The following is a 72,089-nucleotide window of genomic DNA, read 5'->3' as shown; positions in this document are numbered from 1 at the left end:
TGCAAAGCCTCTGTCCGCACTGGTTCAGGATCGCATCACTGTGGATATTGTCCCGCTGATCCCTGTGGGCCGGGCTGCTGCTGAGGAACAAGGTGCATTTGGGGAACCTGGGGTTGTTGGTTACCTGTCGCACCAGGCTGTTGGAACCCCTGTGGCTTGGGTCCTCCGTAGCCTCCTCTACCTTGTGGAGATCCTCTTCCTCTCGGCCTGTTGTTCATGGGCTGACGGCAGACACGTGAGATGTGTCCGGGCATGCCACACCTCCAGCAGTACACGGTGTCACCACCCTGACTCGGGAAACCACGTGGACCCGCCACCCCCCACGTCTCCGGTGGCCCCATATACATTTGTGTTGTCATTGCCCCTCCAACATATGGTGTGGGATCAGGAACCAGAATTGGTGCTGACAGTGGGGGTGTCTGTGTGTAATCAGTGCAGGGCATCTGTTTATTTTTACTGCCCGCTGCTTTAATATTCATGTCAAGCAATTTGAGCTCTAAATTGCCTTTGTGTGTGGCTTTGGCCTGTTGTTCCTCCTGCCAGGTTCTCAGATGATGCGTAGTGTGCGTTACCCATCGAACATGCTCCGCTCCAGGCAGATCCGGGTTGTCCTTCAGCTTGGACACCACAGGGGCCGGCAGTCCCTTCATCACCTCTCCCCTAAAAATCTGAGAATGCAGAGGTGAGGCGCTGGGATGCTGTCCGGTCCTCAGCGTGAAGTCCTCAGAGGCCTGGGTCATAAATTCATTCGGAGTCTGTCCTGCTTTGGGGGAAAACACCAAATCAGCATAGACACACGCCGGAAGAGGGAAATACCCCTTCAGACAGCTGGCCTCAAGTCATATTTGATCTTAGGCGGTCCGAGGTCTGGCGGTCCGCTGGCTGTAAGGCGGCTCATGGTCTCGTCGACCTCTTTTAACATCCGATCCACCTTGTACATCTGTTCCTGTTCCCAGCGCTTGACGTCGTGTTGTTCCCTGAGGCGCTGCATCTCTCTCTGGATCTCTGCTTCATTGGCGTCCTCCTCCTCTGGTGGAGGATTGTTTACAGTATCGGCGCGCTGTCGCTGTTTTACCTCCTTCTTCTGTTGTCGCCATTGTTGTAGAAGAGCCTCGCTGCCCAGTAAATGTGTTGCGTCCACGCCGGGGTTACCCTGTTGCATGGACAATGTTGTGGAAGTAGGCTTGGGTGTGGACTGTTGTTTGTCTGTGCGTGAGGTTACTGTTACTTCACATAATCCCTCATCATTAGTCCAATGACCCTTTAATATTCCTTTTTTTATGTGCAGGACTGGAAGCTGCAGAGTGGGTTCTGGTGTGGAAACAAATGGATTATGTGGTGAGAATGGGGCTGTCACAGAAATTACTATTACAGAAATCGTAGTGTGAGGGCCACGGTTGTTTTCAAAAATACCTCTGGAAGCACTACAAGTCAAGGAAGCATGCACTCACTAGAAATTTCCATCACACTGGTCCAGCCGGTCACGTGACCGCATCACGTGGACAGAGGAGGAGCTGTGATAGGGCGATTTATGCTGAAATTTATCTCCTAAAATAAAATCAACATATGATTGATATGAAAATGGGAGTCTGGTTTAAAGACTTTACAACAGACTAAAGACAGAAGTGGACTAGACTTGCTCAACTTCAAGAATTACCTCCTGGCCAGCAAGCTGCAATATATCTGAAAATGTCTTAAACCTAACAATCTAGAATCTAGATGAGCTGTCATTTCTACTTCTCTTTTCTTAAGGAGTCCGTAGCACTGATGGGTTTGGATGACTTTTATTACACCAAAGATAAACCACCGTGGAACTAAAAGACAACATAAATTACAATGAGTAAATAAACAAGATACACACAGAATATGACAGAAATCTTAATAACTTGAGGATGGAAACATAATAACAACATACCTCGCTGATTGACCAGAAACTTAAAAGTAGAAATGAAGTGTCTCACAAAAAAAATATACTTTTATCAAATGAGCCGGCCTTGTGCACGATGCTCGACGTATGGGCGTGCATCTTCAAAAAACACACTGACGGAACACAGCCTGGAAACAAAGGTTCCTACCAGACCTGATTTTCAAAATAAATCAAACAGATAGCAAACAAAAATTATGGCAGTAAAACTCCCACCAAATCATAAACATATTGTGATTTCACTTTAAAATATACAAACAATTCTAAGAGCATTTCAACACCTTTAACATTTACTCTGCTTCTAGCAGTAACACTGTTTTGTGGACTGGTCTTTCGAGATACACTCTTTTCACAGTCCCTTTTCCATCCTTATCCAAGGTTGAGTCACTGAGCAACAGCTTCACCTTTCTGACTCTTCCATCCATGCTTGGATGTACTTCTGTTACTCGTGCCAGTTTCCACTTGTTTCTTGGAACATTGTCCTCTTGGAGAATAACAATGTCATTCACCTTTGTGTTCCTTTTATCCTTTTGCCAGATTTGTCTCTGTTGAAGATTCAGGAGATATTCTTTCCTCCACCTTGTCCAGAATTCATTTGCCAAAAACTGAACTTTCCGCCACCTCTTTCTCAGATACAGGTCTTGGCTCACAAACTCGCCAGGAGGGGGCAGTATGATGCTGGATTTCATCATGAGAATATGATTAGGTGTCAGAGGTTCAATACTGGGATCATTTAGGTTTTCCACTGTTAATGGCCTGCTATTTACAATAGCCATGACTTCATAAAGAAATGTTCGGAGGGAGGCACTATCAAGTCTCCGAGAGTTCTGATCTAGAATACCAGTTAAAATACTTCTAATGGTCCTAATTTGCCTCTCTCAAACACCTCCCATGTGGCTTGAAGAGGGGGTGTTCAGAACAAACTCACATCCATATTGTTTCAACTGCTCCTTGTCACAATCTTTCAGTGCATTCAAAAACTCTCCACTAGCACCTACAAAATTAGTGCCTTGATTGTACCTGATCTGTCTGACATGTCCACGAATAGAAATAAAACAGCGTAATGCATTGATAAAAGCATCACTAGTAAGGTCATCTAACATTTCAATATGTATTGCCCTTGAACACATACACGTGAAAAGAAGACCATACTTTTTCAGTTCTTTTCTACCCTCTTTCACAAAAAAAGGTCCAAAACACTCAATACCACAGTAGGTGAAAGGGGGTGTTGTTTCCATTCGATCCTCTGGTAAATCTGACATCCGTTGATCTTGAATACTTCTCCGGTACTTTCTGCAGGTTGTACACTTGTAGATGTGGGAAGCAACTGCGCTGCTGCATCCTGTGATCCATAATCCATTGGAGCGCAGCTCGTTGACAGTTATTCCTCTTCCTTGATGATGCACCTTTTCATGGAAGTGTTTAATAAGTAAGGATGACACATGACTTGATTTGGAGATGATTGCAGGATGTTTGATGTGTGGGTGAAGACTTGATCTTGCCAAACGTCCTCCCACCCTGAGAACTCCTTGCTCATCAACAAATGGACTTAAGTTGTAAAGCTTGTGTCTCTTGTCTTTGAGTAGAATGTCTTTCCTTTGAGTTAATTCTTTGATTTCCTTGCTGAACATGTTCTCTTGTTCGAGTTTTATTATGAACAGTTCTGCTTCTTGTCTGTCATTAACACTTGTATTTTCACCTTTTGTTTGTGTGACTCCTTTAAAATCCTTCACAAATTTTTTGAGACGAGCAACAGCTTTAACAGCTCTTCTCCAGTCCGAGAATTTGGTGAGTCGATTGAGTATTGTTCTTTTTCCTTGTACTTTGGTGTTGAGCACATGCACCGTTTTCAACTCGGGGTCATCAGACAGAACTTCTGTAACCTGGTCACTTTCAATTGGTAGTTCACTTTGCCACAAGAACTCTGGACCTTTAAACCAGTTGGAGTTAAGTAGCTGTGAAACGTTTAACCCTCTTGATGCATGGTCTGCAGGATTGCTTTCAGATGGTACATGATGCCATTGTTGTGGGTCTGTGAGTGACTTTATTCTTTGAATCCTGTTTGCCACAAATACGTGGAATCTCCTTGCTTCATTATTCACGTATCCTAACACAACTTTGGAGTCTGTCCAGTAGTGTTCATGCAGATCACTTATTTCAAGTTCATTTCTTAACATCACACTTGTTCTTGCTGCGACTACTGCAGCTGTTAACTCGAGTCTAGGGACAGTAGTAACCTTAACTGGGGCTACACGTGCCTTTCCCATGACTAAGGCACACTGAACCTTTCCTTCCGAAGTGACTGTTCTTAAATAACTACACTGTCCATAGCCTGTGACACTAGCGTCTGAAAAGTGGTGTAGTTCCTGCTGAATGATGTCTGTGTTTGTCGGTAAGATGCATCTTGGGATTCTAACTCTTGACAAGTTTTGGAGATCTTGGAGCCAGGATTCCCATTGAGTGCGGAGTTGATCAGAGAGTGGCTCGTCCCATCCAACTTTCTCCTGACATAGCTGTTGCAGGATTTGTTTCCCTCGTAAGATGAATGGTGCAATGAAACCTAGTGGATCGTAGACTGATGCTACTGTGCACAGGATTCCTCTTCTTGTCATTGGGTACTCTTTCACTGTTATTTTGAACTGAAACTCATCAGAAGAAATGCACTACTGTACACCGAGAGCCTTTTCCATCAGTGGTTGTCCAAGTGCCAAATCAAAGTCCTTGACGCTTTCAACACAGTCTCTTCTTGGCAGTGACTTGATCACATTTTCACTGTTTGAGATGAACTTATGTAGCCGTAGTTTTCCTGTGCTACATAGTTCTCTTGCTTCCTTGACTAGACTTATCGCTTCTGCTTCTGACATGACACTTACAAATCCATCATCTACGTAAAAGTTCTTCTGAATGAACTTGATTGTGCTTGGAGCAAACTTGTCCTCACCTTGTGTGGCCAGATGTTTTAAACCAAAGTTGGCACAGCCAGGGGAAGAGGCAGCACCAAACAGATGAACCTTCATGCGGAAGACTGAGGGCGTAGCGCTGACATCACCATGCTCCCACCATAAGAAACGCAAATAGTCCTGGTCTTGAGGTGATACATGGAACTGGTGGAACATGCGTTCCACGTCGCACATTACAGCCACTGGGCCTTTCCTAAACCTACAGAGCACTCCCACCAAGGTGTTTGTGAGATCAGGCCCTGTAAGTAGGTGCTCATTCAGTGAGGTGTCTTGATATTGTGCAGAACAGTCAAAGACCACACGTATTTTGCCAGGCTTTTGAGGATGGTATACTCCGTGGTGGGGAATATACCAGGCAGGGGAATTACAGAGTTCTTTCTCTGGTACCTTCTCTGCATCTCCATGTGCAATAATGTCCTCCATGAACTTTACATAGTCCGCACAGCAGTCTTGATCTCTTTTGAATCTGCGTTCGAGACTGCTCAGACGTTGCATCGCACTTGACATGTTATTAGGAAGACTTGGTCTTTCACCTTTGAAAGGCAGTGGCATTTCATAGTGTCCATCCTGCTTTTGTTTGATTCCTTTTTCTAGCTTGGTAAGGAAGCGGAGGTCTTCTTGTGAAATGCTCGTGTCTTCCACTGCTCTCTCTGTGAAGTCTGATTCAAGAGCTTTGATTACATCTGGGGAAGTTACTTCTTTCATTTGGGTCTTGTAGATGTAATGAACTTCATTCTTTAGTTTTGTGATTGGCTTAGTCACTGGGATTACTTGTCTTACAATGATGTGGTGACTTACTCCAATGACATCACTGACTGTTTCACGTGAATCACAGCAGCTTATTATGCTCCAGCCTAAATCTGTTTTCTGGGCATATGGTTAGTTTTCTTCGCCACATATAACTTCTCTGGGCATTAAAGCTTGTGGGCAATTGTACCCTAACAGAAGTCCTATTTCACAGTCCAGTGGTGGAGCAATATCTTGAGTGAGATGGTTTAAATGTGGCCATGCTCTTGCCGTATCTGGAGTAGGAATGTGACTACGATTAGCAGGTATGAAGTCACGTGTGTAAACAACTGGTACAGTGAGTTTTTTCTTGGAAAACAGTCCTCTTATTTTCAGGGCTTGAAGCTTTGTGCATGGTACAGTTGTTTTCTTAGACGACATTGTAGATAGTTCGAGCTTAACTTGTGTTTTGGTTGTGTTTAAGTTGTCTGCCACTTCAGTGAGAATGAATGACGAATCACTCTGTGTGTCCAGCAGAGCGTAGACAAGTACTTCATTATTTGGTTCACTTTGAGTAGATATATAAACAGGTACTATTGCAGATGTTTGTGTATTATTATTATCATGAGTCACTCTATTGGATGTGCTCACATTCACTGTGTCTTGTGGCTGTGTTACTGGTTTCTTTCTGTTCACGTACTTGTTCTGTAGGGAGTTCTTTCTTTGTTTCTTGTCTTTGTCTTTCTTCATGCAAGCATGTGGGATGGCGTTTTGAGCATGTGTTGCATATCATCCGGTTGCTGCAGTTCTTGGAGATGTGACCACTATTTAGACAGCCAAAACATAGTTTCTCACTTTGAATAAACTTAACCCTTTCAGTGACTGGTTTCTCAGCAAACTTATGACACTTGTGCAAGCTGTGTCCTACCCTTTTACAAAACACACAAGAGCCTGCACGGTTTTCAGTAGAGTTCGTTGTGAAGATCTTTGCTGAATCTTGTTTCTTCTGAATGGTTGTAAACTGAGGTTTTGCCCTGGGTTTGTCAGAATCACCTTGTCTTATAGCTTGATATGATGTAATGGGATTACATGCAATACTTGCCTCCATTGACAGGAATGTTACAAAATGACTAAAAGGAGGGAATTGCTTGTGCTCCAGCTGGTACTCTGTAGCTTTCCTGTTCCATCTGTTACTCAACCAGTCTGGGAGTTTAGCAGCAAGTCTTTGGTTCTCAATCCCATCATTAAGGACATTCAGGCTTTCATTGTTAACCATTGCCGATTGACAGCTTCGTAAAAAGTCTACAAACTTTCTGAACTCTGCACTGTCCTTTCCTGTAATTTTTGGCCAGGAGTGTAACCTGTCTCTAAAGGCCTTAGCAATGACAAAAGGCTCACCATAGCGTTCATTGAGCATTGTCCATGCTGACTCATAAGAATCTTCAGAGCCAATCAGAAAGTAGCCCTCTAAGCTTCTCGAACAGAGCCACGTACATACTTCTGTAGAAAGAATATCTTCTCTGCAGTGGGAATGTTCTTTCTCTCAATTAGAGTCTAGAAAGATGCTCTCCAATGCTTAAACTTAAGTGGATCCCCACTAAACACTGAGGGCTCTGGAATAGGTAGTCTGTTAGCTGACATCGCTTCTGCCAAAGCTTTCACAAGCTCAGCTGTACTCTCAGAAGGGATGCTTGACTCTTTTGGAAGTTGTAAGGGGTGATTAGCAATGTTCTTGAGCTCTGGTATCTGTACATTTTCAGGATTTGGAGTAACATATTCTTGTTTCAGTGGGAAGTAGTCTTCATCATATACTTGTAGTTTTGCTTTAGCTGCATTGAGTCTTTTCAGATTTTCAAGTCTTTCAATTTCTCTTCTCAGATCCTCAACTGACTTTCTTCTTGCAGCACTTTGCTCTTGTTGTTTCTTTAGCAGAGCTGCTTTGTCTTGTTGCCTTTTCAACTTACGCTCCATTTCCTCTTTCTCCTCTAGAAGGCGTTGTGACTTTGCAGCTGCTTCTTGTTCAGCAGTTATACGTTTTTCTTCTTCTTCGAGCATTTGCACTCTTTCTTTATGTTTCTCCTGTTCAGTCATGATCTGAAGTACTGCCCTTGTCGCTTCATACTCTGCAGCAGCTTCTTGTCTTTTGGCAGAGGAGACATTTGAAACACTAACCGAGCTAGAGGATGTAAATATAGAGCTAGCATCAGGCCATACAATCTGATCTGGATTCTCTCCTTCAATGTGAGATTTTGCATTCTGCACAACTAAGTTAGTCACTGATGTGCACTTGTCTAACTTGGAACGCATGTCATGAGGTGGACCATCTATTGCTCTGTATTCATCATAAACACCATTCAGCTCAGTTACTTCTCTTTGTACAGTCTTCACATGTCCTTCAATAATGTCCACCGGATCTCCTTTGATCACAGATTTCTTGGCAACTTTAATTAACGCTTTCCATCTGTCATAAATGCCATCAAAGCGTCGATGCAGCCCTTGCAACTTGTCTTTGTGAAACTCTTTCCCTTTTTCTGAAACTCTTTCACTTTTACGCACCTCGACTTGCACTGTTTGCTCTAAACAGGCTTCATCCACTTGCCGTGCCTCTTCAGCCTCATCTGCTCCGGCTGCTTCATCTCCTGTTTCATTGCTTACTGACGTTGTTTCCTTTTTTATTTATTTTTGAAACCCTTTGTACTTGTTGAAAGTCTTTTTTACTTTTTAGCTTGACTTGAGAAAATACTTGTGAGCTTGGTTGCATCCATTCCCTTCTTGTGACTTTGTTCTGCTGGTGTTTTCAAGCTTCACACAGTTCCTTATTGTTTTTCCCTCCTTGTGTCACCTTTCCAAACATATACTTTAATGTCTGACCTTTGGACGTCTTAATGAGGAAGCAACGGCTGAACGTGTGTCCATCAACTTTGCAGCAGCTTACTTGTTGTTGCTATGACGCGATTTCGCCACCAGGAGGCCGGGAAGGTGCAGGTCCGAGTTCGACTGTCATTTCTACTTCTCTTTTCTTAAGGAGTCCGTAGCACTGATGGGTTTGGATGACTTTTATTACACCAAAGATAAACCACCGTGGAACTAAAAGACAACATAAATTACAATGAGTAAATAAACAAGATACACACAGAATATGACAGAAATCTTAATAACTTGAGGATGGAAACATAATAACAACATACCTCGCTGATTGACCAGAAACTTAAAAGTAGAAATGAAGTCTCTCACAAAAAAAATATACTTTTATCAAATGAGCCGGCCTTGTGCACGATGCTCGACGTATGGGCGTGCATCTTCAAAAAACACACTGACGGAACACAGCCTGGAAACAAAGGTTCCTACCAGACCTGATTTTCAAAATAAATCAAACAGATAGCAAACAACAATTATGGCAGTAAAATGAGCCATGGCTGGATGTAGAGCAGCATTATGTGAGGATCTAGTCATCTCTGACCTGCCATTCATCAGTTCCACCATCAAATCCCATCGGTATTTCAAAAGTATTAACATCAGCTCCTCTTTAAAGGTTGTATAGAGGATTTTCCACGGAGGGAGAAATCCAGTGACAGTTAGTCCTTTTTGAAATGCTGCGCATGCGTGACCTACACCCCCTCCTCCCCTGCTCTCTCCGGAGGACCGCCTCCTCCTTACGCAGAAAGTAGCAAGTAGCATGTAGCAACTTAGCATCATAGCGCTAACACATAGCTACCAACGTGTCCTTTTGAACAACACAAAACACAGCGAATATGAGTAAAATCCTGTACTTGTGCCAAATCCTGTCCCTGAGCCGTCCCTGCTCTCGGTGGATCAGAGGAGGACGGGGAGGTTTGTGTGGAGCTGCAGGACTGGAGCAGACTCACGCTCGGAGCTCACAGCTGGTCTGTGTGGCTGCAGCCTGCAGACGTGAACAAATCGCCCCCCCCCCCCCCCCCCCCCCCCCCACCACCCCCTCTCCGGACTGTTTCATACAAGTCTTGTTTTAAGATTAAACATACATTTTCACCAAATGGCAGCACGTTGTAGCTATGATTAAGAAAAATTGTCTCAAGTCTACATGTGAAAAGGTGTTGATTGCGGCAGCAGAGCTTAGCATGGGGGGAGTGGGGTGGAGCGCATGGGGGAGTGTTGTGCCGACAACAGGAGGGGGGTACGTAAAGTGCGTAGGAGCATGACAGTTACGCTAAAAATGTAGAGAGGTTGATTGACACGTTAGAAAACCAATAGATAACGAGGCTACCTCGTTATTGATTGGCTAAAGTAATATTGATTTTACAACCTCCAGAGTTGATTAATTTTTATTTTATTTTTTTTGATCATGATAAAAACAAGGCTGCTGCAGCTTAGTAACGCCATTTTTTAGCTTTAATTCATTTTTGTTAGTAATAAAGATCTTCTATACAACCTTTAATGGCTTGGTGGCATTTGGTAAAGCTAACCAAGTCTTCCCTGATCCTGTGTAAACTCACACCCATCTGGAACAACCCGGACATCCTGCAAAACAACAAGATGATAAACTTCACTCAGTGGAGAAATAAAGGAATCAGACAAAACATATCACTGGAAACGGCAACTTTCTGTCATTCAATACTCTCACCTCACAAGATGGAATCAGCAGCACAGCATTTTTAGAATATCATTCAAGCTGTCCGACCTAATTCTCTGTATTTGAACGCTAAACCACGCCCCCTTCTTCACGCCACTCTCACACAGTCCCTCCCTCTCCTTCTCTGCCCCTCCTCCGTGTGCGTGCACGAGATTGCGCACACGTACATGTACACTCTTTGTGGAGGAAGCTGGGGGCTGGCTTTGCCTGTGTGAAGCCCGCCTGTCCTCACCTCCAAATTTGATTGGCGGATCACGACCTGGACCGCACTAAGACAAGGTGACTTCGTCTTCCGGGTTTTGCCAGGGTAAAATGCCTATTTATAAGGATGAGAGAACTCACCGGTGAAAGTTTTGGAACTAAATGACTACTATTACATCACACTGTATGACAGTGGGGGTTAGCGGCTGGGGGGGTGGGAAGGTGGGTGTGTGTGGGTGTTTATGTGTGAGTATGTATGTGTGTGTGTATGTGTGTGTGTATGTGTGGGCAATAAAAAAAAAACAATCAACCCCCTGGAGGAGATGTGCTGCACTGCAGGAGGCCAATTGTGGTCTCACCAGATCCTGAATGACTTTCTGGTTTCTAACCCCCCTGTTGCCTATTTATTGTTGCTCAGTGTGAGCAGAGTGTTTGAAGAGCAGCTGGAACCACAGTGACTCTGATCAAACAGGAATGAGCAGAATCCATCTGATATGAAGCTGTGTGCTGAATCCCACTTCCCTCCTCTTTGAAGAGGAGTCCCATATCTGTGTTCAGCTTTTTGTACAGCCTCTTCTACACTTTGGATCACTGTGTCTCAGAGCACAGTAGTAGAGAGCTGTGTCTGCCAGGGTTAGCTTTGGAATGCTCAGTGTAGTTGATGAGGCTGTTGTTTGGGATCCATATCGACCATCTGGGATGTGTTCATATGCACTGTCTGATTTTGCTCCTTTCCAGAGTATAAACTGAGGAGCCTGAAGGTCTGAATGATGTCTGTACCAGAAAAGCCAAGGATCATTTCTACCTGTCTGATAGCTACATGAGAGTGTGACAGATTGTCCTTCTCTTCCACTGACTTCTTGTCGGTCAGGAGAGATTGTGTCTGCAGCTGTTAGTCCTGGAAAAAGTGAAGAAAATGAAGCCATTAGATGAACATTGTCCATGAGGCTGAGAGGAGAAGACAGTGGAAAATGTCCCCTGAACACTGTTACTCTGTGGACACAAACAGCTGGACTGCAGCTGAGATTCCAAGCAGTTTGTTCACAACTTGATGTCAAAGAACAAATCCAGTGAGATGAAACAATGATTGTTGGTCAGTGAGACATTTTCTGAAGACAGCAGGTTGAATGAGACGTTCTTAAACTCACCTCTAATGAGAGACAGAAGCACAAAGAGGGAAAGCAACATGACTTTGGAGTGATTCAAAGCAGACACACAGCAGACCAACAATGTTCTTCCACTGCAGGAGAATGAGGAGGAGCTGAAGTTCAGTGGGCGGGGCCAAATATGTCTTGATATGGCGATTAAGTCTCTAGGCTCTAATTTGACGGCGCAACTTGGCGATGATCAGCGGCGGAGGCAGCGCATTCCTATTTTCGACAGGCGCAGAAGAGGGTTTCTGACCGGTCTGCTGCACTTGTGCCGAGATGGGCGTTGCGGCGCACCAGGGGGAGGGCTCGACAGAATCAGCTGGCGCAGTGAGAGTTTATTGCGGAAGGTGTGAGCAGGCTGGGGAGGAGGATCTGATGATAATTTGTCTGAGAAAACCTCAGAGGCAGGGTTTCAGCTTGTCAGTGTCATGAAAGATACACAAAATCACTCATGAACCACATAATTGTTTTTATTATCTTCTTTAGCACTAGAACATCCAAGACGATCTGACAGACCATTTGGGTTTTTAGAATTCAAATAAATCTGTTAAAATAATTCCCCTGTCCTCTAGTTCTTTGACTTTTCCTAAATATGTGTCTTGTATGTTTTTCTGAAGCAAATAAGGTCCTAACAATAACACAGATAATATTACAAAGCATTTATACCTCCAAAGGCCAACAGTGGTCTGTGAGACTTATTATTTATTTATTTATTTATTTATTTATTATTATTATTATTATTAGACTGATTAAAAAGATGCACTTCACGGGGCTTTTTTTTCTTCTGTGATTGATTTGTTTTGGTTCATGCGCGCATCTGAACAGGGGGCTAGCTCTGACAGCAGACAATCAGACAGATGGCCAAAAATATCAAGCAAATCCCAAAAGAAAGATAGTAAAAACAGGCATAAATAAAGCCGCAAGCGGCATTGGTCGGGACCGAGCCTCCGCGCCGGCCAGCGACTGAGACGTCCACCCACTAACATGAAGCTGTTAGAATCTGTCTTCCATTAACACAGAGTTGTTAGCATGTCCCATCCACTAACATGGAGTAGTTAGCATGTCCCATTGACTAACATGGAGTAGTTAGCATCTTCCATTCACTAACATGGGGTAGTTAGCATCTCCCATCTACGATCATCAAGTAGTTAGCATCCCCCATCCACTAACATGGAGTTGTTAGCATCTCCCATCCGCGAACATTGAGCTGTTAGCATCTCCCATCCACTAACATGGAGTAGTTAGCATCTCCCATCCACTAACATGGAGTAGTTAGCATGTCCCATCCACTAACCTGGATTAGTTAGCATCTCCCATCCACTAAAATGGAGTAGTTAGCATCTCCCATCCACTAACATGGAGAAGTTAGCATCTCCCATCCACTAACATGGAGCTGTCAGCATCTGTCATCCACTAAGATGGAGTAGTTAGCATGTCCCATCCACTAACATGGAGTAGTTAGCATCTCCCATCCAGAAACATGGAGTAGCTAGCATTTCCCATCCACTAACATGGAGTAGTTAGCACGTCCCATCCACTAACATGGAGTAGTTAGCATCTCCCATCCAGTAACATGGAGTAGTTAGCATCTCCCATCCACTAACATGGAGTAGTTAGCATCTCCCATCCACTAACATTGAGCTGTTTGCATGTTCCATCCACTAACATGGAGTTGTTAGCTTCTCCCAGCTGCTTTTGAGAGTCACTGAATGAAGGCAATCAGTGGCAGAGTTTGATTGACAGCTGCTGTCAGCTGTGTAACTGCAATACATGCCCATATATGGTCATTTCAGTTAGAGTGGAGAGAGGAGAAAATCAAAGCTTCTGTTTGGGAAACAACTGCTCCTTGTTCCTTTGCTGTTTGGCATAACTGAACAAAAAATATCACGTTTGATAGGAAAATTTGTTGTCTTTCAGTTGGTGAGGCTTTCAGAGCAGTCAGACTTTTAGTTTGGACCTCAGAGGCCTCAGCTTGTGAGAAACGCGAGATTTTTCCCCATCCGGCTCCATTATAACTGAGAACAAAAAAAATGCAGAGCGCACACCTTTTCTTACCTGTGAAAACATACATATAACATGATATTTTCCCCACTTATGTTACATCATCTTGTTTGGGAGAACCTGCTGGAACTTTTCGTGTGCTCGGTTTGTTGATAGGAGTCACGGTTTAGCCGCAGTCGCCACTTGTTCGAGGTGCTGAAAAAAGGCGACTTTTTTCCTTTTTTCCCCATTATAACGGATGAGGGCCGGAGCAAGGCAGGATTTCAGACTTCCAACTTTGAACGCTAATAAAATGCACACCGTTAGACTTTTGACAAAGTTGTTCACAACTTTTATAGAGAAATTTGTCCTCTTTCACGTCGCGTGACTCTTATGTCTGTACGACAAACGGTCTCGGAGGAGATAATTTTTTCGTGAGGAGTGATTTTGATCAAAATTTTACTTTGAAAGGGAAATAGCAGACTTCCTGTTGGATTTAGGTCAGGGGTGTCAGCGCGTGAATTCTAGATCTCGGTGAGACGAATGCGTCAACGTTCGTTTGATCTCTTTACGACATTCCTGCGGGCCGTGGCGACAATTTTACTGTTTCTAGGTGGCGCTAGAGAGCAGATGAGGTTAATTTTTCCATTTCATGAAATTTTTCGCCGGTCATGATGTGCGTGCCAAATTTGGTGAGTTTTCGTGCATGTTTAGGGGGTCAAATTTGCGTTTACTTGGTAGGTCAGTATAATAATTAAAGCCGCAAGCGCCATTGGTCGGGACCGAGCCTCCCCGCCGGCCAGCGACTGAGACATCCACCCACTAACATGGAGAAGTTAGCATCTCCCATCCACTAACATGGAGCTGTTAGCATCTCCCATCCACTAACATGGAGTAGTTAGCATGTCCCATCCACTAACATGGAGTAGTTAGCATCTCCCATCCACTAACATGGAATTGTTAGCATCTCCCATCCACTAACATGGAGTTGTTAGCTTCTCCCATCCACTAACATGGAGTAGTTAGCATCTCCCATCCACTAACATGGAATTGTTAGCATCTTCCATCCGCTAACATGGAGTAGTTAGCATCTCCCATCCACTAACAATGAGTTGTTAGCATCTCGCATCCACTAACATGGAGTAGTTAGCATGTCCCATCCACTAACATGGAGTAGTTAGCATGTCCCATCCACTAACATTGAGTAGTTAGCGTCTGCCATCCACTTACATGGAGTTGTTAGCATCTCCCATCCACTAACATGGAGTAGTTAGCATCTCCCATCCACTAACATGGAGCTGTTAGCATCTCCCATCCACTAACATGGAGGAGTTAGCATCTCCCATCCACTAACATGGAGTAGTTATCATCTCCCATCCACTAACATGGAGTAGTTAGCGTCTCCCATCCACTAACATTGAGTTGTTAGCATGTTCCATCCATTAACATGGAGCTGGTGGCATCAGTCATCCACTAACATGGAGTTGTTAGCTTCTCCCAGCTGCTTTTGACAGTCACTGAATGAAGGCAATCAGTGGCAGAGTTTGATTGACAGCTGCTGTCAGCTGTGTAACTGCAATGTATGCCCATATATGGTCATTTCAGTTAGAGTGGAGAGAGGAGAAAATAAAACTCTTTTTTGGGGAAACAACTGGTCCTTGTTCCTTTGCTGTTTGGCAAAACTGAACAGAAAATATCACGTTTGATAGGAAAATTTGTTTTCTTTCAGTTGGTGAGGCTTTCAGAGCAGTCAGACTTTTAGTTTGGACCGCAGAGGCCTCAGTTTGTGAGAAGCGCAAGATTTTTCCCCATCCGGCTCCATTATAACTGAGAGCAAAAAAAATGCAGAGCGCACACCTTTTCTTACCTGTGAAAACATACATATAACATGATATTTTCCCCACTTATGTTACAGCATCTTGTTCGGGAGAACCTGCTGGAACTTTCCATGTGCTCGGTTTGTTGATAGGAGTCACGATTTAGCCGCAGTCGCCACTTGTTCGAGGTGCTGAAAAAAGGCGACTTTTTTCCTTTTTTCCCCATTATAACGGATGAGGGCCGGAGCAAGGCAGGATTTCAGACTTCCAACTTTGAACGCTAATAAAATCCACACCGTTAGACTTTTGACAAAGTTGTTCACAACTTTTGTAGAGAAATTTGTCCTCTTTCACGTCGTGTGACTCTTATGTCTGTACGACAAACGGTCTCGGAGGAGATAATTTTTTCGTGAGGAGTGATTTTGAGCTAAATTTTACTTTGAAAGGGAAATAGCGGACTTCCTGTTGGATTTAGGTCAGAGGTGTCAGCGTGTGAAATGTAGATCTTGATGAGACGAACGCGTGAGTGTTGGTTTGATCTCTCTACGACATTCCTGCGGGCCGTAGCGACTGTTTTAGACATTTTTTGAGATATAGGTGGCGCTAGAGAGCCGATGGTTTTCGTTTTTGTATTTTATAAAATTTTTCGCCGGTCACGATGTGTGTGCCAAATTTGGTGAGTTTTCGTGCATGTTTAGGGGGTCAAATTTGCGTTTACTTGGTAGGTCAGTATAATAATGAAGAACGAGAACGACAAACACCGGAAGAACAATAGAGACCTTGCCCTACGGGCATGGTGGCCTGCGGCCACCATGCCCTCCGGGCTCGGTCCCTAATGAAGAAGAATAACGAGAACGACAAACACCGGAAGAACAATAGAGACCTTGCCCTACGGGCAAGGTGGCCTGCGGCCACCTTGCCCTCCGGGGCTCGGTCCCTAATAAGAGATATAAGGTGGAAGAAGCTTTAGCAATGATACAGGAGGTCAGTGAGGGGGAATCGGATGGCGGAGACGTGTCGGACATCAGCGATCTTGACTGGAGTGAAGAGGAGGAATGTTCTGAATCAGAGTCAGAACAGTCGCGGACCAAACAGCGAAACAAATGTAATGCTGCTGCCCCAAAAATACCCGACCGACCTCCAGCTGCTGTACAGTCCAGCGTAGAACCTGCAGTGGCGCATGAAGCGCTCACGCGTCACCTCCAGGTAGAGAATTACTGTAAGCTGCTGTCAGTTTACAACTAAATAATAATAACATAAAATGGTGTAAAATTATTATTATTATTATTATTATTATTATTATTATCATTATTATTATTATTATTATTATTATTATTATTATTATTAATATTATTTAAACTAATGTAATAAATCTGAGCACAACAGTGAACATGGTATTGACAGCAGGGGCACTGCAGCGTCTCCAGATGTGCCAGTTACAGATTCAGGTAAAATATTATATCCTCCATTAAAGTACAGCAAACCATGTATTTTTCGTTTCCAAAAATTAATTTTAGAACGAACATATTTTCTGAATAAATACCTTTGTCCTGTGGAGCCTGCAGTCCCAGAATCAAATGAGCAGGGTGAGGACGGGTCGGTGTGGGAAGGTGTCCGTCCTGGTGCGCAACCGGGGAGACTTATTTTACTAATTTTAATATGTTCTTGATTATTATTGACAGTTAATAATACAACTATTTTGTGTGTGTTGGCGTGTGTGTGCGTGTGTATCAGGGAAACGAGTGTGCGGAGTGTGAGTGAGAGGTACGCTGCGCAAATGCGCACTGTAAAAAGTTCAATACATTTTAAAACCTGATTTGAGGCATTAATAAAGCAGATATGAGGCAGAAGTTTTGCTGATCCACTTGATTTAATATTTTGTTTCTTTACCTTAATTTCTAATGCATTAGATTACAGAAAAGCAATCTGTTGGTGTGCTCCTGCGCAAAAACACTGCATATGACAGCCTGGCTGACCATAGTGGCCTTTGGAGGGGGGTAAGAATGCTGGCAACACGTGAAGCAGAGCGGAGGACGGAGCAGATAGCAGATGTCGCCACCATTCTCTCATAATTGATTATCCTTCGTCTGGGATGGCCGGAATGCCATGTGTGTGATAGGAATTACAGGGAATCATTTCAGAGGACATTGATCTGATGACAACTGAACCAGCAGTCCTAAGTAGACTCACCCAGCTCCGCTGTGCAGCTGCGCTGAGTGATTGGCACCTGTAATTCTTTGTGCTTTCCCAAATGTATCTTTAAGAGTTATGATGCACACAAATAAAAACAGATTTTCCCTTTCCCTACAAAGTCTGTATGTAGCTGCTAAATGCAGGGTGTCTGCATTTTTATTTCATTTGTCTGGCTCCCCAAGCTCTACAAGAGATTATTTATTTCAAAATGCAGTCATATACATTGTTGCTTCACTATGGTTTAGTATTGATGCCAGGAAATAAAATGTATTTCATCATGTTAATGTAGCAGTGTCCTTCTTTGAAAAAAAGGAGAGGTGTTCATTTGATTGGTCAAATTGCGCTCAGCTGGGTTAAACCCACTTTCTCTCCTCTCTCTTGCGCCACCTGCGCAGGTGGGCGGGATGGAGGCGTGACTGCGCCTGGTTCACGAAATTAGGACAATTTTCTGGACACGCCCCGTTGACTTTATCCGCCGACGGCGCACTTTGCGCTCCGCTGACAGCCGGCGGATTCGGCGTAGTCTACCAAGTTAGGGCCCTCTATCTCTAAACAAAAGTTCTCAGGCTCTTCCGCGATTTGTTTAAAGGATTCAGTCCCAGTTTATGATAGAGCTGAGGTTTTAAACCGCTTTAATGAGCATTCTGTATCATCTGGTTCCTTGTTGGATTCTGCAGGAGCTGCCTCTTTGTCTCCCTGCTCAGACCATCCAGTGTTTTCTGGAGACCTTTTTAGTTTTGCTCCTTTTACTGTGCAGCAAGTGCATAAAGCCCTCAAAGAACTAGATCACAGGAACCCCCTGGACCAGACCTGATAGAGCCCTATTCTTTGAAATTGGCAGCTGATTTTGTAGCACAGCCACTTACAATGCTTTATAATCTCTCAATTGAAAACAAAGAAATTCCATCAGTTTGGAAGTCAGCTTATGTTATTCCCTCGCTGAAAGGGGGTGACCCTGCAGTTTTAACCAATTACAAGCCAATATGTAACTTGTGTATCCTGTCGAAAGTTCTTGAATCTCTTGTATGTGATCAACTTAAAGATTTTTTAGACTCAAATGATCTTATCTCAAAGTGGCTTTCGGCTTTAGGAAAAGGCACAGTACTGTCACTGCTGCCACTAAAGTGATTAATGATATAATTGTTGCTCTTGATAACAAGCAGTGCTGTGCTTCACTTTTTATTGATTAGTCAAAAGCTGTTGACACGGTGGATCATACTGTTTTAAAGCAGAGGCTTCATCATTTTGGTTTGTCTGATCATGCAGTGTCCTGGTTCGCAAATTATTTGAGTGACAGGACTTAGTGCATTAAAGGTGCATTAAGGAGTTTTACAACCTTAAAAATACTTATTTTCCACCATAAATATGTTCCACATTTTTAATGCTGTGTACAATGTGCCCTGACATTTTCATTACCAGAACCTCTAACAGGCTAAACTGTCACTTGAAAGTCACAGTGCCGGTCCGGCTCCAGAGTTTTTTTGGGGAGAATTTGAAAGGAATGACGTAATGCGCGCTCCGGCTGGTTAGGTTTCATTTTGTCCGCCATTACTCCGCCAGATGCTTAGTGAGCAACAGCTGAGCAGGATCTTCCAGAAAGTCAGAACAGACTGGCTTCTAGCACTGCAGCTCCACACAGACTCCACCAGGGAGAAGAAACTTAAATCTTACTGGAGCGCTTCTAAACGAGCAAAGACAGAGTTCCCCTCTTCTGTCCACGGGAGCCACAGGGACGAGTTTTTCACTAAGCTGCGTTACGCCCAAGACCTGCAGGGGGCGCTGTTTCGAATAAAACGTGCAAACTCCTTAAGGCACCTTTAAATATGAAGGGTTTTGTTCTGACTTTCTGAGTGTCCACAAGGGGGTGCCACAGGGTTCAATACTGGGACCCCCTTGTTCATAATGTACATTAATGATTTGGGTCTCAATGTGTCAGATGCTAATATGCACTTTTATGCTGATGACACAATTATTGACTGTGATGGACCAACCCCGACTAAGGCTGAATCCCATTTCACCCCTTAGCCCTTCCCCTTGGCCCTTCCCCTTAGCCCTCCGCCTATGAAACAGAGTGCTAAGGGGTAGGGGAGAAAGTCAACCCCTCCGAATTGGGACACCCCTCCGACAATCGCGTACGTCATCAGTAGTCGTCGCTGCCGATGACGTAGGCAGATGCGACAATTATCTGCCGAAGAAGAATGTTTTTCTTACATTTTAAAACTTTATTAATTGACAAAATACTGACATTTATGAACGTCTTTCGTTGCGGACGCCGCCATCTTGCCGATCTTGGAAGGCTTTCTGAGAAATCTGTCATCCAGTGGCGCCGGTGGCGAGGGGCGCTTGTTTTGTTCGCCTGGACCGTCAGTGGCGGGTGGGATTAGTTCACTTCCGCATTGGCGGGGGCGCTCGTTTCCCACCCGCGCATTCCAGGCGGGCCGTGTTGAAGAAACCAGTTTATTGAAAATAATAGTCTATCTGTTGTGTTTGGAATGCGCCTGGAATGCGCGGGTGTGGAAACGATCACTCCCGTCAATGCGGAAGTGAATTCACCCCGCCCGCCAGGCATGACCTAGGCTGAAAGAACAAGCGCCCCTCGCCATCGCCCGATACCCCTCCGTTTGGAGTGTGCCTCTCGAGAATCTCCTTTTGGAGGGGTAACTGGCCCTCTTTCTTGGCCCTACCCCTCCGTCATAATGACAATTGGGACACTCCTACCCCTCCACGTGAACGCGCAAAACGAGGGGTAGGGCCAAGGGGAAGGGCTGAGGGGTGAAATGGGATTCAGCCTAAAGCTGTTGAGTTCTTGCAGAAAGCTTTTAATGTGGTCCAGAACACACTTCTGCAGCTAAAGTTAGTTCTCAACACTGACAAGACGACACTGATGTTGTTTTCAAACAATAAGAAGGTGCTTCAAACTGCCCCCCACTGTTCAGGCTTGAGGGAAATGTCACAGAAGTGGTTCATGTGTACAAACATCTTGGTGTCTTGCTTGATGAGGGCCTCTGCTTCAAGACACACATTGAAAATCTTGTGAAGAAACTGAAACTCACATTGGGTTTTTTCTTCAGAAATAAATTTTGTTTTTCTTTCAATGTGAAAAAGCAGCTTGTCACTGCAACATTTTTATCAGTTTTAGATTATGGAGACCTGCTGTACATGAATGCCTCAGCTCAATGTCTTCAGAAGGTTGACACTGTTTATCATGCGTCATTGAGGTTTATTACCAACTGTAGAGCTCTGACTCATCATTGTGATTTGTATAGGGCTCGAAAGGACACGTGATATCTCGCAATGCATTGTGGGCAATGCCGGCGGTGTGCGGTAACGTCTGTTTACGCCAGCTACAGGCAAGACGCTGCGCTCGTGTTGCTCTTTTAATTTTGTTCGGTGAGTTTCTACAAATACAAACATGGTGCAGTCGTGCTGTGTCATTAACTGCCACAGTCATTCCCACGATCGCTCCAGTGAAAAAAGAACGAAGGGATGACGTCTGTCTCATTCCCAATGTTACGGCTGCTGCCTCTGTCTGTTTTTAGAGTGTGATCCTGTTTGTCTCCCCCAGGTGTCCAGTCGTGGTGTTTTTCCTTTCTTTCCAGCTCTTCATCCAAGACCTCACCTGTCCTGCCAGCAATCAGTCCTGGACACCTGTCTCCAATCATCCCGTCAGCCAATCAACCAATCATCCTCAAGTCCTGCCCCTCGGTATTGCTTTGTTCCTGTGTTTGTTGGGGCTGTCTGTGAGGGAGGGAGGGATGGCTTGATCTTGTGGAGAGCCTTTTTCACACTTTGAAGTTGTGAGACTTTGTTTTTGCCCTCCTCAGCCCAGACTACTGTTTGAGGAACTACTTTTGTTAAACCCACCTGTCCCCACCTAGTGTATTTTGTAGTCTTCCCCATGTTTCTGTATTGTCTTCTTCCTTGGAGAAGGGCTCCAGGTAAGACACCCCGGGTCTACATTCAGCACGGAGGAAAAATCCTGTCTATACACACTAGGTAAGCGTGGGCGGCTGCCACCACCTTCTGTAGCAGACAGGTAAGGTTCCGGTGAGGGTTCAGTTGGTTAGTTAGGGTTAATCACTGGTTTAAGGCAGTTAGGGTCACAGGGTCGAGGTGTAGGGGAAGTTTAGCGTCTTTTGTGTTTAGTGGCTCCGCCCACAGGGCCCTTCTCCTGCCCTCCATTAGTTCTCCCCAGTTTTGCTTTTGTTTAAAGCCTGCTGGCTGCATTCTGGTATTTTTGTTGTATCTTGTGAATTTGTTTATAACGCTTTTGTTTGTCTTTTGTTATATAAATTCCCCTTTTCCCTTGGAAAAGGCCACCTGAGGTAGTTGTGTTTGCCTTGTTTTGCCTGCACTCCACCTTGAAGCCTATTGACATCAGCCCAGTGGGCCTGCGCGTAAAGCGTTGCGTTTCCCCCCGCTCCGAGCTCGGCCATTCTAACAACTTTAAGGGGGGACGCAACACCCAACCTGGAAGCAGCGGCGGACCTCGGATATGTGAGCTAACGGACGCCAAATGGCCCAGAGAGCAGCCGTCAGACGACCAAACATCACATTCAACGCCGTCACCGACACATGTTGGACTGTTCACGGCATCCTCAGATGGTGAGTTCTGTTAGATTACTAGCGTGTTGCGGTGTTAGCAGTGTTAGCTGGTTGCTAGCGTTAGCCACGGACACAGCCTCATGGCAGTTAAAACAAACACTGTCTCTTTCCTCCACTTCCTCATAGATTACTTTTGAATTTATATCCTAACTGTCCTCACTCATAGGAGACTGACTTTGACAGTACACTGTAACTGACCATGTTAAAAGTCATAATGGGTTTGTGTGTTTTTCAGGAGAGCTGCTGATGAAGTGAATGAAACTCATCCAGACTGAACCTGTCGTTACATCTCGACACACGGAGGTGAAAGCGGCAGATTACCAAAGATTCCAACGGAGAAAAAGGAGACAACTGCTGCACCTGCAGCTCGCACACCAGATGGTTATCAAGCTCCACAACAGAAGGACATGGTGGAGAATGAGCAGTGTGTCCGTTGTAAACATATGAATGGTGAAATTAGGTCCATGGTGAGATGAACCGCTTTTGTTGATCTGGATTATATGTGACCAACTTCTGTTTTTTTGTAAATAAAATTGACTGCTAACATTCTTCCTCTGCTTAATTCTAATATTTATCCTTAACATTTCATTCTGTCAGGACAGGTAAACCTCCTCATCTGTTACTGCTCATATGGTGACAAAACCCAGCCTCTACTCTAAGTTAATACTGCACTGAAATTAAATATTGTAGTTCAGTAGCTATTTATGAAACTTCATTTTAATGGGAAATCCTCTGAGACTGCACCATTTACCCAGCAATAATGTCAGACCATTCCTTGTTTCAAAGTCTTTTCTGTTTATTACCAACCTTGTGTAGCAACGACACTGTTAAAGTTACAGTTACAGTTCTAATAAGGTGCAAAAGTCTTGGTGCAAACAAATATCACTGCAACTATATAAAGTTAGATTGTGCATAAACAAATAACACTGCAAATAAAATGAAGGAAAACAATGTGCACCTTGCAGTCCACCGGAGTCCACACAACGAAGTCACAAAACTTTGCAGCTGTCACAAAGATGTGAGTCTGTCTGGCTGTAGTGTTACTGTGTCTGGCTGTAGTGTTTGTGTGTCTGGCTGTAGTGTTTGTGTGTCTGGCTGTAGTGTTACTGTGTGTCTGGCTGTAGTGTTACTGTGTGTCTGGCTGTAGTGTTTGTGTGTCTGGCTGTAGTGTTTGTGTGTCTGGCTGTAGTGTTTCTGTGTGTCTGGCTGTAGTGTTACTGTGTGTCTGGCTGTAGTGTTTCTGTGTGTCTGGCTGTAGTGTTTCTGTGTGTCTGGCTGTAGTGTTTCTGTGTGTCTGGCTGTAGTGTTACTGTGTGTCTGGCTGTAGTGTTTGTGTGTCTGGCTGTAGTGTTTGTGTGTCTTCAAGACAAAATGCCGTCACTGAATCCAGACTGAAGTTTGTGCCCTGACAGCCTGTAGCGCTGTGCTGTTGCGAGGATTTTCTTTTATTTCCTGCGACGCTTTGATGGACATGTCACTTCCAGGCAGCCTTTTCCGCAGCAGGAACGGTAAGTGAGCCCAACCGGGTTCTGAACCGGGTCCAGCTGGTCTCGGTACGGTCCGTCGCCTTTCTGTTTCGGTCCATTTTTCCTCCTGTTTACTTCTGTCGGGTCATGTTGGGTCGTCTGACGGCTGCTCTCCAGGCCATTCGGCGTCTGTTAGCTGCCATGTCGCTCTCTGCCGCTGCTTCCAGGTTGGGAATGAGACAGACGTCATCCCTTCGTTCTTTTTTCACTGGAGCGATCGTGGGAATGACTGTGGCAGTTAATGACACAGCACGACTGCACCATGTTTGTATTTGTAGAAACTCGCCAAACTAAATTAAAAGAGCAACACGAGCGCAGCGTCTTGCCTGCAGCTGCCGTAAACCGACGTTACCGCACACCGCCGACATTGCCCACAATGCATTGCGGTTTGTTCCACTGCTGACGTCATCCTTTTGAGTCCTATTGTCGTGTGGGATGGCCGCCTTTGTTCCGCAGGAGGTTGGGACATTGGTACATTTTTATTCACAAGGCCATGCTTGGTCGACTGCCCTCCTACATCTGCAACTTAATCACACGAAGACGTGTTGATTCTTACGGCTCGCGGTCAAATGATCATTTGTTGCTCTGTGTTCCTTTTGTCCGAACAGAACTGGGGAGAAGAGCTTTCATCCACTCTGCTCCCACTACATGGAATATGTTGCAAAAAAACTGGAGATTGACTGAGCTTATTCCATTGAACAAATTTAAAGCCAGACTGAGAGCTCTTGAAATGGAATCTTGAAATTGTAATTGTTCTATGTAATTTCATATGGACATTGTTTGATGTTTTTATTGTAACAGTTGTAACTTTGCTGCCTCTTGGCCAGGACTCCCTTGAAAAAGAGGTTTTTAATCTCAGCGGGATTCTCCTGGTTAAATAAAAATATGATCTTTGTTCACTTCAAGTCGACCAATGACTTTCTGTTAAGCTTCCACATCGTGTGTGTGTGTGTGTGTGTGTGTGTGTGTGTGTGTGTGTGTGTGTGTGTGTGTGTGTGTGTGTGTGTTGAGAAGGACTCTGAAGAAGTCTGTTTACCAGTCTGACTGTTACTGACCAAGTCAAAGTTTTAATGATCACTACATGAAAGTGTTTTACTGTTCATGACTTATAATGGCTGAACCTCCTCAGTGAGCAGCTGTCAGGTTTTTGTAGAGAGGTTGTGTGTTTCCTGTCACTGTGGGCCTCACAGCACAGTAGTACACAGCAGAGTCAGACAGCTCAAGCTTCTGGATCTTCAGAGGAACTGATCTCAAGCTGGAATCCAGTGTGGATGAATATTTTTCTTCATCCTCTGTTTTCCCCTCACCGAGCTTAAAGCGACTCAGGATGAATTTGGGGCTTTTGTTTCCTTCCTGTTTGTACCAGAAGAGATACTCATTTGAACCATAACTGATGTTATAGAGACAGTCCAGTGTTACTGAGTGTCCTTCATCAGCAGTCCTTCTCCTCTTGGTTGCAGCACGTTGTCTTTTTGAGCTCTGCATCCTGTAAAACACCAACAAACAGTGTGAGTGTGCTGCTAGAGAATCATGTCCATGTTGGGTTGATGTGAGAGAAACAGAGTTGTGTTCATACCAAGGCTCATAGCAGCCAGCAGCACTGAGATGAACAGAGGCCTCATATCTGCAGTGATGAGTAACTGTGAGCTCCAGCAAGTAGAAAGAAGGCTGTGATCTCTCTGTTTAGTCTTCATCAGCACTCAGCTGGTGGATTAGGAGGAGGAGCCTGATCACAGTGACAAGGAAGTCATTCAGTCATGAGATGGATGACGGAGAATCTTAGTTTGACCGAAACTACAGAAATGTAGAGAGTAATCTTTTAAGAAGTTACTGATGGTGACTAAAAGGTTTATTTAATCTGAACTCTGAACTAAATCCACTGAGCCAAGCTGCCTGCTGGATCGACCCTACAGAAAAACGCGATTATGCGATCGCATGAATTCATGCATACATCACCCTTTTGCCGCTGATTATGCGGGGGCCACATATTTTCCAAAAGGGCGCATAATCCCGATCAGGTGGATCACCTCAACTACTGTCTCTCCACCATGTCAGTCAATCTGTCCTTACGTAAAGACGTCCAGCATGCTGCACCTGGTGAGCTCTGCTGGCTGCACACATGAGTATTGATTTATTCTGTGAGCTCCACTTTTGAGTCTGACTTGGTGAAAATCTTTAGGAAGGTCTGCGACGGAACATTTGAGCGATGCCGAGACCTGTAAACAGTGACGTGCACGCACAGGTAGGCAGTGTGAGCTCGAGCACGCTCGCTCCCGACATCTGGAGGGTGTTTTCTCTGGAGGGGCAGGAGGATGGTCTGGAGCGTGTTCACCATTCTGAAAGGCACCGACAGTCGCTGGACTCTTAGTTCTGGGAAAATTGTCCATGAAACCTTTAAAGGGGACATATTATGCTATTTTTCAGTCACATCATATCGGTCTCAGAAGCCCAAAAACATGATATTTAAGTTTGTTGGCCTCAAATTCATCCTTTGTTCAGAGTTTCAGCGGTCTAAAAAGTCACTCTGAGGAGCCCTCCTCAGAACAGGCTGGTTCTGAGCCTGCTTCCTGGTATGCACATGAACGCATCTGTCCACGCCCACTCAGACACACACACACACACACACACACACACACACACACACACACACACACACACACACACACACACACACACGGTGGGGGCACAGTCAGGGGGAGGAGTTAAATCTGCTTATTTCAGAATAAGTGGACCCAACTCAAACTCGACTGTTTCAGCTTCAGTTTCATTTTCAAAAAACGTGGCGTAGCAAGACAGGGAGGAAACTAACAATTTTCAAATTTGAGCGTCATAATGAGGCTCCGGCAACACACTATTATAAGAAACTCTCCACAAAGTGAAAAAAGCATAATATGTCCCCTTCAGTATAAAAGGAACCAAAGTCAAAGCTGAGGATTGCATTACAATGAAGACAAAGGTATCATTGACATCGTCCTGACCCAACAGGCCACACAGCTTCTGGTTCAGGCTCTCGTGGTGTCACGCATTGACTACTGCAACTCTCTTCTGGAGGGTCTCCCTGCAGGTCCAGTCAAACCTCTACAGAGGACCCAGAATGCAGCAGGTCTGGTCTTCAACCAGCCCACAGAGCTCATGTCCTCCTCTGTTCATCTCCCTTCACTGGCTTCCAGTTGCAGCCAGGATCAAATTCAAATCTCTCCTCCTGGCTTACAGAACGCTTACAAGAACGGCTCCGGCCGACCTGGACTCCCTGATCCAGGTCTGCTCTCCTTCACGCCCTCTTCGCTCTGCATGTGAGAGACGTCTGGAGCTTCCAGTCCAGCTCGGCTCTGAACCTCCAGCCAGACTCTTCTCCTCTGTTGTTCCCAAATGGTGGAACGAACTTCCTAACTCTGTGCGTTCCGCCGAGTCTCTTTCTACTTTCAAGAGACAATTGAAGACTCAATTGTTCAGAGAACACCGAGGGTCTTAATCCTACCTCATGTTCAGGGAAGAATAGATCAGGTGTTCTGAAACCAGCACTTATGGACCACTGACTAAGTTGACACACACACACAAAAAAAAGGAGGGGGGTAGTGACTCCTCTTCTGCAACTTGATGGCAGCTCCCTTGACCAATCACACTTGAAGCAACTGAAGCATTTACCAATGGTTTCTTTCTTTCTTATGTCTGTATTCTTGCTTGTGTTGTACGTCGCTTTGGACAAAAGCGTCTGCTAAATGAAATTGTAGAATTGTAGAATCATTGAACAGTTCTGTATTTTCTTGGTCTTCTAACTGTAAAAATTGCAGCAGCTTCGAATAAACAGGTCGATATGAAAACTGTGAATACTGAATAAAACTGGAAAGTAATTCCAGATTAAAATGTAACATTCTGTCATGTGAAAACACTAAACCCATGATTTTTCTAATTCCTCAGTGATCTTCAAATTAATTTTTGTGCAGTAAATGAAGGTTTCTGCTGGTATTTTAGTTCCTCAGTCAATATATTATTTAGTGAGAAGAAAATTGTTCAGTGAAGCTGTTGTCGGTTGAGTCCCTCTAGTGGATGTAGAGGAGGATTGTGTTGTCTTTGCTCCAGAGGTTTTCGTCCACAGTTGAGCTGTTTCCTGTCACTGTGGGCTGCAGAGCACAGTAGTACACAGCAGAGTCAGACAGCTCAAGCTTCTGGATCTTCAGAGGAACTGATTTGTCTTTGAGCTCAGCACCAAATCTGTCTTTGGGGAAATCTGCAGCATTATAGACTTTCTTGGAAACAAGTTTCAAAATGTACTCTGGATAACTGTTCACTGATTGTTTGTACCAGAACAAATATGGACTTGACTCTCAAAAGTACAATTCAGTGTAACTGAGTCTCCTTCAGCAGCAGGAACATCTCCTGATGGCTGCATCACTTTGTCTTCTCCTTTACACTCTGGAGAAGAAGAGAACATGCAGAGAAGAGAGGAATCAATACAGATGATCGAATCAAGGAGAGAACAGTCAGAGGTTCTGAATAGTTTGGAATAAATGTCATACCTGTATTTTTCACAAGGTAACAACATCAGCATAAATGCTGGAGTGTGATTTAGTGGATCCTGAACATTCAAAGTTCTTCATGTGGAGCTCAGTGATGTGTTCAAGTGTTTGAAGAGGAAACATGTAGAGTTTTGTATCTTACCAAAGAAAAGAGCAGCAAGAAGAATCCACAGCCAATGTTCCATGTGTCCAACAAGGTTTCAGTCACCAGGAGAAAGTAGCTGATGTTCAGCACTCAGTGTGACAATAGTTGTCTTCACAGCAGCTCTTCTTATTGACACAATGGTTGAACACAGTGCAGAAGTAGAGCAGCAGCTGCTGGATCATGTGGCCCTCTAGTGGAGCTCCAAAGTTGACTTGAACAGTGTGAAAAAAGTCTTCCAGCAGCTGTGATGTGAAGATTAAAGTAAACCAGATGTAGAGGAATGAAAGAAGTTATGATTTCATGTGATTTTAAAACGTTTTAGGACTTTTGTTAAAAGTAAATTAAAATGCAATGTGATGAATTGCAAGTCTAAAGAACCCAGCAATTATTTTTTAAACATCATAACCCAAATGTGAAAACAAAGACATTTTTGCCACAAATGGTCTATTCAGACAGGTTTATGTTTGTTTCTCTGATCAGCTGCTCTAAATATAGAAACAAGGTTCTGGACTTTCGAGGCAGAAATGTTTGATTCATGTCTTGTTCAGGATTCTAGCTTGTGAACAGTCTTTGTTCATTGTTGCTGGTTTGTTGGTTTGATGAAGGATCAGATTCTTTCTGTTGATCAGAGTGTTCACATGTGGAGCCTGGATGTTCTGATGGATGTCATCAAACACAGAATGTTTCCTGAAAGAGATGCTGTGTGGATGAAAAGTGCTGATATCCAGCTGGATGCTCCCTCTCAGAGTAAAACTGGAACTGAAATCATCTCAGGTCAGATGAGAGCTCACATGCAGCCCAATCTAGTCTTGAATGGGTCGGACCAGTTAAATGGCTGGAATTTGTTTCTTTAAAGTAATATTTGCTGCTGTTTTCTGTTGTTTCAGTGTTAAATCCCTGCTGTCTCTGCTCGGCTCTCAAAGTTGTGTTTTGTCTCCTGCTGATCCTGAAATAGAGTGAAAATCAGTGAAGAAATGAGAAACAACAGTTATTCACATGTAGAAAAGCTAAATAAAGAAATCACTGCTGTGTTTGTAATATTCCTCTTTCTAAGGCTTTACTGACCGGGCTGGACCTGCTGGTTGCTGGTTGAGGCCACAGGCCACGTGTTTGACACCCCGACTCAAGTGGAGGAAAGAACACCAGAAGAAGGAGGAAGTGAAATGAAGTGAAGTTTCATTAATGGAAGATTGGTGGTGTGAGGTGACAGTTGTAACCAGTGAACCACCGTACCACACCTTGTAACATCTCTTCTCTTGTATCAGTGAGCAGAGTGTTTGAAGAGCAGCTGGAACCACAGTGACTCTGATCAAACAGGAATGAGCAGAATCCATCTGATATGAAGCTGTCTGCTGAATCCCACTTCCCTCCTCTTTGAAGAGGAGTCCCATATCTGTGTTCAGCTTTTTGTACAGCCTCTTCTACACTTTGGATCACTGTGTCTCAGAGCACAGTAGTAGAGAGCTGTGTCTGCCAGGGTTAGCTTTGGAATGCTCAGTGTAGTTGATGAGGCTGTTGTTTCAGATCCATATCGACCATCTGGAATATATTGTGTACCACTCTCTGATTTTGCTCCTTTCCAGAGTATAAACTGAGGAGCCTGAAGGTCTGAATGATGTTTGTACCAATAAAGACTAACAGCACTGCTACCTGTCTGATAGCTACATGAGAGTGTGACAGATTGTCCTTCTCTTCCACTGACTTCTTGTCGGTCAGGAGAGATTGTGTCTGCAGCTGTTAGTCCTGGAAAAAGTGGAGAAAATGAAGCCATTAGATAAACATTGTCCATGAGGCTGAGAGGAGAAGACAGTGGAAAATGTCCCCTGAACACTGTTACTCTGTGGACACAAACAGCTGGACTGCAGCTGAGATTCCAAGCAGTTTGTTCACAACTTGATGTCAAAGAACAAATCCAGTGAGATGAAACAATGATTGTTGGTCAGTGAGACATTTTCTGAAGACAGCAGGTTGAATGAGACGTTCTTAAACTCACCTCTAATGAGAGACAGAAGCACAAAGAGGGAAAGCAACATGACTTTGGAGTGATTCAAAGCAGACACACAGCAGACCAACAATGTTCTTCCACTGCAGGAGAATGAGGAGGAGCTGAAGTTCAGTGGGCGGGGCCAAATATGTCTTGATATCATCTTTGTTCACTTCAAGTCGACCAATGAGATTCAGTTCAGCTTCTACATCAGATCTGTGTGTGTTTCTGATCTTTACTGCTTCAGTTCTCTGTTGTGTTTGTCTTCAGTCCAAAGAGTCAGAAATCAGAGGTTGAACAGAGAGTGAGTCCCTCTAGTGGAGGATTGTGTTTTCTTTGCTCCAGAGGTTTTCGTCCACAGTTGAGCTGTTTCCTGTCACTGTGGGCTCCAGAGCACAGTAGTACACAGCAGAGTCAGACACTGCAGCAGAGGAGATCTCCAGATGAAACTCCTTTGTGTTTTTGTCATGTTTGAAAGACAGTCTTTCTGTTCTGGGTGAATATTGACTGATGAGAAGCTGTGGAGGTGAACTGGACTTCTGCTGGTACCACCAGAGGTAGCTTCTAGAAGCTGAAAAGTTACAGGAGAGAGTCACAGTGTCTCCTTCCAAAGCCGTCAGTTCATCTTTAAACGGCGTCAGTAAATCCTCCGAGGATCCTGAAACAACAAAGACAGATTTCTCCAGAACATTTGGATCTGAATTCCACATCATTCAGCTCAGTTTCATCAGAGAAAAAGTGAATCCACTCAAACATGGACATGTGCTTCATGTCTGTCTTCTCCTCCTCCATCTCCCTCCATCTCTGGATGACTTACCAGTCTGAAAGGAGATGATCAACATCCAGATGAAAAGCAGGAACATGGTTTTCACTTGGACTGGATGAAGACTGGAGAGAAGACAGCAGCTCTTCTCTCCAACATGAAGCCTTTCACACTGAGCTGTGGAGCTCCTCCTCTTGTTCTGCTCACTGTGAATTCAGCCTGATGGAAGCTCCTCAACTCATCGTCCTCACTGACCTCCTGCTCCTCCTCCATCATGGAGTCAGACTCAAGAAGCAGTCAGATGCTCACATGAATGAATGAGGAGAGATTTCATTCTTAGAAAACGGAGATGAATTTGAATTATAACTTTCAACGACTTCTGACTTCTTCTGCTTTGACTTTCAATGACTTTCTTCATGCCTCTCTTCCACACAGGTCTGATTTGTGGAGCGCAGACTGATTGTTATCCTGTGGACACATTGTCCCAGCTGAGCTGTGGCTCTCTTCATATCCTCCACAGTTCCCATGAGCCTCTGAGCCGCTCCTCTGATCATTGCTCTCCTTGCCGGGCCTGTCAGTTCAGATGAACAACCATGTCGATAAACTTGTCCACTGTTCTGTCCCTGACCTGTCTGCTGCCTTCCTTTGTCTTCATCATGCTGTTATGAAAAGAAAATCACGGAGTGCTGTGACGCCAGATCGTGACTGAATGAATGATCTCTGAAGCTGAGAAGGCGAGTTCCCACCACGACGCGGATTCTAACTGACTTTCAGTAGAGACTGTTTGCGTGGTGACCGCTCGCAACTTCAACACAATGTGCGACAGGCGCAGGCAATCTGGTACTAAGAATACGTGCTCATTTCACGCATTTCTGTGAGATCAGGTCGGTCTTGTTTCACAGAACTTCTCTAAAGAGTCGAACGTCCTCATTGGTCAGAGTGGCTGGACTCCTGGATCAATTCTTTCAAGATTTTCAACCTCAGATTTTTTTTACATTTATGACTGTTGTTTACTTTTAGTCAGGATTTTTCTTATTTAACCAACATCATTTGAATTATTAATTGTATATGTTCAGCCAAAACATGAATTACAAAAATTGCTTGTATGGAAAATTGCAAATCGAAGAAATTTAGATTTGTTGAGACTTGTGACAGAGATTCACTTCAGACCACATTTCATCATGAATGTAGAAATCCTGGAAATTGTTGAATAATTTTATAATATTCTTTACATCATGCTTATTATATTATGTTATTTACTATTATTCATATTATGCATGTTTTTGGTAGTGTGTGTACTCATGTGTGGAAAAGACAATGTATTCTTTCAGGTTTGCCTGCCTGTCATTTTTCATTTTCACGGCAGCCTCTTGGCAGCTGGACAGTCTGTTTTTTCTAAAGCTCAGACTACAGGTCATTTGCCTCTCTGTCTCCCTCTGGCGCAAATGAGGCTCATTGGACAAGAAATGTGACACTATGATCTGCTGCACAACACCTGGCATTTGGAGACTTGATGGAGGCTGATAGGGCCTCCCAAGGGGTCACGGACATTGACCTTTGTAGGGAGGGGAGAAGAGGGTCAATTGAGAAGCAACGAATGGTTTAGAGCAATTGTGTCTTGACGAAAAGTCATTTGAGATGCAACGAACTCCCAGAAAATAGTATAAATACATGGAGCAGAGAGCGATCGGGGCGTCAGTTCTTTTTGGTCGGCCTGACTGCCGGAGGGTTTTTTTGGGAATAAAGTCCTCTTTTTGCATCCTGACTTCGACTCTGCCTGATTGTTCCGAGGAGAACTACGATTGAAGACTTCAAGAAGCAAGAGTGGATATACTTGAAGATTTTGAGATTTTCCCGGAAATATGTTTGTGGGTTTTTTTGCACGGTGACTGGCCGAGGATGCTTTTTAAATAAAAATCCACGACAAAATGTAAAACTCTTCACGTCATTCTTTTCTTCTGCCACAGTGTGTGTCAGGAGACCAACCCCCGCAGTGTGATGGAGTGGGGCTCCCTCTAGTGGAGGACTGTGTTGTCTTTGCTCCAAAGCTTTTCGTCCTCAGTTGAGCTGTTTCCTGTCGCTGTGGGCCTCACAGCACAGTAGTACACAGCAGAGTCAGACACTGCAGCAGAGATGAGCTCCAGATCTACTCGTCTCTGTGTTTTGTTGATGTGAGCTGAGAAATCAGACCGAGTTGGATGAACTGATCCTCCCTCTGCGATGGAGAGCAGGAACTCTGTTCTGGATCTCTGGTATTGTCGGTACCACTGGATACTGTAGATGCTTCCTTCATATTTACAGCTCAGCTTGATGTGTCGTCCCTCTGCTGCAGCTTCTTCTTGACTTTCCTGCTGGATGACGCTCATGGAGCTCATGTCTGTGAAATGATTCATTCATATCAGTTATTTCTTGATTGATCTGATCAACCAGCAGCTATTAAATGACAACATGTGCGGTCCGTCCAGGAAGTGAACAACACTCACCTATCAGATGAAGACAAACACCAAGAAGCAGGTGGAGCTGCATGACTCTGCAGTGGGATGAAGACAGGAGGTTTTCTGCTGCAGTCTTCCTCCTCAGCATCAAGCTGCTTCTGTTTCCAGCTGTGAAAACACAAACCATCTCATTGGTGGAGTTGAGAGATGGAGGGTGGAGCCAGAGAAAAGCCTTTTGAAACATCCTTGATGCAGCAAAGTTCAGTTCAGTCAGAGACTCAGAATGACTTGTTGAGTCATTTCTTGTTTTATTTTGACTCCTCTGTTGTGTCCACGTCTCCACACACTCCTTCTTCCTGTCGGTCTCCCTCTGTGTGTGTGATTGTGTGGTGTGTTTCAGTGTGTCTCTCCTTCCTCAGTGTATTTGAACCTCTTTCCCCCGTGTGTCTGTCCCACATCGTCTTCTACTCTGTCTTGACCTTCTGTCTGTTCTCATCCTGTTCCTCGTCCTGATCTTCTCCTGTTTGGCCTTCAGCCTGTGTTTCTGGCCTCCCTCTGGATCATCCCTCGGACTCCTCCACCTGCTCAGCATCAAGAAGTGAGCAATAAACTCTTTGGAACTGAGCTCTTTGTGCTTGAGTGTGTTTCTGGGTTCAGTCCTGACTGGTGACAGAATGGAGCTGCAGAGCAGAACAGCATCCAGATGGATGGAGACAAAGTCTGGAGTCTTTTCAGGAGAGTGAAGGTCAGGGAGAGCCCAGGTACTGACGGCACCACAGGCTGGACTCTGAGAAATGAGGAACAGCTGCAGATGGTTTTCACGGGGTTTTTAAAGTCTCTTCATCTCCACAGTGTCCTGAGACCCTGTGACCTTCAGCTTCTAATGACTGATGATTCATTCATGTGTTCATCAGGTTCACAGGAGGCTCCTGGATCCAGATTGTGTTTGTCATTAATGAAAGCCCTCAGAGAGCCAGGGAAGTTCAAAACTGGACTTTAATGCAACAAAGTAGACAGAGAACAACGACCGATGTTTCTCCTGTGGTTGTGTTTTATTGTAGAATTAGATTGATTTGATGTGTTTTTCGGTAACGCTTCCTTTTACAGTACGGTAATTACCATGTATTAACGTGGTAATTGCAAGGTAAGTACCATGTAATAAGGAGAAGTTACTGTAAAATTACCATGTAATTACAGGGTAACTATGTTGCTAATTACCTAGTACTTTTAGAGTAATTACCAAGCAAATTCCAGGCAAATACCAAGTAACTACCTGGTATTAAGTATTAATTACTGGGTAATTATAATGTATATAGCAACTATGTCGGTAATTGCCAAGTACTTACTAAGTAATTGCTAAGTAATTACCATGTAATCAATGGGAAATGTGGACTTTTTACTAGGTATTACTAGGTACTGCTAGGTGTTTACGCTATGTATTTCCCTAGTAGTCAAGTGTTTTTTACTACTTATCTGGTAACTTCTTAGTATTTCCCAGTAACTACAACATTTACCTGGTAATTACGGTTGAACTGTAGACTACTGCAAAAGGAAGTGAGGCCTGTTTCCACACTATTACCTGGTAACTACTTATTCGTTACCCAGGAACTGCAAAAATACCTACCTCGAAATTACATAGTTATTCAAGTGGATTTGTACTGTTAAAGGAAGTGAGGTCTGTTTCCATGTTATTACATGGTAATTACTCATTTATTACCCAGTAAATAGAAAAATATTTACCTGGAAATTACATAGTAATTAAAGTGGATTTGTACTGTAAAAGGAAGTGAGATCTGTTTCCATGTTATTACATGGTAATTACTCATTTATTACCCAGTAAATAGAAAAATATTTACCTGGAAATTACACAGTTATTAAAGTGGATTTGTACTGTAAAAGGAAGTGAGGTCTGTTTCCATGTTATTACCTGGTAATTACTCAGTATTTAGCCTGTTACTCGGAAACTTTCACATACCCCACACACTTGCACCAAAAATGCAGCAAACCCCATCAGTGTCTGTGATCCATTCTCTGAACAGCACACTGTATCTGTCAGGAGATCAGAGTTTCCATCAAAACCACCATCACCAGCCATCACATTACATTAAGATGAACGCATTATTATTACACTTCCTCACTCCAAACACCTCACTGTGACCGACATGCAAAACAAGAAAGCTGCCAAAGATAAACATTTTAATCAAATGGAGTTCAACTTCTTATAAAACAATTTACAAAACAGTGCACATTTTTAGCAGTCAGGCACCTTTTTTTTTGAGAAACAGAACAGATTTCTTTTGCAAAAAACAAAATACAAAAAACATTGATAAACAATCACTATAAATCAACATTAATAAGCAAACTGCTCCAGTCTTGTGAATTCACATCATGTGTTTTCTGCAGACCCGTCTGGTCTACAGGAACCCTTGATCTCCATCATCTCGAATACCCAGGACCGCCGTCGCCAGGTGTTGTCACGTTGTCCACGTCCAGACTTGTACCTCCCTCAGCGTGATGAAAACGAGGACCGCACAACTGTTCCTTCTTAATGCTCAGGGTTTATTCACTTTAACACCCAAACCCCAAACGTGAGAGCTGAAAACATACAAATATACATATTAATAAACAGAAACTTACACAATAAACAAATATACACATTGCACAAAACACAAATATCTTTAAACCTTCAAATATACACATGAAACCGACATTACAACCGAAATATCCACCCAAGCCTGGACATGAGACCACAGCCAGACCAGCACCAGCTGCAGAGCTCCACACTACCACCACGATAATGATCAATAAAACACCAAGCAAAAGGAAATATACACACCTCACTGGCTGCTTCACATTGTAAACCGTTTGTATTTGCTCTTTTTACATACTTTTTGGAGCGTTTTTTCTCTGAAGAGGTTCAAATACACTGAGGAAGGAGAGACACACTGAAACACACCACACAATCACACACACAGAGGGAGACCGACAGGAAGAAGGAGTGTGTGGAGACGTGGACACAACAGAGGAGTCAAAATAAAACAAGAAATGACTCAACAAGTCATTCTGAGTCTCTGACTGAACTGAACTTTGCTGCATCAAGGATGTTTCAAAAGGCTTTTCTCTGGCTCCACCCTCCATCTCTCAACTCCACCAATGAGATGGTTTGTGTTTTCACAGCTGGAAACAGAAGCAGCTTGATGCTGAGGAGGAAGACTGCAGCAGAAAACCTCCTGTCTTCATCCCACTGCAGAGTCATGCAGCTCCACCTGCTTCTTGGTTTTGATGGAAACTCTGATCTCCTGACAGATACAGTGAGCTGTTCAGAGACTGTATCAGACACTGATCAGGTTTGCTGCATTTTTGGTGCAAGTTTGTGGGGTATGTGAAAGTTTCCGAGTAACAGGCTAAATACTGAGTAATTACCATGTAATAACATGGAAACAGACCTCACTTCCTTTTACAGTACAAATCCACTTGAATAACTATGTAATTTCGAGGTAGGTATTTTTGCAGTTCCTGGGTAACGAATAAGTAGTTACCAGGTAATAGTGTGGAAACAGGCCTCACTTCCTTTTGCAGTAGTCTACAGTTCAACCGTAATTACCAGGTAAATGTTGTAGTTACTGGGAAGTTACCAGGTAAGTACACTCAAAAAAGTGAATAAGGTGGGTTGTGCATTGTATATTATTTTTATGTGTTAAGTTTATTTAAAATACATGTCTTTGTTAGGTTGAAATATTTTTTTCTTATGAAGTCCATGTAATTATGTCTTTCATTGTGTGTACAAAAAAATTATGTGTTGGTCAATCACAAACCATTTAATTTAAGTTAATTATGACTGAAATACTTATTACACCCAGAAGGGGGCAGTATGAAGAAGATTGAAATCCTTCAAAGTACGCATGCGCAAACTGACACTCAGCTTCCTCGGTTTTGGCGGTGAAGTTGCAAGCGGCTGGTGTTCGTCTGCTGACCTGAGAGGTAGGAAGATGTGTTTTAATCCATACTTATTGTAGTATTTTCATATTGTGTATAGCTTGATTTTATATTTTTGAGAACACTTTTTATATATTTCTTAAGTATTTGTGTTTCAGAGAGCAGTAATTTGTCGGTCAAGGACGTCGGGGGGAGGGGGTCTGACGTTAGGTCTACTCAGAAATAAATTCAAAGGATACCCTAAAATACTATACAAACCTCCAACCTAAGTGGAGTCATTTTCTGGAAGTATTCTGGCCTGTGATGTTGAAGGTTGACAGACTTTGTTAGCTACTAAAATAAAGCACCAGTGGCACTAGTTGAACTGGGAAGCGGTGTCTGCGGCGGATGCTAACCGCTACCGCTAGCCGAAGTTAACATCGAGCTAGCTCGTGACGGTGGCTCTCCAACATGTTAGGGCATGTTCACGTTCTCCACATTGCGCGGCTGAAGAACGCTTTGGACCTACGCTGACTGCGGATGCGCACGCGGTTCCATCCTTGCGACATTGTGAGTTCTCAGGGACGCGTTCCTAACACATGCGCATTGAGAGACCGGCGTGCACTAGCACTTGTTAACATCCAGACAGCTACTGGGGCTGGTAGCCCACCTACTTTGCTGCAAGTCTAGCATTTATTCTGGGGGAAAAACACCCCTCTCTTACCGTTTTAAGTTTAGCATTGTAAATTGCAAAGTTGAGTGTGCTTCTTTTTCCCTCACTGAAGAGTTAATACTAATCTTACCCTCTCGCATTTGCAGGTGAATGATCTTAAAACTTAAAACAGCTCTTCATCCGTCACAGTTTTGAAGACGTGACATGTTTATATGTAAGTATAATTGACTTAACTGTTAACTCACGTTATTATGCTTTGCTTTATTTTTACAATGCTTTGATAAGTAGTTTTAGACTTATTCTCAAAGTGTGCCACATGAGGTATTGTTGTCCTGAAATGTTGAGCTGTCCTTGAAGATTAGAAGTGGCTATTACAGCAGTAAACCATTGGTGTGATTTTGAGGGAGAGCTGCAGAAATTATTTACTCAGTAAGTGCAGTTTCCCAGATCAGAGTTGCATTTGCTCTGAATTTGTGATTTAGGACCCAGCTATGATGTGATCACACATCCTGGTGTGTCACTATGCTTTCTATAGAAGTTCAGTGGATCTTTTTCTAAAAGACATTTGTTTATATTCTTTCAAAGAAGAATAAATTAATTGAAGCCATCTAGCTGCATTTAACAGAGGAAAAAAAACATATGGGAAAGTTACCAATTTGTGGACCTGCGATATGGTAAGCTGTGAACTGCATGGCACTGATGAGTTTCAAAGCAGTATGGCAGGCTGATCGACTCTGTGTTACATTTGAAACTTTTTTGTGCACATTCATGTACACTTTGGAATCTTTGGAGTCCCATCCTGCCCCCCCCCCCCCCCCCCCCCCCCCCCCCCGGTTTTGTTTTGTTTATTACTTTGGTGGAGTGCATGTAAGGTTTAAAGGAAGTGTATTTTCTGTAGGACCCTGTTCAGCATATACAAATTACGTTCATTTTTTTCTTTTTATCTTCATGTTGCAATATTCCAGGTGCTGATTAGAGAGTGAGTCTTCTTTAATGACCTTCCTCATCCTCCTTCCTGCCCATGGCCCAGTATTCGTAACAGGTATGTTCAAAACTAGCTGTGACTAACTGTGAATTGAATTGCCAGTGTTTTTATTTTAAGAAACATTTATCAGGTGACTAATTCTCTTACTCTTGTTCTGCTAATGTATTTTTTTGATTTCCCTTTCTTTTTGAAATTCATAATGAACTACATAAATTTATAGATCCTTTTACCATGATGAATTTCAGATCCTGGGTGTGAACGCTGTTTCCTTACTCATTGAAGCGGTGTAGCTGGCAATACTGAGCTTGGCCGTGGTATGTTAACAGTCAGACTTTTCCTTCTTAAAACTGTTTTACACATTGAGTTTCCTTTACCAATATATTCTTTGTGTTGTTTTTTTTATGCCCCCTCCCCAGACTTAAATGTGGCAGTGTAAAGGTTGCAGTTCAAAGACCTCAACTAGAGGCCAATTACTTAAACATTACAGATTAAAACATCCACATTATGGGCGCATGCACCCATATCCTTGCCCATATAGTAGTTGTCCATGTACATTTAAGTCATGGAATTCGCTCAGGTCACATTTGTGTCGAGTCCACACTAGAGAAACATCACAGCAAACATTTACATCAGTGACATTCAGCTGTCAAGTTTGTGGGTTCTCTGAAGTTGCCTCTGAAAAGGAGTATTTCACTCATATAAATGTGCATCTCAAAGCCAATGAAACAGTGCCCTGTATGTTCAAGGGTTGTACATTTATGACAAATATTTATGGGACATTTAAATCACATAAAAATAGAAAACACCTTGGTTGCACTTACAGTGACTTTAAACCTGGAATAGTTGCAGAAAGAGACATTTTTGAAAGCTCAAGTGTTTCAGGTGAACATGGAGACAATGCAGAATCAGAAGAAGCCCAGCCTGAAGTACAGTCTAGTTTTCAGAGAGACTGCTCAGAAAATCCTGAGAAGATGATAGAAGAGAAACTTGCAGCAGTGTTGCTTAAACTGGAAAACATACTCCATGTTCCCAGTAATGCAGTCGACGAGCTTTTACAGGACTTGCACTTCCTAATGAGTTCTGCATCCCAGACTACATTAAATGCCACGGTGTCAGATTTTTGTGCTAAGCATAATCTTGTCCTTGATGCAAAAGAAACTGAGGAATTGGCCTCTGCCTTCAGTCTTGCTAATCCTTTGACCAAAGCAATTGGAGATCAGGGCCCACTTGGCACTGCTTTTAAACGAAAACAGTACTTTAAGGACAGGTTCCAAGTTGTTGAACCAGTTGAGTATGTTTTGGACAAGGAGCGCAACCATACCTACCAATATGTACCATTATTGCAGTCATTGCAGCAGCTTCTTAGCAAAGATGCTATAATTGGTGATGTGGTGGAAAACTACAGTGCTCACCAAAAAGAAACTGCTCAACAAGAATACAAGTCATTTCAGGATGGTGAGTTTTTCAAACAAAATGAGTTCCTGTCGTCAGGAGAATTGAGAATAAGTGTTACCCTCTATGTTGATGAGTTTGAAGTGTGCAACCCTCTGGGAACTTCCAGAAAGAAGCATAAACTTTGTGCTGTGTATTGGATTTTGAGCAACTTACCCCCAGGCCAGCACTCTTCTTTGTCATCTATCTACTTGGCAGTACTGTGTAAAAGTAACTACATCAAGGAATACGGATATGGAAAAGTGCTTGAACCTCTTTTGTGTGATCTGGTTGTCTTGGAAGAGCATGGCGTGTTTGTCCCGCAGATTGGAAAAAATATTCAAGGCACAGTACAATGTGTAGCTGCAGATAATCTGGGTGCCCATGGTATTGCGGGCTTTGTGGAAAGTTTTTCAGGGGAGTATGTTTGTCGATTTTGCACAGGTCGTTTCAGTGACTTTCAGACCAAGCAGGTTCTGTCGGGTGAGTTTAATCTTAGATCAAAAGACGAACACAAAGAACACGTCAAACACGCAGTGGAAAGTGGAAAGCCTTGTGTTGGAGTGAAAAGGCCATGTGTGTTGACAGAAAATCTTTCTCATTTTGATGTAACAACTGGATATCCACCTGATGTACTCCACGATCTGTTGGAGGGTATTGTTCCAGTGGAACTTGCACAGTGCCTGGGTATGTTGATATCCAAGCAATACCTGTCTTTGGACACTTTAAATAAGGTTATTCTCAGTTTCCCTTACAAAGGAGACGATAAAACAAACCGACCCCATGTTGTGCCACAAAAACTTTTAAGCAAAAAGACAATAGGTGGCAACGCAGCTGAGAATTGGACGCTCTTAAGATTGCTGCCTTTCATGATTGGAGATGTTATACCTGACGGTGAACCAGTGTGGGAGATAATTCTGGATTTAAAAGAGATAGTGGAACTTGCTGTCTCCCAGATCCATACTGAAGAATCCATTGGATATCTTCAGTTCAAAATATCTGATCACAGACAGAAATATCAAGAAGCATTTCCCACCCAAAAACTCCTCCCAAAGCATCACTTCTTAGAGCATTACCCTCACATGACCCGGTGTTTTGGTCCTCTGGTCGGAGTCTGGACCATGAGATTTGAGGGCAAACACAGTTTTTTTAAGGAAGTTGCCCATCACACCAAGTGTTTCAAAAATATTGCTCTAACACTCTCAAGAAAACACCAGATGATGATTGCATATCACTTACACTCATCACGTCCACAGAAACCTGGAGCTGAAGTATCGAGTGTATCAAGAGTCCCTGTTGAGATGCTGAAAGATGACGTGTCATTGCCTCTTAAGCAGATGTATCCAAACATGGCAGAAGTAAACATGGCTAACAGTGCAGATTACAAGGGGATCAACTACAGAAAGGGAATGATAGTCATTTGTGGGTTTACGGATGGACTACCTGAATTTGGAGAGATAATAAGGATATGTGTACTTCAGGATACTCTGAATTTCATAGTCAAGAGGTTCTCAGCTTGGTATAGGGAGCACTACCGGGCCTTTGAACTGCAACCATGTCCAACTGGGACAATGTCCCTGATCACACACGATGAACTGGCAGAGAAGTACCCTTTACACGACTACTTTGTTGGGCCCCTTCGACTGGTTACATTCAAAAGATATCCATATATTAAAAGCTCGTGTTGAATATGTGAGTAAATGGCTTTCATTGATAGCTTACTAAATGTGCAATTTATTCTCACTAACATGAGCACCTCAAACTTACCTGTCACTAGAGATGGGTAAATGACACCTCATGAACCATTATCTTAATTTTCTGAAGCCAGTAGAACTACATTGGTTTAAAAAGGGCTGAAGGGTTGACAATGAAGTGTTTCTCAAACATTTTTCCAACAGCACCACCTTGTGGCCTCAGAAAATAACGACAGTGGTTCATAAGACCTCATCTGCCCATCACTACCTGTCACCTCTGTCCACTTGGCTGTTTACTAACCTGTTCTGTGCATGAACTAACTCCCATGTCACTGGTAGGGCTGGGCATTATTTGGATATCATATTGCTTGTGATATGAGATTTATTATCTGGAATTTTGGATATTGAAATATCAGAATATGGTATAAATGTTGTGTTCCTAGGTTTAAAAGCCACATTCATTAATTCATGTTTTACATCAATGTGATGATATTTTCTGAACTAGCAATTTACTTTCACCCCTAGTTTATAAATGACGATTAAAAAAAATCAACTTGCGTAAATATTTTCAGGAAGTACCACAGTCATCCCCACTATATCATCACAATATCAGTATTGGGGTATTTGGATAAAAACATCATTATCTACTCCAACTGAAAGCAACTATTCTGAGCACTGTTAACCATGGTATTACACTTAATTTTTCATACTGCTGTCATTATGTCGCTGGCTTCTGTCTGTGGATTTCTCAGTGTTTGTTTCAGTCTCCTGTTTGATTTTATATATGACCAAAGTCAATTTGTTTCTTTATAATTTGAATGTTTTTAATTTATACAAATTTAATGACTTTATATTTTTGTTTCCAGCTTCTCTAGTCTGACACATTTGGATGATGGCTGCACCAGTAAAACTCCGGATTATCCTTGGTTCCAACAATGCTGAAAAACTGACCATACAATCAGGCATGCCAACGTCTGTTGAGGATCTTGCAAATGAGATCAAACGTCAGTTTGATATAGAGGGGGACATTAGACTCCAGTATATGGACAGTGACTTTAACGAGTTTGTTAACCTTAACCAAATAAGCGACATTCAAGACAAGAGCACAGTGAAAATCATTCACTTGTCAGATGCTCTGGACCTCAGCCAAGGCAGCATGAACCAGAGTAGAGAAGAAGCATCCTCGTCATCTTCTGACACAATCATACTCTCCTCTGATTCAGAATCTTCTCGATCACATTGGCCCAAAGAATTCCAAATTCCAAAGTTCTCTTATGATGTGGAGATGCAACTTCGAAGTGCAAACCAGGACTTTGTATCAAGTGGAGTTCTTCTGACCCCCGGTCACAAGCTTAAATCAGACATCCTGGAAAGTCTTGCTCAGGAAATCATCAAGTTCAAAGCCTATCCCTCAAACTTGGAAATTGAATCTGTTGCTGAAGCACTAATCAAAGCACATCCATGCTTGAGAGAACAGGGATCCTTCAGTGGTTTCTACGGCTGGAAGATAAGCCTTAAGTACAAGATGGCGAACTACAGGACAAAACTTCGAACCTTGGGGTGCCCTGAACTGAGCATCAATTCCCTCAAGCACAAACCTGCAGATCGATGTCAGCCTGCCTATGATGTCAAAAAGCCGAGGAAAGCTGAAGTAAATTTTTGTCCGCCCTATCCTGCTGGAGAGACCAAGGACAGCCTTGAAGGGGAAAGATTGGCGTTGCTGTCTGAGGTGAAGAAGAGACACAATGACAAAGTTGTCAAAGAAAAGATGGCTAAGACCTTCGCATACAGAAGGCAGGAAGTCGTCAGAGACAAGCCCATGATCGCGGAGTTCAAGATCAGGTGGCCAGGACTGTTCACTGTGGCAGAGGTAAGAAATGCTTTTTAAATCAGCTTTAGTCCAATTTGTTTATTTTTTTCACATGGGGATGTTAATCATTTACTGTAAAATGTGTGGTTGTGGGCTTATATTACAGCGCAGCCTGTTTTTGTATGTTCTTGTGAGAGTATTTCCCTTTTTTCAATGTTTTAATAGGGACTCATAATAATAATTTGACATTATGTTTTCAGGTGGAAGCAGAATTTGTGAGGATCACTACTGGTCCCCTTGTCTCAAGGTTCCATGCACAGCTTGACCAACACACTGCCCAGCTCATCAAAGTGCTCAAGAAGAAAGGAGGCTCTGCAGGGACTAACATCAGCAGGATTTTGGTCCCAATCACACAGGTATGTTTTGCTCGTGACAGTGAACAATATGGAATTCTAAACTGATGGTGCTGACTCAGTTTTGACAAGTATACTGGCAAGTTAACCGTCTCAATAATATTTTGTTTTGTGTTCTTTTTTCCACTCTCTTTAGAATGAAACTGTTGAAAAGAGGAGGGAGTGCATCCTCAGAGCACTTTGTATCTACCTCAACGAAGACCCGAGCATCCTCTTCAAAGAATACCTGGTTGGTAATTTTAATAGTTGAGTGTAATGAGTAATCTATAATAAATCCATTTCAATTTTAACCTCTGGGAGTGTTCCCAAGGTCAGTGACAATGGTTCGATGGTGCCCTTGGTGTGACTTTGTTAGTGCTCCATTTTGTTGTAACAAGTCAACTTAAAGGAAAAGTATGGTTTAAACAGCTTTCACGTTTATAGAACGAAGTTGAACAATCTCCTCACCCAGAAGGCTTTTCTGATCCGAACAGTGCTTCGGGAGAAATTTAGATCCAAAATCAAGCGGCGGACATCCGTATACAGCTAGCAGACGGGGAATCGGTAACACCGCTCCTAAAACGGCTTTAATCGTCCAAAAACTTATTAGTTTCATCATGGTCCGGTCACGCCACTCCTCCACGTCCACAACATCTTCATCCGATAGACATTCGTCCATTTTGCACTAAACTGGAAGAAGAAAGTTGTGTAGCCGCCGGTAGCCCCTGAAACAATGGCCCGTACTGCGCATGCGCACGGTTCCTGAACTGAAAGCTTTGTTTACGGCTGCCGCACGCATGCTGAAATAACTCTGCTGACAAATTCATTCTCTAAAATTTTGGTGGAAATCACTCTAGACTCACTTTTTGAAATATCATGTGATTTTCATTAGGAAGGAACCTGAGAGGCAAAAGTTTATCTTTGGAATTCAACAAAATCTGTGATTTCATAGATTGGTTGTGCTTTTTTTCCTCCCCTATGTAAAGGATTCTGATGGCACTGATGCACAGAGGAAGTTGGAGCAGCTCACCCTTGGCATCTACACCATCAAAGTGGAGGGAGGTGATGCCACCACTCCTCCTGCTGATGTTGGAATTGTGATCGAGGGTGTTGAAGTTCTACATGACCTGGGAGATGTCGCCTCTGCATGTGCACTCTTAATGGGTGTAATATATGCACTGAACCTCAGTTATCCTAAAGAACTGAAGACATACTTTGAGGTACTTCAGAAGCTCTTCCTTCAGCTTGATGCTGGCAAACTCTCAACCAAGGTACAGATGCTCAAGAACAAGCTGTATCAATGAACCAAACATTGATTTGCATGCTGTGTGAGAATAAAATTATCACTTTGAAAATGGAGGGAAAAAAAACTTCAAAAATATTAAACATGTGGGAAACTACTAACAAAAGAGAAAATTATAGTGGAGCAGGGTTCCCACACATTTAAAAATCTTTGAAAAGTCAGGGATTTGAATTTCTTCCATTTTTTTTTTTTTTTTTTTGGAAGTGGGGGGTTTGGGGTTTTTTTTGTTTTTGTTTTCTTGCAGAAATAGAAACGGCAAATCTTTGCTGAAGTTCTTGTTCATGTTCATAACCAGTTAAGAACTCCTTAAAGCTACAGCAGGAGCTGACATGTTTGTATAAATGCTCATAGCAGTTTTTTTTTCCAACCACACTGCTAAATTAAAGGTTTACAGCAGCATATTTGTATTAGTGTGGCTATTACATTTTTTGGAAAAAATTGAGATCACATGTTTTGTTGGATGTTTCATTTGTTTGTGCTGGATCAAAATGAATGAGAACTGTTAATGTTGGGTAACAATGCTGCAACACAAGTTGACCTGTTAATATACATTTCACTTCAGATATTCCCTCAACAATATTAAAATGAAAGTTGACAGGAGAATATGTGTTGTTATGGTGGAGTTGTGCTGTTACAACAAAAAAGAAAATATAACTCCAAGCTTGTTGTGGTGTAGGACTGCACGAAAGCAGTTTACAGTTGTTGGTAGTAAACTGTGCTGCACAGGGTTTTATTTTGGACCAAGTGGCAACAAAATGTTAAATATTTGTCAATAAAGGAAATAACTAATATGTTGGGTGTACGGAATTTATTTGTGAGGAACCTGTTGACAAACTAGAATTAGGTCATACTAATTAGTATAAAATAAATTGGATGAAAATATATTTTAATTAATTGAAATTAAATTTAATATTTTACTTCTATGAATAAAACACATTTAAAGGACAAATGTAAAATATGTAGCCTGAAAATATTTATGTCCATATAACATTATTTGATTGGATCAGCTTAAATATCTTTTGTTGAACAGAAGTATTTTTATTTAGTTGGGCCAATTCACATTGTGTAAAGTTAATACAAGTTTATTAAGTTCGATTAACTTAACAGTTTTGCTTTTAACTAACATAATTCACTTTCGTGGAACCTGTTGACAAAATAAATTTAATTAAAGTCAATGTTTCATTTTTTTGAGTGTATAAAAAACACTTGACGACTAGGGAAATACATAGCGTACACACCGAGCAGTACCTAGTAATACCTAGTAAAAAGTCTACATTTCCCAATGATTTCATGGTAATTACTTAGCAATTACTTAGTAAGTACTTGGCAATTACCGACATAGTTGCTATATACATTATAATTACCCAGTAATTAATACTTACTACCAGGTAGTTACTTGGTATTTGCCTGGAATTGGCTTGGTAATTACTCTAAAAGTACTAGGTAATTAGCAACATAGTTACCCTGTAATTACATGGTAATTTTACAGTAACTTCTCCTTATTACATGGTACTTACCTTGCAATTACCACGTTAATACATGGTAACTACCGTACTGTAAAAGGAAGCGTTACCTGTTTTTCCTCTCCAGCAGGTGAAGAGGGCAGGAATACAAATCAGACGATGACTTTACTTCCTCTTCTTCCTCCTCTGAGGTTCTGGCTGATGCTCATGTGATCAATCTGATTCTCTGTGATGTGAAAACACTGCTGTGGCTTGATGTGATGGAGAGTGTGTGAGTCCCTCTAGTGGATGTAGAGGAGGATTGTGTTGTCTTTGCTCCAAAGGTTTTCGTCCACAGTTGAGCTGTTTCCTGTCACTGTGGGCTGCAGAGCACAGTAGTACACAGCAGAGTCAGACAGCTCAAGCTTCTGGATCTTCAGAGGAACTGATCTCAAGCTGGAATCCAGTGTGGATGAATATTTTTCTTCATCCTCTGTTTTCCCCTCACCGAGCTTAAAGCGGCTCAGGATGAATTTGGGGCTTTTGTTTCCTTCCTGTTTGTACCAGAAGAGATAATAATTTGAACTAGAAGTGGTGTTATAGAGACAGTCCAGTGTTATTGAGTGTCCTTCATCAGCAGTCACTTCTCCTCTTGGTTGCAGCACGTTGTCTTTTTGAGCTCTGCATCCTGTAAAACACCAACAAACAGTGTGAGTGTGCTGCTAGAGAATCATGTCCATGTTGGGTTGATGTGAGAGAAACAGAGTTGTGTTCATACCAAGGCTCATAGCAGCCAGCAGCACTGAGATGAACAGAGGCCTCATATCTGCAGTGATGAGTAACTGTGAGCTCCAGCAAGTAGAAAGAAGGCTGTGATCTCTCTGTTTAGTCTTCATCAGCACTCAGCTGGTGGATTAGGAGGAGGAGCCTGATCACAGTGACAGGACTCCTTCACAGCTCTGTCTTCTTCCTCCTGATCATCACGTCACACTGAACACACACTTCTGCTGCTCAGACTGACAGCAGCAGCTTGAAGGTGGAGCAGCTCCAGCAGCAGCAGAACATCTGGTCAGGTGTCACTGCCTCCTGCTCTCCTCCAGTCTCAGGTGTGCTGGACACTGCCAGGTTGGATGAAGCTCTGACATCCATCCAGGACTTGATGGAGAGATGAGATGAGTCCTTTGTCCTGAGAATCCTTCAGGGTTCAGTCAGAGGAGCTGGAGGAAGTGTTGGTCAACAGGGAGCTCTTCGCCGTTCGACCTGCCCCCTGCGCGTACATGTCAATGGCGTGCACTGACCCTGGTTCAGTGCGGCGTAGAAGGACGGAGCGTCGTTGCAGAATGGCGGAGAAGAATGTTTGGGGCTTTACTTACCGGTGAGTGCGCCAGAACTTGGCGTAGTGCAAATAAAGAAAAACGAAGAAACGAAGCGCTGAGGACAGGTTACGCCAGGAACACACTGGACGCGGAAGCACCGCGCGCATCGCGTCTCTGCTCCCTCCTCCAATGGGGTGGGAGCTGGGCGGAGCCTTGGGGAGATGCTACATTCGTGCTACATGCTAGTTTTCCAAGATCGCCAACCCTAGTTTTAAATCGAGATTAAATGTTTTAAACAACTGGCTCTGAGAAAAGGGCAAATTCTGTTTCCTGCTTCCTGAAGAAGAGAAGCATCAGACATCTCCTGGATGTGTCCCTGCATTCAGACTCATTCTTTACATGACAAGGATCTGTTTTTATTTAAATGTATTGATGAATGAGTGACCTTGAATTTAAGTGTGAAAGTGTTGGAACTGAAATGACACAATTTATTCCACGACATTCGACTGGAGGGCGCTGTTCTAAAGGACGTTCGTTTTGATGTGAACCTCCTCAGTGAGCAGCTGTCAGGTTTTTGTAGAGAGGTTGTGTGTTTCCTGTCACTGTGGGCTGCAGAGCACAGTAGTACACAGCAGAGTCAGACAGCTCAAGCTTCTGGATCTTCAGAGGAACTGATTTGTCTTTGAGCTCAGCACCAAATCTGTCTTTGGGGAAATCTTCTGCATTATAGACTTTCTTGGAAACAAGTTTCAAAATGTACTTCGGGTAACTGTTCACTGATTGTTTGTACCAGAACAAATATGGACTTGAGTCGGAGGTCTCAAAAGTACAATTCAGTATAACTGAGTCTCCTTCAGCAGCAGGAACATCTCCTGATGGCTGCATCACTTTGTCTTCTCCTTTACACTCTGGAGAAGAAGAGAACATGCAGAGAAGAGAGGAATCAATACAGATGATTGACTGAAGGAGAACAATTAGTATTGAAGAGTTTTCAATAAATGTCAAGCATGAATGATTTTTTTTTCTCAAGGTCACAACATCAGCATAAATGCTGGAGTGTGATTTAGTGGATCCTGAACATTCAAAGTTCTTCATGTAGAGCTCAGTGATGTGTTCAAGTGTTTGAAGAGGAAACATGTAGAGTTTTGTATCTTACCAAAGAAAAGAGCAGCAAGAAGAATCCACAGCCAATGTTCCATGTGTCCAACAAGGTTTCAGTCACCAGGAGAAAGTAGCTGATGTTCAGCACTCAGTGTGACAATAGTTGTCTTCACAGCAGCTCTTCTTATTGACACAATGGTTGAACACAGTGCAGAAGTAGAGCAGCAGCTGCTGGATCATGTGGCCCTCTAGTGGAGCTCCAAAGTTGACTTGAACAGTGTGAAAAAAGTCTTCCAGCAGCTTGTCAGAGAGTCACTGACAGACTTTCAGCAGCTCTTTCACTCATTCAGAGGAGGGAACCTCAGAGGGGTTTAATGACTGGAGTCCAGACAGTTGGGGAGTGAATCAGAAGTTAGCAGATATGAAACTGCAGCCATCACAACTTCACTTTTGATGAATTAATTTAAAAAAGAGAGAATATTACACTGATAGCAACATCATTCATTTGCCATCAGAACATGAATGTACTGTGAATGTTGGATGATTAAATGCACCTGACTGATTTTAAGACAAAGTTTTGAACATATATTGGCCACTGCAGTGTATGAGGCACAGGTGTCCAGGCCCTTCTGGATTCTCAGAACATTCATTAAAAAAATAACAAAGTACAGCAGTGTACCAGAATCGTCATCCTGCTCCTGCACACTGAACACCATTTCAGTGTTGGAGTTGAACAGCCTCAGCAGTGCTTCATCTGAACCTCGTCCATATTGACCATGTCGAGTGGTGCAATTCAACGCTCTGTTTAGTAGTGAACTTGTGGATTCAAGACACAAGTGTTAGAGATATATGATAACAGTAATATTATTACTCTGAAGTGTGTGTGTGTGTGTTTTTACCACGTGTCTCTGCCTGGAGCACCGTCACCATCACATTCAGCTGCTCTGTTTTCTCCTGTGTTTCTGGACGTTGTCACCATCCTCTGCTGTAAAGCCGAACTCATCTTCATTCTTTCATTGAGTTCAAATCTAGTTTGAATCCCAGAATTGATTAGATGAGTTTCTTGTTGATATTTTCTTGTTTGGACTTTCAAACCTCTGTGTAATTTATCTCCCCCTCTGCTCAGTGAAGGGGAGAGCGGAGGCTTTCAGGTCACTTTATTATATTGTCCTCTCTGCACAGAGATGCATTTATTTTTAGTAACAGCATTTTATAGTGAGCAGCATCCATTTGTCTTCTAATCCTGGCCACGTTTGCAAAGCTCGGATGAAAACAATGCTGCTCTGCAGTCTGCACTGCTGCTATGAGTTTAATTTTAATTTCAGAATTTAAATGATCTGGTAGACTCATCAAAAACATTTTCTGACCCACACCTCGCGGGGTCAAATGCATCAAGTTCCCACGTCCAGTGAATGCTCTGGCAGCTGTCCAGGGTGCTGAACCAGGTGACCAGGACAGCTTTTACAGACATCTCAGTCCTACTCGGAGTTTTTGTGGCGTGTTTGTAAACCGCTGCTCAGGGACTGCTGGGTCTAAATCTGGTGGTGGTTGTGTCTGTCTGTGTCCTGCTGCTTTGGGTGTGGCCCTCTGTGTGAGTCCCTACCTCTGTGTACGCCTCGGCACACATACTTCAGTGTGTGTGTGTGTGTGTGTATGTGTGTGTGTCTGTCCTTTCCGGATCTCACATTTTTCCCGTGGCCTTGTTTTTCCCTGGTTCCCTCCTTCTATCAGTCTCTTATGTCATTGTCCAGTTGTCTCTCGTCTCCCCTCCATTTAAGCCAGTGGTCCCCAAACTACGGCCCACGGGCTGGATACGGCCTGCCTTCGGCACGGCCCCCTGAACTATACTAGAAAAATACCCCTCAAGAAAATCCTGGAGTCACTCTGGACTTACACTGGATGAGGCTGCAGTCATTCGAACTGCAGCCGCAGTGCATCCAGTGTGAGCCCGGCGTGTTTTTCCGCTCGGCGGACTCCTGCTGCGTCATTCTAAACAGAAGCAAGTCGGGTGTTGCAAGGAAAGTAGATTGCGCACACACCTGACTTAAACTGTTTGGTAAAAACTGGTTTCATTTGCTCTTTAAGTCTCCTCAGGCAGATTGTTCAGTTACTTATTCCTCCCCCTTCTGTCATTGTTTGCATGCTGTCATTAAAATATGAAAACCTATAAATGTTTGGGTGGTTTTACTTAAAGCAGACACTGTTTTTTCATCTGTGTGATTTTGACAAAGATCAGATCATGTTTGATGGTGATTTTATGCAGAAATGTGAGAAATTCCAAAAGGTTCAGATACTTTTGCTGTAAATGTGGTTTGTCCAGCCTGTCTTGTGACCACATGTTGTGGACTGAGGAGGCGCTGTGATATTGTGATTTATGCAAAACCTCAACTCAGAAAACAAAATCAACATTTGATTTATATGAAAGTGGAAGAAGGTCAAGCTGACATGTTTGTGGAAACTAATGACAGAGACCAGAACATGTTCTGAAACCGGGTTTTTAATGTGTTTATTTGCACTCTGAAATTCGTCATTGTTGACTGTTCCTCCAGGATGCACGGAGTAGATCGAGATAACCGAGGGAGGACTGACTTCCAGACTGCTGACACATTAGACACTGGATTGTTAATCCTGCTGACAGCCTGGTTGATACTCCTTCCATCAGGTCACAAACAGGGCTCAGTGGACGGAGGCTGACGTTAAAAAGATCGGTGAGATTATCAGCTGGATTTTACATTAATAAGAAATGGCGAATATTGACTCTGATCTAAAACTGACAGATCTTTTAGATCCTCCCAACCAAAAAGAGGAGAAGATCTGACCGTGGCCTTGAGAGGTGAAGACAGAAGAGATCTGTGGAGTCAGACGGCCACAAACTCTTCAGAGACATACAGAAGAAGCTTCTCTGTGAAGAGGAATGCTTTAACAACAAGAGAGCAGAGCTGGAGATCAATCAATCAATCAATCAATTTATTTTTGTATAGCCCAGTATCACAACAACAGTTGCCTCAGAGGGCTTCAAGATGTTACATTGGTCGGTAAAGTAAAAACAGTGAATAAGCATAATGGTAATATGTCAATATTTACAGTAACGAGACAGAACGAAGCAACCACCGCCTTAGACCCTCACATCCGGCAAGAAAAAACTCCAAAAACCCAGTGGGAAAAGAAGAAATCTTGGGGAGAACCACAGTATGGAGGGATCCCTCTCCCAGGGACGGACAGCTTTGGCAACAGCTAGCATGAGACAATAAGAAGTAAAGCCTCGGACAATGTTGAGGACAGTCCGTTGGACGGTCCAGCACAAGAACCACGGATCCCAGCAGTAGAACCGAAGCCAGTCCGCGGGCAGGACCGACAGGGGTGTCCTCCCGGTCCGGACGGAGCTTGTTCGTAGGCCCTCGTAATAGTGGAGTCAGCAACTGAAACTGGAGAAGACTCCCCCTCGAAGGGGGGACAGCAGGTGAAAAGCAATGAACGGACTAAAGGGAAGAACATTCAGACATTAGAGGACAGGGCTCAGTGCACCGTACTTCCCACAGCATTCTAGCTCCTAGGGCAGCTTTGCGGATAGTTTACTGTTTAAACTAGTATTTAGTTAGTATAGTTTAGTTTAGTTTAGTTTGGTTTGGTTTAGTTTAATTTTGTTTAGTGTAATTTGGTTTAGTTTGGTTTGGTTTGGTTTAGTTTAGTTTAGTTTAGTTTAGTTTAGTTTAGTTTAGTTTAGTTTAGTTTAGTTTAGTTTAGTTTAGAATCCCTAGCTGACCTGATCATAGGCTGCATTGAAGAGAAGCGTCTTGAGCCTAACCTTAAATGTGGAGACTGTGTCTGCCTCTTTGACACCACTTGGAAGCTGGTTCCATAAAAATGGTGCCTGATAGCTAAAGGCTCTTCCACCTAGTGTCCATTTAGAGACTCGAGGAGTCACCAGTAACCCTGCATTTTGACAGCGAAGTGCTCTGATTGGTTGATAAGGCGTTAAAGCATCTTGGAGATAGGTTGGAGCCATCCCATTTAGGATTTTGTAAGTGAGGAGAAGGATTTTAAATCTAACTCTGAACTCGACAGGAAGCCAGTGAAGAGATTTTAGAACGGGAGTAATGTGTTCACGTCTTCTAGTTCCAGTTAATAATCTGGCGGCCGCATTTTGAACCAACTGAAAGTTTTTTAATGCACTTTTTGGGCAGGCTGCGAGAAGGGAGTTGCAGTAGTCCAGTCTAGTAGAAACAAATGCATGGATGAGTTTTTCTGCATCGCTTCTAGGTAGAATGTTTCTTATTTTAGCTATGTTGCGCAAGTGGAAATATGCTGTTTTACAAGCCAGGTTGATGTGTGCTTTAAATGAGATATCCTGATCAAATAAGACCCCGAGGTTCCTGACAGTAGAGGAGGAGGATACACTGACGTTATCTAAGGTGATAATCTGTTCAGATAGACACTCTCTCAGTTTATGGGGGCCTAGTATAATGACCTCTGTTTTGCCAGGATTCAGACGGAGATAGTTCGTAGTCATCCAGGTTTTAATTTCTCTGATACAGTCACTGAGTCTGTCTATTTGATTAGTTTGATCAGGTTTCATAGATAATACAGTTGTGTGTCATCTGCATAGCAATGAAAATTGATATCGTGACTTCTAATTATGTTCCCTAAAGGAAGCATATATAACAGAAATAAAATTGGCCCGAGCACGGACCCTTGAGGAACCCCATAACTGACCTGGGAGCACGGTGAGGACTGTTGGTTAACGTGAACAAATTGGTACCTATTAGATAAATAGGATTTGAACCAGCAGAGGGCTTTTCCTCTGATGCCGACCTCACATTCTAACCTCTGCAGGAGAATATTGTGGTCGATTGTATCAAAAGCTGCACTGAGGTCTAAGAGAACCAGGACTGAGACTAGACCTGCGTCAGCCGCCAACAGCAAGTCATTAGTGACTTTAACTAACGCAGTCTCAGTGCTGTGATAAGCTCTATATCCTGACTGAAATTTCTCAAATAAACTATTGTCCTGTAGGTGGCGGTAAAGCTGTTTAACCACAACTTTTTCCAGGACTTTTGAAATAAAAGGCAGATTTGATATCGGTCTGTAGTTGGCTAGAATATCAGGATCGAGATTAGGTTTTTTCAGCAGTGGTTTGATTACTGCGAATTTAAATGACTGTGGCACATAGCCATTTTCTAGAGAGGTATTTATTATAGTTATGATCGTATTTAAGATAACTGGAAGAATATCTTTGAAAAGCTTAGTTGGAATTGGATCTCGGAGACAGGTCAAGGTTTTAGAAGACATTACAATCGAAGTAATCTCAGCCCCATTTACTGATGAGAAACTATCTAGTATTTCAGGTATTTCAGGTGGAGGCAGTGGCTGGATTCCCTGAGCTTGATCTGAGGAAAGTGCTTCACTGATTTTACCTCTGATGATTATGATTTTATCATTAAAGAATTTAAGAAAGTCATGGCAGTTTAAAGATTCTGGGATTACTGGTTCCACTACAGTATGACTGGTTGTCAGTCTGGCTACAGTGTTGAACAGAAACCGAGGGTTATTTTTGTTTATTTCTATTAAACGAGAGTAATATAATGTCTTGGCTTTAAAAAGAATTTGTTTATAGCTTAGCAAGCTGCATTTCCAGGCCTTCAGAGATTGTTCTGATTTAGATTTACGCCACAGTCTTTCTAATTGCCGAGTTTTTTGTTTGAGAACACGGGTTTCAGAATTAAACCATGGAGCAACGCGCCTGGGTCGATTGGTTTTCAGCTGCAACGGAGCCACTACGTCAAGGGCAGATTTTAGTGAGTGCATAGCACTGTCAACAAACTGATCACTATTATCACCACTGGTCAATAAGCTCATTTCTGTGAGTTCACAAGATAATGCAGCAAATGCAGGCTGGATCAATTCTTTGTACCGAGCCACAGATTTTTCAGATAATGTCCGTATCAGCTGAATTTTATCTTTTTGAGCAGAGTAGTCTTCAATCAAAACCTGAAAAGTAATTAAAAAATGGTCTGAGAGTATAGGGTTCTGAGGGAGAACATTTAGGTCCCTGACCTCTATCCTATATGTTAAGACCAGATCCAGGGTGTGCTTGTGACTATGAGTGGATTCATCAACATTTTGAGTGAAACCGATACTATCCAATACTGCAATAAACGCATTACTCAAACTGTCACCAGAATCATCCACATGGATGTTAAAGTCACCTATTATAAGGATCTTGTTATGAGTCAATACTATATTGCTTAAAAACTCTGAGAACTCAGTTAAAAAGTCAGAGTAAGGACCAGGAGGTCGATACACAATAATTAATAGCACAGTTTTTTGATTCTTCCAATTTGGACAAGTAAGCGTTAGTATTAAGCTTTCAAAAGAGTTGAATTTAACATTAGTTTTGGGTTTAAGAAGAAGACTGGAGTGGGAAATCACTGCCACACCTCCACCTCCACCTGTTGATCTTGCTGTTTGGAAATTAACATAGGTTGGAGGGGTACATTCATTGAGCCTCACATAGTCATCTTGCTGGAGCCAAGTTTCTGTTAGAGCAAGGAGATCAATGTTATTGTCACTGATAAGGTCATTAACTAACAGAGATTTAGTGGAGATTGCTCTAATGTTTAGTAGACCACATTTTATGTATTTCCTACTGGAAGAGTTATTCTGTCTTGTACAGGTGTTAAAACTAGGGTTGGTGATCTTGGAAAACTAGCATGTAGCACGAATGTAGCGTCTCCCCAAGGCTCCGCCTAGCTCCCACCCCATTGGAGGAGCTCCGTTGGGAGCGGAGACGCGGAGACGTGCGCACGGTGCGCGCAGCACTTCCACGTCCAGTGCGTTCCTGGCGTAACCTGTCCTCAGCGCTTCGTTTCTTCGTTTTTCTTTATTTGGACTACTCCAAGTTACGGCGCACTCACCGGTAAGTAAATCCCCAAACATTCTTCTCCGCCATTCTGCAACGACGCTCCGTCCTTCTACGCCGCACTGAACCAGGGTCAGCACACGCCATTGACATGTACGCGCAGGGGGCAGGTCGAACGGCGAAGGGATTTGATTGGTTTAAAAAAAGGTGTCCCGTCAAGACGATTGGTTACTGTTTTTCCCGTTTTACTCCTGCTGTAGATAGCGGATATTTTCCAAACTACTTTAAGAACATGCCATGAATTGCTTCCTATCGGGTCATAAAGATCATTTTAACCAGTATTTAAAAAAAATGTATCTCATTCAAATCGACAAACCCTAGCTTTAAAGCGAACCCCGATTAAAATGTCTATTCGCTCTACAAATGTTGTCGCTGATTTTTACACTTAAAATACGCTGTTAGAAAAGTATAAACATAATGCATAAGTTATAAAATGCCACTCGTTTATAGGATTATTGCTTACATGGTGGCGGCCATGTTTTGGCCACGCAATGCATTCTGGGAGTGATGACGTCAGGTAGTTGTCTGTTCACCGAGCAAAGCCACAAATTACTCACAAAGTACTTCTCTCGTCAGCTACAACTGAACAAAATGCCACATTGCGTCACTTTTGGATGTAATTTTGAAAACAAGGGAATTAAAAGAAGTGTGGTGAGCATCCACAGCTTTCCTAAGGAGAGAAAATTAAGAAAAGAGTGGGAAGATGCCTGTGGGAGAGTTCAGCTCCCCATACCTGTGCTCAGAAATCACGTTAACTGCATAAAATAATAATATTCTAACATTAATTCACAGAACAATTGTTACTAATTTCAGATTGTTTAATACAATTAAAGGTTAAAAAAATAAGTCATTTGAAAGAGCTGCAGATCTGCTGACGCAGTGAATCAAACCCGCCTCTGACAGGAAGTTGTTGCATCTGAGATTATTCATGAAGAGAGTAAGCAAAGGGCGAATCAAACATGTGTAAAAGACAGTTAAATTTACTGTCATTTTTTAAAAAGAAGGAAGGGGAACGCGATGATGACTCAAAACGAGTCCGAATAACACCAGCAAGTGACGCTCAGCTGAAACAGGGAGGAGGAGGAGAATCCGGACATGGCCTGATGTGGAGTGTTCTGGACTGTTAAATATGGTAAGAACACTGTCTGTTTTCAGGCCGCCGTGCCAGATTTTAAATGATAACAGAAGATTTGTGTGCTCTCCCGGCCGTGTGCGTGGCCGCTCTCCGGTATGTTATATGTTTGCTCCTGCTCCGCAAACCGAAGTATTACCGCACCTACCCCCCCCCCCCCCCCCCCCCCCCCCCCCCGGCCCGCTCCTCAGATAAGACGCGTCTCCACACGACGCTCCCGGGCTGAATTTCCCACAAGACGTCCGGGTTTATGCAGACAGCCTGAAAGTTTGGATGCGCTGTGATACAGGGGAGATCTATGGTAAAGTAGAGAGAGCAACCATCTCCGTTTGTCATTTTTGTGTTAATTATGTTAATCGTGACGATATAAAGTAAATAAGTACCATGAACAGCGACAGAAAGAACATTGAGCTCTTTGCAGCAGACGCTCTCTCTCGGTCGCCACTGGGAGGCAGCATCCACAAAGGCCCCAGCGGCTGTGACCGACTCTCTCTTCCTCTTGATAGCGACCATTTTTATCGTCATCTCCTCTGTTACTTTCATTTTCGTCCTCGCTCTGTATTTGGTTTCGTGTTGGTTCGAATTGAAAGGGTTGAACACTCATGCTTACAAAGCTGTGAACAGATCACTCCTAAAAACACTGCTGAGAGGTGAAACAACTTTGTGACGTCACTACCCAGAATGCTTTGCAACGTGCACAACAATGGCGGCCTCCGTGCGAAATAAACTTTGTTAAAATATAGTTAACTGAATTGATATATATTTTTCAATTATTCATAGATATGTTACTGACAGCAAGCTGAACCACATAGAGCAAATTTATCATTATAGTCGGGGTTCATTTTAAGCTTTTTACCCATTGACTTTTTTTTAATGCTTTGAGCACTTTGGACAGACTCAGTCTCTGTTAGCCTAGGTAAACCTCCATGCTTGACTTGTAAAAGTCCGGGAGCAGGATTAGTGACGGGATCAACAAGATCAACAGAGGAGCGTTCTACACGACTGCTCTGCGCCCGGGGCTCATAGCTGGATTGTCAATTTAGAGTACGAAGCCAATCAGCCATATTGTGAGCTAAAAGGGCTGCACCATCCAAAGTTGGGTGGATGCCGTCCCTGCGGATGAGCCCAGGCTTTCCCCAGAAGGTGCACCAGTTGTTTAGAAAAATAACTCCATTTTCCTCACTCCATCTAGACAACCAGCGATTGAATGATGAAAGTCGGCTATACATTTCATCATTGACCAAATTGGGCAGGGGACCAGAGAATATTACGGCATCAGACATCGACTTAGCCAATTCACACACCGAGGCTACTTGTAAATTGAGTACCTCTGATTGTCTCCGCCGGGCATCATTACCGCCTGCGTGAATCACGACTCGACGGAATCTCCTACCTTCCTGTTTTAAAAGCCTAAGGTTCCCCTCGATGTCCCCCACTCTGGCCCCCGGGTAACACCTAACCTTCACCGCTGGCAGCTTCACGTCTCTAACTATAGAGCTGCCAATCACCAGCGTGTCCAGTTCAGCCGGCGTGTCGTCGCTGAGGGGAGAGAACCTATTGCAGACGTGAAGCGGTTCTTGGAGTGCTACGTGGCGGTGCTTAGCACTAGCCTTCCTCCGGACCGTCACAAACCGGTCCTGGTCTTGCCCTGGCTGCTCGGGACACGCTGCGGGGCTAGGCTTGCTAACACTCCTCTCACTGCGGGAACGGGCTGCGAGCCCTGCCGCTACCTGGCTGTAGCTAGCGCTGCCCTGCCCCTCACATCTGCGCAGCCGCTCCTCTAACTCGGTTACCCTGGCCTCCAGCGCTGTCAATACACTGCACTTTACGCAAATACCCCTATCGTCAAGGGAGGCAGGGTTCTGACTCAACATACGGCACACTGAGCAGGAAAGAAAAGAAGACAGAGGGGAGGACGCCATAGCGGTCCCGGCGGACCAAGCTAGTTAGCACGCTAAGCTAGTTAGCACGCCGGTGGCGCTAACGGCGGAGAAGAAATGTAATTCACGAGAGATCGCTTGGTCAATCGGGGGCGAAAGTAACCCCGGGGGCGTAAATAACCCCGATTTTTGATTGCTTCGTGAATTAACAGTAACAGCAAGAGAGAGCCAGCAAGCACTTCAGTCGCTCGCAGGCTTCAGCAAGCTTCAGCAACACGGAAAACACTCACCGGAGTGACGTCAGATGCTCAGGCTGGAAAGGAAGACAATGGCCCAAGAGAGGGAAGCCTTGGAGGATGAAAAGAAGGAGATGGACATCAAATGCTGCAAAAGAGATGAGAGGAAGGTGTGAGAGGCTGGAAAAGAGGAGCTGGAAGAGCTGAAGAGAGCTCTCAGTCAGGAAAAGGAAGACAGAAAGAGGCCTGTAGGGAGTTGTCATGGCCAAAATGGATTGTTTTGTGAAGGATGGTAATATTTTTGTGTCATGATTTTAATTTATTTAAGATTAACTGCTATTTGTTTGCTTTTGTAAAGGATCTTATGATGAAGTTGCTGCACTTTCTGTTGAAATACTTTATTTTGCCTTATTTTATTTCTGGAAAGTTGCTTTTTTCTGTTGTTAAAAGCACTTGGACAGTGAATGAGGATGTTGACTACATATGGAGTTCAGAATAAAAGAGCTGTAGCCTGGGAAACATGCTAAAAGTCATCTCTTCTCTGTGATCCACAGTTCTTTTCAGATACTGGCTACACACTGCTCTCTACCCTGTATGATGCTGACTGCACCTAAAGAATGATGAGATCAAATCACATGAGTCAAGTCAAACCTCCTCTGCAGTCAGGAGGGAGATACTGGACTGAAACCTTTATTGCTGGTTTAATTTATCATTGTTGTACCAGGAGGTGGACTCTAATATTGTTGGTCTCTGAAAGAAGCAGCAGGAGAAGAACTTCATCTTTGGGCCGTCTGGTCTCTGTTTGACCAAAGTAGGAGTCTGGTCTGCATTGCCGGCAGTAAGTCAGACCTGTTCCCGGTGCATGATGGACTCCAGCAGAGCTGCCCTTTGTCACCGGTTCTGTTCAGAGTTTTTCTGGACAGCATCTGCAGTCATGTGGTCATTGTATTGGTCCATCGTGGTGAAGAGGGAGCTGAGCCAGAAAGTGAAGCCCTGCAGGTACAAGCAGCTGAAAGCTTCCTGTGTGGGGTGGATGGATGCTCCCTCGGAGACCGGGTGAGAAGCTCAGTCACCAGGGAGGAGCTCGGCATAGAGCCACTACTCCTCCACATCAAGAGGAGTCAGCTGAGGTGGCTCGGGATCTGTTTAGGACGCCTCCTGGACGCCTCCCTGGGGAGGTGGTCTGGACATGTCCTGGCAGGAGGAGGCTCTGGACACACACTGTCTCGACTGGCCTGGGAATGCTTTGGGATCCTCCTGGAAGAGCTGGAAGAAGTGTCTGAGGACAGGGAACATGATGCTCCCTCCACCATCCTCCACATTCTAATGATCCTCTTCTGTTGGCCTGTTGTGTCTCTGAACCAGCTGTGAAACAGGCTTCATGTCAGCAGTTAAAAGGTTTCAGTGTTTTCATTGTTCAGATTGATTCAACACCATGAACCAGTTATTATTGGTTTGGCTCAAAGTTTGAAAATGCAAATTGAGTATACTTGGAAAAGGAGTTTTGTCACATTTTAGTCCAACATTGAGAATATTTGTGCCTCTCTCTTGTAAGAACATTGAATCTGGTATAGACCTTTCCGAATATCCGGGCATTTCCAAGGTTACCCACAATGCAACGCAGTTTACTCAGTGAAAACAATCGCCTTAGCAGTAGCTTTCGGACGGCTCTGAACGATTTCTTGAAACCATGCCGAAAAGTTGTTGTGTGGTTGGATGCTCCAACCACAACATGAAGGACAAGAAATTATCTTTCCACATCTTTCCCATCGACCCGGATCGCCAGACAAAGTGGGTAAACGCCGTGAAAAGAGTGGAACCAGACGGCTCGGAGTGGACGCCAACCCACACAACAGTCCTTTGAGGTGAACACTTCCTCAGTGGTAAGAACCGCTTTTGAGAAAGATAAAACCTGTTGTTTTGTTCCCAACATGTTTATGTGTTAGCTCCAGCGCTGTGTTGTCAGTTCACTGAGTTATTAATACCGTAACGCCGTCAAAGTTTGCCGGTTTAGAGAAATGCCAGTGGTGTCGGAGGACTGAAAACTGGCGTTTTTTTTTCATAAACCAATAACTTTAGATTGGTGTATTTTTTTTGCCCCTCATCACCTGAACTCACCGCCGCCCTGATCCCCAGCTGCAGTCACACTCCTCAGGCTGGACTGTCCAAGCCAGTTGCTGAGGATGAACGGAAGCAGCTGTATGAGGAGATGGACAACCTGCGCATGGAAAAGGCAAACCTTCTGGAAGAGAACAACACACTGAGCAGGAAACTGAACGATGCAGTGCACCTGCGTGCTACCAGTGTAGAGGGGAATGATAAGAAGTGCCAATTCTTCACTGGAATTTCATGGGTTGTATTTGTGAAGACTTTTTCATTTTTGGTGACATTTATGAAACCCACTAAAATATCCCAGAAATTCGACGAGAGACCAATTTTTTATTACACTGGTGAAGCTGAGGCTGGATCTGCCTTTACTTTGGCTATGCTACATTGGCTATGCTACTGGTCTCTCAACAAGTCAGGCCAGTGAGGTCTTCTGGAGGTGGATCGAACTGGTGTCGACCAAACTTCACTTTGCAATTAAGTGGCCTGACCGTGCAGTTTTACGAAGAACCGTTCCTGGACCCTTCCGAAGTGTTTTCCCATGGCTTACATGCATAATAGACTGTTTCGAAATATTCATTGACAGACCAAAGAGATTCTGTGCACGGAGTAAGGTTTACTCCAACTACAAAAGACACAGTACTGTGAAAGTTCTGATAGGATGTACACCCAATGGTTCCATTTCTTTCCTCTCTAAAGCTTGGGGAGGACGTGTAAGTGACAATGACATTGTGAGAAAATCTGGGTTTATAGACCCCAACATGCACCACCCACAAGATCAGATTTTAGCGAACAGGGGGTTTACCCTGAAAGACGACTTTGCAGCGCTGTGTAGTGCAGACATTATAACACCTGTGTTTACAAAAGGGAAGAAACAACTTTCAGCCAAAGAGGTTGAGGAGTCGAGAAAACTAAGCAGTGTAAGAATTCACATTGAGCGTGTTATCGGCCACATGAAAACAAAGTTTAAAATTTTACAAGGGAATTTGTCCATACCTGTAATTAAAAGTTTGACCGATGAAGCAGAAGAACCTGATCTTAGCAGGATTGACAAAATACTGACTGCTTGTGCTGTATTTGTCAACCTGGGTGACAGCATTGTCTACCAGGAGTAAAAGACACATTGATGCGACATTGTGCTAAACAATTAACGCTGCTGGCTGACTTTATGTCATTTATGTAACTTGGTTAATCGTTCTGGTCTGTTGAAATTGTTTTTTCTAATGTCATTGGAATAAAACAGAAAACTTGAAAATGTTTCTCTCTTTATTTACAAAGCACAGCACGACATGCACAGGTATTTCAATATCAACAATAAAAACACAACACACTCCAAATTATGCAAAAGAGAAGGCAGTATATAAAGTGAGTACCGCAAACAATGTGCAATTTCAATATGCGATACAGTATGTGCAACACCAGTCTCTGATGCTGTGCAAAATGCCCAAAAATGTAATGGTTAAAGAGCAGCTTCACTGGAACGATTGAGGTAGCGTTTACAGTTTTTGAGGTGCACATATATTACACTTCCGGCACCTGTCACTTCACAGTCTTTAGTTTCCTGCACGTGGGACAGCGCCATTTACCCTTAGGGACTTTTTTCAACTTCAGACAGTCCAAGTGTAGCCACTTGTACTTACAGCCAGGATTGTCACAGCCTACGTACTGCCTGTTGTCCTCTGGCTGCTGACACACACAAAAGCACTGGATTTGTATGTTTTCTTTGTTTTCTGACTGCTCAAAGCTTTTGCGTTCCACTGCTCTCGTCAGGAGCTCCAGCAAAATGTGTTTTTTGAAGAAGGCCGTTGTTTTCTGCACCATCTCTTCAATGAACCCATCATCACGTTTAACATCGACCAGAAGAGAAAACTTGTCTGTCCAAACGAAGAAGTCGCAGTTTCGAGTGTCGTACACAAACATTTGCAGTTGGATTTGTGTAAAGTACTTGTGTGATTTTTTCAAGGTCGCACCCACTATACAGCAGTTCTTATCACCGAAAAAGTCCTGTAGTGTCTTATTACGGAATGAGTAGGGGCACTTGACTTCAACTACACGTTTGCCATGGCATTCACACTCTGTTACTGAGTCTGCACTAGCCCCCAGGAAGGATTTCCTCTCTGCGATTCTGAGTCCTGTCCTCTGTACAGTTAGACCAGTGTGGGGTGGCTGAGCACTGTTCAACAGCTTTGCATCGGCCTGGAGAGCTGTTTTTTCATGTTTCTGTCCCCAGTTGATTGCAGCTGTGGACACAGTCGCTGGCCGGCGGGGAGGTTTTTGTGGCTTGCTTATGAATCACACGAGACGCTGCTCAGGGACTGGTGGGTCTTAATCTGGTGGCAGCGTCTCTTTCTCTGTGTACGTTAATAAGAAATGACGAATATTGGCTCTGATCTAAAACTGACAGATCTTTTAGATCCTCCCAACCAAAAAGAGAAGATCTGACCGTGGCCTTGAGAGGTGAAGACAGAAGAGATCTGTGGAGGCAGACGGCCACAAACTCTTCAGAGACATACAGAAGAAGCTTCTCTGTGAAGAGGAATGCTTTAACAACAAGAGAGCAGAGCTGGAGATGGAAAGGAAGACAATGGCCCAAGAGAGGGAAGCCTTGGAGGATGAGAAGAAGGAGATGGACATCAAGAGAGAGGAATACAGCCGGGAGCAATCCAGCATCCAGAGCATGAGGGAGCGTTCAACTGGAGAAGAGACTTCAGAGCTGCAAAAGAGATGAGAGGAAGGTGTGAGAGGCTGGAAAAGAGGAGCTGGAAGAGCTGAAGAGAGCTCTCAGTCAGGAAAAGGAAGAGCTCTAAGAGGAGAGAAGAGGCTCTGTCTCTGTGTCCAGGGACAGAAATGGTTCAGATGGATCAGCCAGTGGTCTCAGAAGTCTCTCCCTTCCAGAAGCTTCGTCTCTCTGAGGCCCTGCAGAGACCATCAGAGAACCTGCAGCTGTCCTCCGACACTGAAGCAGTTCAGATGGTTCAGACAGAAGACTCAGACTCCAGTGAGCCAGCACACACTCTCAGCTAGAGATCTGATTGGTTTCTTTCAATTCTTTATATTAGAAACTAAACTGTTCACATTGGCTCTGACAAAAATCCCACTCTGTGTTTGGAAGATTAAAGAAAGTAATTTTAGGACAAATGATTAAAAAAAAGACAGATTTTGTGTTAGATTCATTATTATTATGCAGGTCAATCATCATCCTACAAGACAGAAAGAAAGGAAAAGAATGAAAGTTGAAGAAAGGAGCTGTGTGATAAATCCATGGAAAGCAAACAGAATTCATGAATCAAATTTAGTAGAATTATATCATATCAGGGAAAAACAGTGTAAAGTGACGACCAGGATTCAGCCGTGAGTCTCAAACATGAGGTTTCATCTCACAGCAGGAAGCCACAGAGGTCACGAGTTACAGCCACCCAGACAACTGCAGCTACAATCGGTTTGCAGAACAAAAGAATTATTGCACAAACTGAGAGGAAGCATCTCAGGAAGCTCGTCTGCATCTTCATCATCCTCATCAGGGTCTCAAGCTAACAGCAATTCATCTTCATAACCAAATGAAGTGGACAAATGTTCCCAGTGAGTGGTGTCTTTGGAGAGGTGTTCTCTTCAGGGAGGAATCCTGGTTTCCACTGCACAGGGCCCTCGGCAGACAGCATGTATGGCGCCATGTGAGCGAGCAGTTTGCTGATGTTGGAGAGGCCATGGTGGTGGTGGGTTTATGGCATGAGCAGGCTGAAGCTCTGGGTAATGAACTCTGGTGTATTTTATTGATGGCACTTTGAATGCACAGAGATCTCGCTGTGAGATCCTGAGGCCCGCTGTTCCTTTCTTCCACGACCATCAAGTCATGTTGCAGCATCATGATGCTCAGCCCTGACCAGTGGGTTTCTCTCTTTATCTGACTGGTTAGTGGTGCAGTTATCAGTCTTGGAGGCTGAGGTTCAAGACCCAGAACTCCCTGCTTCCATTCAACTACTGTTTACCATGAAATGATGGAAAAGACATTCTGGACAGTAGCAGAACAAGTACACTGAATTGGTGGTATTCCAGATATATCTGATTGAAAAATACTGTTTGAAACATGGCTAAATATTTGAAAAATTTTAGGGTTAAGATCTTCTAATATCAATGTTGTCAACAGCCCTCAGAGAACTCCTTCCTCCAGAAAGAGTTAGGACTCTCCAGATGAGTCAGGGCGGTGTGCAGTGCTCATGAGACTGCATCCCCTGTCGACCGGTTCTTCCTGTAGGCAAACTGATGTCTGTCCAGAGTAGCAGGGATGACGTCCCTGATATAACTTAGGGCGGTAACCACTGAGGCAGGTGAGAGCAGGTGAGTAGATGGCTGTGTTGCCATCGTGGGTCCAGCAGAGAGGCTTGGGTGAGCACCGGCCATGCGCCAGCTCAGAATAAGTGAGCTGTGGCCTGGAAAACACACTAAAAGTCGTCTCCTCTCTGTGACCCTGTGGTGTAAATTTCTAATGAGTGCATGCTTAACTGTTTTGTAGTGCTTAGATTTATTTGTTATAAATAACTGTAGCTCTCACACACTCAGATGTGTCGGGAACCGCGAATGCTTTGTCTAGAATTTACTTTTCCTGATAATCTTCGCTCAGCAGCTGCAGGCACTCGTGGGAGTCTTCCTGTGTCCAGCCTCCGGCTGGGTGCAGTCAAGGCCTCTGGGAGTGAACAGACTGCAGTCTATTTTGGTCTTGCCTGTGATCTTCAAACCCTCCACCACATTTGGTAGTTTCAGTGTATCATTTACATTATAATATCCCAAATGTCTTTGACAGAAGCATCAGCATACTGTTCAGAGTTGTTTACCGTTTTCTGGTCTCTCATCTTCTTCGATGCAGAAGGCTGCTCCATCTTTGTTCTTGGGTTTATTTTGTCCTTCTTTGAAGATCACTGCAGCTCCACTGGCCGTGGCAGCTTTCACTGAAAAAATACTCTGAGGGTAAGTTGGTATGAACAAGGCATTTTTCAGTGTAACTGTGATACCGTATTTCTTTCTTTCAAGTCCTTGAGGGACACCTCTGCGTCGCCCCGTTCTATCACCACGTTGTTCATCCTGCTTCCATCAGAGAGTTCCATGTAGTGTTTCTTTGGATCAAGGGAGTCATCGAATCTTTGGAATCTGTCAGTTATGATGTGTGACGTGGCTCCACAATCAACCATCAAACCATTTCTGTTAATGTTGTTCGATAGGAAATCTTGGCTAACCTTGAAGACGAATGTCTGTCCTTCATCTTGGTTTTCTTGTCTTTCAGAAGTTTGTTTTGCATCGTCTTTTTGTTTGGTTTTTCTCCTGCATGACTCATCACTGTGTGGAGCTTCTGTGGTCGCTGCACCATTTTGGTGCTCCTTTCTGGTGGCAGTCTCTGGCAGTATGCCTTTGATTTCCACATCCATAGCAGGTTACTGATGATGTGTCAACTTTCATCACATTGTCTGGTTTGGGTTTTGTTTCAAACTTTTCCGTTTCTTCACAGCTTAGTTTACTTTTGAATTGAGTAGATGTGAATCCTTCACTGCTCTGAGTTGTGTTAATGGCAAAAGGCTTGTATGATTCTGGAAGCCCCTTCAGGATCATAGCTATTACCAATCCATCACTGATAACCTCCTTAGCATTTCTTAGGGAAGTTACTGCTTTCTCTGCTTGGACAGTTTGGTCTGTTAGAGTTTCATTAAGCTCCTTCTTTAAGGACGTTAGTTCTGTGTGTAAGGCGATGGTTCAGGGTTTACCCTGGCTGGCGTAATGGCTCTGTAGGATCTGCAGGGCTTTCCTGTCGTCATCCGCCACTTCTCTCATCACCAACGACAGGCTTTTGTCGTCAAGAAAATGTATTAACTCCGTGTAGCATTCTGCATTCAATTTGTCGCCTGGGTCATCGGAAAGTGTTGTGTCTTTGAGGCTTATAATTCTTAAATGGCCGAGGAATTTTACTTCCCAAAGTTCATAATTGTTATCATCTCCGTCAAAGATGAGTCTTTGCCATCTTCCTTCTGAGCGGCGTCTGGGTCCATGACCTGTTGGGTCTCCAGCTTCTGTATCCATGTTGAGGAATGATCACACGTTTTAGACATCCATTTCTGCCGTCTTTATTTCCATCTCAGCACCGGGAGAAAAACATCGGCTCCATTCAGACAGTTCCCGCTCACTCAACATTAACATAAAGTGTCAAGTTACATCACACTGGAAAACTAATATAATTTACATCATATAACAGGGGGGAACATAAATCCAATAAAGGGGAACTCAAAAATAAAATGATGAAGGAGAGCTGTTCAAAAGGCCCTATTAATGTGTTAATGTTTGTGTGGTTCTGTCATTAAGGGTCATAACTTTGTTGTCCACTAGAGGGCACTCCAGCCTGGTGTAGGTTAGGGAGAAGAAGAACTTGGAGACAAACGTGCTCATAGCATAGAAGCTAATCCTTTGGTGACGCTGTCTGTTGTCCGCGAAGTTTGAATTTTGTTTGGTACTGCCCGGCTTGAACGGTATATGTTTTAAGGATTATGGCTTGGATCACTGATTTCTGATTTGTTTGCTGATACCGGTAGGTGCTGCCGGGGGCTTGTGTCTGGTTACCGGCCGACGGCCTGTATAGGTCCGGTATCGGTTCCTTACATATTCCTCTCGCTAGTCACCTGTTGCTGATGGCTGCTACTTCGGGAGGAGGTCAATCCAGGGATCGCAGTAGTAGTAGGTTGGGATCCAATATGTCAGGAAAGCGCGATAGAAATGATACGTCTCTTGAAAAGGAAGGGGATCGCTCGGCGAAGGTGGTAAGGGCTACGGAGGGGGAGTATAAAGTAATCTTCAAGCTAAAAGAGCAAACGGGAGGTGGGTTTAGAGGAGTGAATCCATTAAAAATAGCAGAGTCCTTTAAGAATGTCAGCAGTGGACTGGATGCTCGAGTTCTAGCAAGTGGAGCACTTCTGTTGATTTGTAAGTCTCAGGAGCAACTGGACAAGGCTAAGAAAGTTAAGTCGGTAGCGGGGATTAAAGTGGAGGTTTCAGTGATTGAGAGGAGGGACACTGTAAAAGGTGTGATCTATGGTGTCTGTGCTGAGATCTCTGAATGTGAAATTAAGGATAATGTGAAAGGAGGAACTGTGACTGATGTAAAAAGATTTAAGGCCCGGGAAGGAGGAAACCCCAGTGCCCCAGTCTTGATCACGTTCAGTGGCAATACTTTGCCAAGCCGAGTGTTTATTGGGTGCTTATCGTATCAGGTAAAGGAATACCAGAGACCCCCCATGCGGTGTTTTAAATGCCAGCGCTTTGGGCATATGGCTGCCTCCTGCAATGGTAACAGACGATGTGCAAAGTGTGGAGGGGAACGCGACATTGCATCTTGCACCGTGTCTGTTTCTAAGTGCTGTAATTGCTGTGGCAGTCACATGACTACATCGAGGGAATGCCATCTTTTTGTCAAAGCAAAGCAGGTTCAAGTGGTTAAAGAAACGCATAAGATCTCCTATGCAGAAGCCTTGAAAAGAGTGGCGGGAGGTGCCCATCCTCACAGTCTCTCCCGAGCCCCAGTGAGGGGTCCTTTTGACAGCAAGCGTTCCCATGGTAACCTCAGTCAAGGGGAGCTTGTCATAAGCAAGGAGGCCCTTATGGCTTTCATCGTAGATGTTTTGTATGTCGCCCGTGGAAAGCAATCGAGATCGGACATAATCAAATCTGTAACCGAGGCCGCGAACAGGTTTTTGGGGCTTAGAGATTTTCAGCCAGAGAGGCTGTTTTCCTACATGAGGTCAGCCCAGAACGATCCTGTTCAGCCGAGCCGAGCCAGTGTGAGAGATGAGACTGAAACCGGCGGCGAGGAAGGGTGTGACTTTGATGATGAATTTGAGTTCGAGGACAACATTGAAGATGTTTAGTCTAGTTCTCATGGTTAGTATTTTGCAGTGGAACGCACGTAGCCTTATCGCCAATGGGCAAGAGTTTAAAAAGTGTGTTAAAGATCTTGATACAAAGCCAGATGTGTTGTGTGTTCAGGAAACATGGTTAAAGTCGTGTCTTGATTTTAATATCCCGGGATATAACTGTTTGCGTAAAGACAGAATTAGTAATCCTGGAGGGGGTTGTGCCTCTTTTATAAAAGAAGAGTTTCAGTATAAACGATGTGATTTTGATGGTTCGCTTGAATGTTTGATGACAGAGGTGTGGGGTACAGAGGGGACATTCATATTGTTAATTGCTGCAACCCACCCAATCCCTTGATGTTTTCAGATTTAGAGGAAGTGGTGGAGAAAACTGGACCACGGACTATATGGGTTGGAGATTTTAACGCTCACAACCCACTGTGGGGGAGCCAGGAAAGGGACTCAAACGGTTTGGTGACTGAAGATCTTTTGGACAGGAGCGGCTTAGTAATTTTAAATACTGGTACTCCAACACGTATTGATGTAAACTCAGGTAAAGCCTCTTGCCTTGATCTGACTTTGGTTTCTCCCAACTGGGCCAGTATAGCAGAATGGAAGGTTCTGAATGACTCAGTTGGCAGTGACCATTTCCCTGTAAAAACGACAATTGCAAAATCCTTCGTAAAGGAGGCTCGGGATAGACTTCCTCGGTTTGATTATGCCCGTGCAGACTGGGAACAATTCAGAAACTGTACAAATGATGGCCTGACGAATGTAAACAGTGAGGATTCAATTGACATCATGTGTGATTCATTAACAGAGATGATTGTTAGGGTGGCCTCTGAGACCACGCCATGCAGAAGGGCCCCTCCAGATCGGGTTATTGTGCCTTGGTGGAACGAGGAGTGTGAAAAAGCTGTGAGCAAAAGGAAAAAAGCATTTAGAACAGTAAGGAAAAAACCGACTCTAGAAAATGTGGTTGAATATAAAAAGTGCAGAGCTTTTGCTCGTAAAACTATTAAAAAAGAGAGAAAGAAAAGTTGGAGAGACTTCTGTGGCATGTTGGGCCCTCAGACCCCAATCAGGCAGGTGTGGTCAAGGATCCATAGAATGTCGGGGAAAATTACAAGCTCTTCTACGCCTGTCCTGAAGGCAGGTGGGAGAGAGGCAGTTTCAAGTAAAGAAAAGGCCAATATGTGTGTCAAAGTGTTCCAGGATGTCCATAATGCAAAGTTTTTGGGGGAAGAAATTCTTAAGCTTCGAGATGAGTTTCTGTTGACCCAAGGCTGGAAGTTAACCCGTGGTGCTGAGTCTACAGATATGAATAATCCTGTTAATTTGTATTTCTCTTTTAGAGAGATAAGGATGCAGTAGAAGCTGGAGCAAATTCTTCACCGGGTCCAGATCAGATAAGCTATAAGCTGCTGCAGCATCTTGAGGTACCTGTACTTCATGAGATCCTTGTGCTATGTACTTATATCTGGGAGGCCGGCGCGTTGCCAAAAGAATGGAAGCACGCTTTAATTGTACCTATTTGTAAGCCAGGAAAGGACCCTTCCGCTCCCTCTTCTTACAGACCCATAGCCCTAACCTCTGTGCTGTGTCAGGTGATGGAGCAAATGGTTACGAACAGGCTTGTCTACTTTTTGGAGGCCTCTGGGTTTTTCGTTAGTTATCAGAATGGTTTTAGAATTGGAAGAAATTCAATGGATTCAGTAGGAGTTCTAGACCAGGACATAAGAAAAGCGATTATCAATAAAGAATCACTGCTCACAGTTTTTATTGATATTGAAAAAGCGTATGATAGTTTGTGGCGTGAGGGTTTATTGATTAAATTATTTGATGCAGGGGTTAGGGGGAGAATGTTCTCCTGGATTAAGGATTTTCTAAACAATAGATCAATTCAAGTGAGGGTGAACTGCGAATGTTCTGAAAAGGTTATTATTTTGAACGGTACTCCTCAGGGATCAGTAATTAGTCCTGCGCTTTTTAATGTAATGATTAATGATATTTTCAAAAATATTGACTCAAGATTTGGAAAGTCCCTCTTTGCTGATGATGGCGCAATTTGGCGCAGAGGCACGAAGGTAGATCTGTTAATTGAGCATACTCAGATTGCTTTGGATCAATTAGTTCAGTGGGCAAATCAGTGGGGCTTTAAGATTTCTATCTCAAAGAGTAATTTCATGATATTTGGTTTTAAAAAGAAAACTCCAGAAAGTACATTGTTTTTATATGATCACCCACTGGAAAGGGTCAAAACCTTTAAATCTTTAGGTATGTGGATGGATGAAAGGCTTACATGGAATTGCCATATTGAAAAAGTCATCTGTAA

General features: G+C 43.5%; 1 protein-coding gene and 1 gene segment (V, D, J or C); one reads left to right on the top strand and one right to left on the bottom strand.

Annotated features, from left to right (window-relative positions):
- The first annotated feature begins 37,472 nt into the window (after nt 1-37,472).
- LOC115404937 (uncharacterized) lies at nt 37,473-45,895 on the top strand. Of its 4 annotated transcripts, XM_030114293.1 has the most exons (8): nt 37,473-37,517; nt 38,271-38,338; nt 39,090-39,166; nt 39,355-39,423; nt 43,101-44,104; nt 44,305-44,460; nt 44,594-44,686; nt 45,423-45,895. In XM_030114293.1, the coding sequence occupies exons 5-8, from the start codon at nt 43,124-43,126 to the stop codon at nt 45,738-45,740; spliced, it is 1,548 nt and encodes a 515-aa protein (XP_029970153.1). In that variant the 5' UTR covers nt 37,473-37,517; nt 38,271-38,338; nt 39,090-39,166; nt 39,355-39,423; nt 43,101-43,123; the 3' UTR covers nt 45,741-45,895. The 4 variants fall into 4 exon arrangements, with proteins under 4 accessions (XP_029970153.1, XP_029970154.1, XP_029970155.1 ...); XM_030114294.1 differs by lacking the exon at nt 39,355-39,423; XM_030114295.1 differs by lacking the exons at nt 37,473-37,517; nt 38,271-38,338; nt 39,090-39,166; nt 39,355-39,423 and adding an exon at nt 40,546-42,232.
- Nucleotides 45,896-47,354: 1,459 nt separating this feature from the next.
- Nucleotides 47,355-49,709, bottom strand: LOC115405338 (T cell receptor alpha variable 38-2/delta variable 8-like). The segment is given in 4 exon segments: nt 47,355-47,428; nt 47,519-47,735; nt 49,275-49,405; nt 49,654-49,709. Coding segments are annotated over 4 exon segments (465 nt in total).
- Nucleotides 49,710-72,089: the final 22,380 nt, after the last annotated feature.

Source organism: Salarias fasciatus, chromosome 18 (genome assembly GCF_902148845.1).
Source record: "Salarias fasciatus chromosome 18, fSalaFa1.1, whole genome shotgun sequence".
Classification (NCBI taxonomy): domain Eukaryota; kingdom Metazoa; phylum Chordata; class Actinopteri; order Blenniiformes; family Blenniidae; genus Salarias; species Salarias fasciatus.
This window is presented reverse-complemented; position numbering and strand designations above follow the sequence as displayed.

Bases quoted from the DNA above. Each gene is read 5' to 3' on its own strand.
- LOC115404937 (XM_030114294.1), top strand. From the start codon at position 43,124: ATGATGGCTGCACCAGTAAAACTCCGGATTATCCTTGGTTCCAACAAT. The intron at 44,105-44,304 runs GTAAGAAATGCT...TTATGTTTTCAG, and splicing joins GACTGTTCACTGTGGCAGAG to GTGGAAGCAGAATTTGTGAG. The intron at 44,687-45,422 runs GTTGGTAATTTT...CCCTATGTAAAG, and splicing joins TCCTCTTCAAAGAATACCTG to GATTCTGATGGCACTGATGC.